The sequence below is a fragment of the Natrix helvetica genome (assembly GCF_964273705.1).
Source record: "Natrix helvetica genome assembly, chromosome: 9".
In the NCBI taxonomy this organism is placed as follows: Eukaryota; Metazoa; Chordata; class Lepidosauria; order Squamata; family Natricidae; genus Natrix; species Natrix helvetica.
The window spans coordinates 7,476,929-7,537,876 of NC_138560.1; the positions used below are offsets into that span (position 1 = coordinate 7,476,929).

Genomic DNA, 60,948 nt, shown 5'->3' on the forward strand with positions numbered 1-60,948 from the left:
TCCGCTCAGAACTGGCATCTATACATTTGTGAATACATACCCCTCCAAAGCGTCCAGAATTATAGCTGTTCTGAAACATAAAATGAAAACAACACAATTTGAAATTAAGAGCAATCTAATGATTCTATCTTATGACAATTAACAATTGTCCCACTATCTCCCTAATCTTAAAGGTAAAAGTTCCCCTTGCATATATGTGCTAGTCGTTCCAGACTCTAGGGGGCAGTGCTCATCTCTGTTACAAAGCCAAAGAGCCAGCACTGTCCGAAGACGTCTCCATGGTCATGTGGCCGGCATGACTAAACACCAAAGGCGCACGGAACGCTGTTACCTTCCCACCAAAGGTGGTTCCTATTTTTCTACTTGCATTTTTACGTGCTTTCGAACTGCTAGGTTGGCAGAAGCTGGGACAAATCACGGGAGCTCACTCTGTTACGCAGTGCTAGGGATTCAAACTGCTGAACTGCTGATCTTTTTGATTGACAAGCTCAGTGTCTTAGCCACTGAGCCACCGCATCTCTAATCTTACCAAGCTACTATTTCTTTATTCCTTGAATAAAGTTACAGAAATGCAACATAATGGGAAAATGCCTATTGTAATTTTAAAAATAAAACATAAATAAAAGAGATTGGCTATTTGGGACAAAGCCTAGGCTTCTGTGGTTGATCAAACTGATTAATGCCATTTTATTATTTACATGACATAAATATTATCCCGCTCACAACTCAGTTAAGCATGCACTGCAAATATCTTTCTTCAGTCATTGACAAATGACTTTCTACCGGGTAACTTTGAGAAAATAAGGATTATGTTTAGCTTTTGGATGAATCGAAAGAAAGGAAGTGCAATTAAGAGTTTCTATACAGCTTTCAAAAACCGTTTTTAATCTCCTACTGAGGAATGAAGGAGACAAATTATCTCCAAGGCATAGTTACTCTGCTTGCTTATTTATTACATTTTAATTATTAAATTTTATACTTACTCCATTATCATTGAAACTGTCAGATCCTACATTGTTGTTGTCAAAACTGTCTATACTCTGCAAAAGAGAATAAAGAGAGCTAGATATTTTCTTTTTTTGCTGAAGAATTAGAAAATGCACTAGAACGATCCTGGAGTTTTGTGAATATCAAAGAATTTAACAAACTGCAGGAGAGGAAGAAAGGATAGCAAACTGGAGGGAAGATCAGCAGAGTTGGTCAGAAGAGAAGGACCAGGGGAGACATGATAGTGTCTGGCCTGGAAGACATCTTTTGCATTGGGCCTTCAGTCCTGCCACATATAATGTTGTGGGAAATTGGGACGGGGGAATTATATGGAGTGAGGGATATAGTCAAAATAATATTCCTTTCTCAAAGAGTCAAGGACATTTTGCCCTTCACATGGAGTGGCATAAATGTGAGGCATCTCCAGTTGGGACGGTGCCTGATTGGCCCCTGTGATGGACATTTGGGTGCTGGGCAGGGACTTGAACTTTTGTTTGGATGGGGAGAACCTGGAAACCGGGGAGGGGATGGGAAGGGAGGGGAAGGGAGAGGAGAGGAGAGGAAAGGAAAGGAGAAAAGAAGGAAGGAAAGAAGAAAAGGAAAAACCCAATGCATGACAAATGTGCTATTTCAATCCCTCCAGGACACTGATCCTTCTCCTCCTTCTTCTTAGAGCAGTTGATCATTTCTCTAGCCTTCCCAAACACATCAACAAATCTAGAAGGCTCAATGGGAATGCCATCTTGTGGCTTGCCTTCTCCGGCTATTGAAATACTTGAAGTAGGCTTTAGTCTCATCAGATATGAGTGGTCTTTCTATGACCATCCATTAGCTACTGCAAATTTCCATAAAAGGAATCAATTGACTGATAACTCTTATGTTACAAACTCTTTAAAATCAGCAACGCTCAGTGGAGTCAGTTGCGAATGCAGGAGCCCCAGTTCTGGAATATTCAGGCTTGATATGTGCTAGTCGTTCCTGACTCTAGGGGGCAGTGCTCATCTCCATTTCAAAGCTGAAGAACTAGCACTTTCCGAAGACATCTCCATGGTCATATGGCCGGCATGACTAAAACCCAAAAGCCTTGTAGATTCATAGGACAGGACCTTCTGCTCTCCTGGTCCAAAGTCATTTTGAGACTTCTAGTGTAATAAACGCCTAAACTGAGGTTGCAAATGGATTGGTAGGTAACGGTAAAGGTTCCCCTTGCACATACATGCTAGTCGTTCCTGACTCTAGGGGGGGGGGGTGCTCATCTCTGTTTCAAAGCCAAAGAACCAGCGCTGGCTGATGACGTCTCCATGGTCATGTGGCCGGCATGACTAAACGCCGAAAGCGCACAGAACTCTGTTACCTTCCCACCAAAGGTGGTCCCTATCTTTCTACTTGCATTTTTTACATGCTTTCGAACTGCTAGGTTGGCAGAAGCTGGGACAAGTACTGGAGCATTATGCAGCACAAGGGATTCAAACCGTCGAACTGCCGACCTTTTAGCGTCCTAGCCACTGAGCCACTGCATCCCATATGAACCTTCTTTCACCCAAACCGCTCCTTACCCCAGGTCTCGCTGTGGTGCCTTCGAAAGTGAGCAGGCAGATAGCCAGAAATAGAGTGACAACTTTGACTTGCATCTTGGTGTTACTTCGGTCTACCTTTCCCTCTGAAATAGGAATAGGGATGAGGCCACCTGATGCCTCTACTTATACTGGAAGCTATCATGGGCAGTGGCCACTGATATATTAAAATATCAGCTCCTGTTATCATGAGCAAATTTGCTTCTGTGAGCCCAACCTGATTCATCCACAGAATGACCAAGCCCTTTCTTCATTTCTTTTCCAACCATGGCCAAGATCCACAAATACTTTGCTCCTTATAGCTGACCATGTATCCGTCTCCCTTCTTGGCCCTGTATTTCTTCTCTATTCCCAGTGGCCCGGAACACTGTTACCTTCCCACCAAAGCTGGTTCCTATTTTTCTACTTGCATTTTTTACGTGCTTTCGAACTGCTAGGTTGGCAGAAGCTGGGACAAGTAAGGGGAGCTCACTCCGTTACGCGGCTCTAGGGATTCGAACTGCCGAACTGCTGATTTTTCTGATCAACAAGCTCAGCATCTTAGCCACTGAGCCACCATGTCCCTGTGAAAAGAATAGGCTTATTCTGAGAATTTCTGATTTTAATTCGACAGGGGCAAAATAATAAGAGCAAGGGAAAGAAAAGACATGTTTTCCCCAAAATGTTTCTACCCTTTCCCTCCTCTTTCACAAATATATTCCTGGGATTTCCTGGGGTTCTCCTGTTTAACTCCACATTAGTTTTCTGAGATCATTTAAATCTTGGGGAAAGGAAACTATATTTTTTTCGATACCAATGGCCCTTCAGTTTGCTTAATTAATTATATATGTCCCCTGTTATTAGTCTCATAAGCAACCACCCTGGGTGTATCAACTCCTTTGTAATCCTAGCAAATATAAAATACCAGATGATTAAGAGGCTCACCCATTTTGACTTTAACAAGGGAGGAGGTTAAAGGCGATAAGAGGATATGGCCTGTTTGAGCTCTAACAACACCTAAAATAAGAGGTCTGAACAAATAGATTTTAGAGCACAGGGCCGAAGAATTATCAGGCAATATCGACGTAGGCAGAACTGAGTATAAAGGATAAGTAAACCTGAAAAAGATTGAAAAATCCACGAAGTTCAGGAGGAAGACAAGTGAAATCTACAACATAAATTTTGGCTCTCCATTGTAAGTCAAGGACTATCTGTAGTTTTTGCTTCGTTGGTCTTGTCCAAGCTGATATTAATTTGAAATGAACTGAACGCAGACTTAATTTGAAACCCAATGTTTTAGCATAGCTTGCAATAAAATAGTCCCAATGATGCCTGAGATGCTTAAACAAACTGCACATTAATGAAGCAAATAAACAGGAAGTAAGAAGTGTATTTTGTCATGTTAGACGACAACTTGCTATTGCAGATAGCTCTCCACTTACAGCCAAAATTGGGCCCAGAGTTTTCATTAGTAAGCAAGGCAGTTGATAATTAAGTCATGCCCCCCCCCCCGTCTTATGACCTTTTTACAATACAATACAATAGTAGAGTTGGAAGGGACCTTGGAGGTCTTCTAGTCCAACCCCCTGCCTAGGCAGGAAACCCTATACCGTTTCAGACAAATGGCTATCCAACGTCTTCTTAAAGACTTCCAGTGTTGGGGCATTCACAACTTCTGGAGGCAACTTCTGTTCCACTGATTAATTGTTCTCACTGTTAGGAAATTTCTCCTTAGTTCTAAGTTGCTTCTCTCCTTGATTAGTTTCCACCCATTGCTTCTTGTTCTACCCTCAGGTACCTTGGAGAATAGTTTGACTCCCTTTTTCTTGTGGTTATTAAGCAAATCATTGCAGTTGTTAAGTGAATCATTTGGTCATGAAGCCAATCTGGCTTCCCCCATTGAGTTGGCTTGTCAGGAGACGGATGGGAAGGCTGCACATGGCAATCACATGACCCTGTAACCATTGTAAATGCAGGTCAGCTTCCAAGCATTCAAATTTTGATCATGTAACCATAGGGAGGCTGTAAGGTGTGAGGGACCAGTCAAACGTCACTTTTTTCGGTGCCTTTATAACTTTGCACCATCACTAAGCGAGTGGTTGTAGCTTTATTACAATTGTTTGCAATAATAAGTTGGTGGTAGAAAGGTGCTTTTGTTTAATCAATTGATTGATTTACAGGTAGTAAATGGATGATTTAAATAATTGATTTGCTACCTGTAAATCCATTAATTAAATAAATAAAAGTATCTATTTCACCCCCAGCCTGTTAGACCATTCACGCACGGAGAAGCCCTTCTTTGCTCCATGGTACAACTGTTTGGGAATCAGAGAAGGAAGTGGCAAAAAGAGGAAACGGATAGCCACATCTAGGAGCCATGGTGGCGCAGTGGTTACAACGTGGTACTGCAGGCTACTTCTGCTGACTGCCGGCTGCCAGCAGTTTGATTCTCACCAGCTTAAAGTTGACTCGGCCTTCCATCCTTCCGAGGTGGGTAAAATGGGAGCACAGATTGTTGGGGGCAATATGCCGACTCTGTAAACCACTTAGAAGGGTCTGTAAAGCACTGTGAAGCAGTATATACAGTCTTAAGTGCTATCGCTATTGATACTTTGGCTTCATCCTGTCCACTGCAAATCTGGAATAAAGGTTACTTTCTTAGTTACTATTATCAGCTTCTTGTTTCGGTTTCCCTGGAGAAGGATCAGGTTTTCAAAGTTCAGCTCCTTTCCTGTTTAGTAGCTGTGTCTCTTTCCCAGTGAGGAGGGCTGATAAGCCATTTGAATAGGGACAAAGCCAATAAAGCTTTAGTCAATTAGTCAAATCCCCAGGATCTTTGAACTTTTCAATGTGATGGTGAGTATATGATCCTCCCTACACCTCTTACTTCCTGTTTATTTGCTTAACTAATGTGCAATTTGTTTGAACCTGTAAGCCATCAGTGGAACTATTTTATTGGAAGCTATGATAAAACATTTTTTTTAAAAAAATTAAGTCTGCATTCTATTCGTTTTAAATAAAAAATCAGCTTGTACGAGACCAACAAAGCAGAAATACAGGTAGTTGTTGACTCATGGCCACAATTGAGAGCCAAGATTTATGTTGTTAAGTGAGACTTTCGTTAAGTGAGTTTTCCCCATTTATGACTTTTCTTGCCCCCGTTGTTAAGTGAAACACTGGTTGTTAAGTTAGTAACCCGGTTGTTAAGTGAATCGGGCTTCTTCCCCTGGAATTTGCTTGTTGGAAGGTCACAAAGGGTGATCACATGACTTTAGGACCTTGCAACTGTCATAAATATAAACCAGTTGCCAAGCGTCTGAATTTTGAATTTTGGGGATGCCGCAAAGGTCGTAACTGTGAAAAACAGTCATGTCACTTTTTTCAGTGCCGTTGTAACTTTGAACAGTTGCCAAACTGTTGTGAGTATCTATACACAGATGACGAGGGTATTTCATTGTTGATCTTCTTTTTCCATAAGAGCTCAATGCAGCACACATTTGGAATTCCTCTGTATCTAATCACAATAACTTCTTTAAATGGGTTGAGTGCCACCATCTCAAAACGATCCAGTAAGTTTTCATGGTTGAAAGTAAGCTTAAACCTGGATTTAGTTTTCAGGTTGAACACTAGGGACACTTAATTTGATTCTTAGGGGTACTTTTTCCCATTCGCCCTTGGTGTAGATGTGTTTTATAAAGTTAGTTTCCCCTTGGGGTGCAAGAGAGAATGGTATAGTTTTGATTGCATTGCAATCTCATCTTACAGCAACAAGTGCTTCACAAGCGTTAAGATAATTATATTTTCTTCATCTTCCCTGGAGCTTCCAGTCAGCAGAGTGCTGTTTATTATTTAGCAAGGCACAGAAAAGTTGAGATAAAGTAAAGGTTCTGAAAAATCTACACTAGCCCTCATTTTGCTCTCCCTCTTTGATCACATCTACCCATTTTAAGACAAAGGGAAGGGAAAGAGGGAAATCAGATGCTCAGCGTCTTTCATGCTTCAGCTCATCAAAATAGGTTGTTGTGCAGTCAAGAACACAACACAACCTGCTGGAAGTAGGCCCCAAAGATGGCGCCCGGAGCTCCACTCCCTTGCGGGAGGAGCTATCTCGGGCACCTCCTTCTCCGCCAACGACTGAATCTGTTCTGCGGCGTTCTGGGCAGGTCCAGCGCCGCCCAGCGTATCTTCGCGATTACGCATGCACCACATCCACGCATGCACCCTCGCTGGGGGGGAAGGGGTGTAGAGTCCTGACAGTGACGTCAGGAGTTTCCCCTGAGTCTCCCGGCAACAGCCAAGCCGCGTCTGATTGGTTAAGATGCGGCTTGGCTAAACGCAGGCAATCCTTGCTTCCTGATTGGCCTCCCTGCTTGACAGCTCCATATAAATAGCTGTCAGGCAGGGACAGCTCCTGCTTCTCTCCTGTATGCTGTACATAGCAAGTTGTTAAATAAAGTCTTTTGAATTCGCCTCACGGCGTCCGTCTGCTTTCCTGCCTATTCTACAGTGTTCTTTTTTGAAAGGAAGGAAAGCTGTTATTCCCATTGCTATATAAATTCTTATCTCTTGGAAAGTTGCATGGTGTCATCAAGAAAAGGTGACTCCCTCTAGGTTACTAATAATATGGATCTCCAAGGCTGTTGATCACATCTTTCCCAGCACCGTAAGTCAAGTATCTGACCGACCATTATTAACAGAGTATCCACAGCTGGCTGCAGATGTCCTGCTGTGATGGGCAGTAGAAATGACCTTGAGGGACAGGAGGAAGATCCACAACCAAGGCTACAGTCAGACAAAAGAAATCAGAGAAATTTAATTTGGAGAAAACATCTCAGAATGCAGAATAACAGAGTGGGAAGGGACCTTGGAGGTCTTCTAGTCCCAACCCCCTGCTCAGGCAGGAAACCCTACACTATTTCAGACGAATGGTTATCTAATCTCCTTTTAAAACTTCCAGTATTGAAGCATTTACAACTTCTGGAGGCAACTCATTCCACTGATTAATGGTTCTAGCTGTCAGGAAATTTCTCCTTAGTTCTACAGTAGGCTGCTTCTCTCCTTCATTAGTTTCCACCCATGGCTTCTTGCCCTGCTTTGGAGAATAGCTTGACTCCCTCTTCTTTGTGGCAGCACCTGAGATATTGGAACACTAATATGACCATCCCTAGCTCTCATGAACATAAGGAGAGGGCAGGAGGAAGCACATTTAGATTTACAAGATTATTGTTATGGCAACCTTATAATAAAGTAGTATTTGCATTCATAATTCTGGCCTCTTAGTTTGGTCTATCTTGAAGGGCTGACATTATGCAAAATAGGGAGGAGCAGATCCGAGGCACTTAATGAAATTGCATTTTTACCCACAGACACAGAAAGGACTGACAGATTCTTTCCACACAACAGACTTTTATTGCACTCCAGCACTGCCTCTTGCAGTGAGTTTGCTGTCCTTGCAGATTTAATGCCAGGCAGGCTCAGGCCCCTGATTCTCCTCCCTCCCAGCATCATCTTCTAGCAGGGGAAACCACCACCCATCGCTCTCCAAAATATGGGGCTGGGGAAGAAAAGTTTGCTTCAGGAACACCCACTTTTTGCTCCTGTTCCATTCTGCCTTAGGGCTGTTGGTGTACCCGGAGAAGGTGAAAAGAAAAACAAAAGTCCATTTGGAACTCAACAAAAAGGAAGCTTTTATTCCAATCACAACAGTTAGCTCGCTCCCATTTATCTCAAAAGCTACCATCTATGATATGCTTTCTGCCGGGAAATTAATGTAAAGTCTACCCAACCACTTAGATCAAGAGTGTCAAACTCAAGGCCCCGGGGTTGCATTCAGCCCATAGGGTGCTTAGACCTGGCCTGTGGAGCCTCTGCCAGTGAAAACGGAGCTCGCGAAGGCCACACACAGCCCTCCTGAGCTCCTTTTTCATTGGCAGAAAGTTGCAGGAGGCCATCGCAGTCGGAAACAGAGCTCAAAAGGGCCCCATGTCCATCCCTCCACCCACCCCCTTCAGTTTTGGCTGGCAGAGGGCTCCAGGAGGCCATCGCAGCTGAAAACAGAACTCGGGAGCCTGCTTTAGCTGGGAGAGCACTTGGGCCACCGTAGATGCCCCGCAACATGAGTGAAGTCATGCTGGCCATGCCCAGCCTGGCTACACCAACCCCCCGCCCCTCCCCCCAAGGTCAAACACAACCCACATGTGGCCTCAATGAAATCAAGTTTGACACCCCTTCCTTAGATGCTTTGCACTTTCTGCAGATAGGAAAAGCTTTGGAGACATGGGTGAAAAGCATGGCCAGGCATCAGGTTTTCTACTTCCCTCTTCCTGCAGTATTACATGGGTGTTCTTTGCTTTTCCCCCCTCACCATGGCCTACACCTTACAAAATTTGAAAAACCAAACAAGTCATAGTTCTCCATTTCAGTTTATGGGGGAAACATTTTCCCGTTTATTACGTGTGCTTCAAACCACATTGTACAACGTCTCGGTGTGATATGGCTAAATGTGTGCATTTATTGGGAAAAGAACTCAAGGCAAGATATCTTTGTTATACCAGTATTGTACCAGAATTCCCACAGGGTGAATTCCCAAGGGATTGTGGGAGTTGAAATCTATACATCTTAAAATTGCCAAGGTTGAGAAACACAGCTCTATACACTAAGTAGATATAACTCTATTTGTAGCTATTGTTCAAGTGAGTTGGGAGGCCGAACATAGGGTCCTTATAAAATATGGGGAAAGTATCTTCCTCCACCCCATTGTGGATTAAAGCTGCATTCCATATCCTTGGGAATTTTCAGCAAGAAAAACTTTCACTGGGACAAACAGATTTTTTTTTCTTCTGATACAAAATGTACTATATGATTGTGGATCCAAATCTGGATTTGGGCCAAAGATTCATGGCACAAATCCTGCTCTTACTTGAGTGGCATGGAACTCTTGGGTAGCCTCTATTTTGGGAATTTCACAGAATATTTAAGCCCATTTATTTCCAGTAACCTTTACATTATTAAATATACACTCTTCCTTGTGTTTATTTTTCCAATGACAAACCAGGTGAGACCCTTCAAAGTGCAAAATAAAAATAAAATAAAAACTTCAGAGAGTTTCTTAAATAATCGCAAAAATATATTACTTATTCTGATGCAGACTTTTTTTTACAAAAAGAGCAACTCTGTTGATATAAATGCAAATAATTCAACATCTTATTTATACATAAGATACTGCTTATTTCAAAAATGTTCTCTTCCTGACATTCTTGCTACATATGCCCTCTTGTTTTTTTTTAAAAAAATATCTACCAGATATAACAACTTAGGACATGTTAAAGGTAAAGGTTCCCCTCGCACATATGTGCGAGTCATTCCCAACTCTAAGGCGCTCATCTCTGTTTCAAAGCCGAAGAGCCGCACTGTCCAAAGACATCTCCGTGCTCATGTGGCCGGCGTCAGAGGTCGGTTTCCAATTTTTTTTACTACCATTTTGGGTATGCTCCCCCACATGCATGTGATGCCTCTATGCATGCGCAGAAGCATCTGGACGGGTGGGCAGAGCCTCCCGCCGCCACTACCGGTTCAGCTGATCCGGGCCAAACCAGCAGAAACCCCACTTCTGGCTGGCATGACTAAATGCTGACGGCACACCAAATGCTGTTACCTTCCCATCAAAGCTGGTCTCTATTTTTCTACTTGCATTTTTACATGCTTTCAAACTGCTAGGTTGGCAGAAGCTGGGACAAGTCACGGGAGCTCATTCTGTTACGTGGGCGCTAGGGATTCGAACCACCGAACTGCCGACCTTTCTGATTGACAACTTAGTGTCTTAGCCACTGAGCCATTGTGTCCCTCATAGGACATCTTGGGATATCTCATATAAGGACCTGCCCTAGTTCCCAGATGATGGTATTGTCTTGTGTAGTCACATTCAGGCCTCAGGTTCTACATTTCCTAGGATTCCCATTCCACTGGCTATTGCCATGATATACGCTCTTCAGCTATTCAAAATATATTCACAATAATAGCTGAAATGAAAGCTCTTTTGCAAATTATGTGTATCTCCAGTGAGATGAAGATGGAAAGAAGGCAAGGAAAATCTCTTGGATGCCATTAACGCTCAAATGATAGAATGGAACAGCTCCAAAATGCATTTCACCATTAGACTTGGAGTACCTGAGTATGTACATTTGAAGTCCTCAACATATTTCCCCATTTTCTTTTTTGGCTTTAATTCTCAGTTTATGGGGGCAGCAGTTGTGCAATACTATTTCTAAGTTTCAAGAACGAAAAGATGAGAAGTCTGTCTAAGATTCTTCAACTCAAAGCTGCCAAAATTACACTGAACAACATTCACCATGTGAAAGCTTCAAGTCTGGAGGCCTGGCTGGAAAACTCAGTAATTCCAAGTACAATTTTTGGCCAGTCCACTTGACCTACAAAGAAGGACTTTAAAGAATTTCCCAAGAAACCGGAGGTCATAGCCGGGAAGAGGACATCTGATCCTGAGGACCCGTTATCTCAGTCCCTCTGTTGAAGAGCTTATGGAGCAAAGGAGGCCAAATGCAAATGTGTTTTATTCTGGTCCAGAAGCTACAGCATGAACGCTTCACGGCGGAAGAAGAAAAATAAAAGATGATGGGGTCCAAGCAGGCATTGAAGGTGCTGAGAAGCAAGACTTCGGTCCTCCACTTGGGACTTTTCCCCTGAATAAAACCCACCACATGGGAGATGTTGTAGGGTGTAAAACAGATGATGAAGACAGCTAAAGTGGCCGCCACCAACGCCACGGCTCGCTGCTTTTTGCTCCTGCAGATGTGTGGCGAAGAGATCACTATTCTTATAAAGCCAAAATAGCAGAAGCAGGTGATCAGGAATGGCACCAGAAAAAGTACAATGCTGAGCTCCAAGCGAACAGGGAGCAGGACCTGGAGTTGCTTCTCTGTGAAATCGTCATAACAGACGTTACTGGAGGACACGCTTGGAAGGGAATAGTTGTCCCGGTTGTACTCGGTGATATACACAATGCTACAGTGGCCAAAAGAGCAGATCCAGATACTCAGGCTGGCAATTAGGGCATAGACTGCATGACGCCTCAGCTTGTAATGGATGGGATAAGCTACAGCCAAGTAGCGCTCCACGCTTACCGCAGTGAGGAAGAGTGTGCTAGTATAAATGGTGCTGAAGTAGACAAGGCCGCTAAAGGGGCACAGAAAATGGGGATAGGCCATACGGTCGGGGATCTTCTCCCACATCTTGAAGAGGAGGAAAACCAGGAAGCAGAGATCAGAAATGGTCAGGTTGAGGAGAAGGATGCAGTTGGGCGTGGTCTTGACTCTAATCTTCTGGATGAAAGCATACAGAGCCAACAGATTGGTGGGAAAGCCAATTAGCACAGTGAGCACGTAAACTGTAATGTAGGTTTTCCAGGTTTCAGAGTTGTCAACCATGTTGGAAGATTTCCACCTGTGGGAAGAAGAAAGATGTAAGAGCACCAATCCAGCAAGAGAGGAAGAAGGGGGGGGGAACTCTCCTCCCATATAAATGTTTCTCACAAACTTTTTCTTTTGAAAACATGGAAAGACGTGACACTGTCAAAAAGGTAAAATATTTAGCTGTGAGGGAAAGCTTAGAAATAATCAATCAAGAGCAAAAGCTTTCTCCCAGGTAGTTCTCCTGGCCAGTCAATGGTTGTTGACCAACCATTGATTCCAAGAAGAAGCTTTGGAAATAAAGATCTGCTTTTTAGACCTGCCAACTGCTGTTCAAACTATTCAAACTGTCCAAAGAGCTTCTGATTCTGTTCTACAAAGGAATTATTGAGTCTGTCATCTGTACCTCTATAACTGTCTGGTTTGGCTCTGCATCCCAACAAGACAGACACAGATTTCAGAGGATAACTAGAACTGCAGAAAAAGCAGTTGCTACCAACCTACCTTCCATTGAGGACCTGGATACTGCACGAGTCAAAAAGAGGCTGCGAAAATATCTACAGACTCCTCACATCCTGGACATAAATTGTTTCACCTTCTGCCCTCAAAATGACACTATAGGGCACTGCACACCAAAATAACTAGACAAAAGGACAGTTTTTTCCAGAATGCAATCACTCTGCTAAACAACTAATCCCCAGAACATTGTCAAATTGTCTACTAAAACTATATTACTATTATTCTTCTCTTCCTTCCTAGTACCTATCTCTTTCCACTTTATGATGATATGTTGCTTGTATCTTTAAAATGTATATTGTTTTATTTGTTTCCTAGTATAGTTTGATTGCTTATTAGTAACCTATGACTATCACTAAGTGTTGTATTTTATGATTCTTGATGAATGTATTTTATTTTACTTTTCTTTATGTAATCTGAGAGCATATGCACCAAAGACAAATTCCTTGTGTGTCCAATTACACTTGGCTAATAAGAATTCTATTCTATTCCATTCTATTGTTATTTGTCAACTCTAGCAAATGTTTGAATTAAATGCACTGCATGGATGTTTTCTTCCTCAAGGGGGTGCATCAGCACCGGTAAAACTGAAGACTTGTAGCTGATCAGTGAATGAACTGAAGTGTCGCTTCCTCCTTTAATCTACCATATCCGCTTTAATCTACCATATCCGCTACTCTCCTTCAACCTACCTTTTCTGGATGATCCTTTGTAAGCAGGCAAGATAGACAAGAGCGTTGAACATTGGCTGGGACTTGAAGAGTGTTCCTGATTATATCATCATCTTCATCACTGTATTATCCTCTTCATTACAGTACTATTATTGCAAAACACACAAGTTCTACAAAGATGCTTTGGCCTGAGCAAACATAGAGATGTTTATCCCTTGAACAAATATCCACACCAGTTTGTTCAATTCCCAGGGTCTATTGTGGACTCATAGAAAACTGCAAAACACAGTCTGTTTCTCTCTTCTCTGGCCTTTCTAAATACATCCTTTCTACCTTGTGTAGCATTTTGGCTCCATTGAATTGTTTTTCTTTATACCTCCACCTTTCTCTTTCTATTTTTTGAAGTGGGAGCAGGGAGGTTAAAATGTTATTTATGCAGCTGTTTTTTATACTTAATCTACCTCACCATTGTCCAGCATTGTAGCCTATAATGGGTGACAAATATCCATCTACCTCAATATCCATAATTTCAAGCAAGCAGAATTTTCTCTGTAATTTTGAGAAAGACAGTAGAAAAATGGGGAAGCTTTCAAATGGAGGGGGGGGAATTAAATGATAAAAGGTAGGTAGATTTGTCCCTTATTTTTCTCCCCTTTTTTCTTTTCATTTTGTAGATTACTTCCCCCAAATAGAATAGAATAACTATTTGGAAGGGACCTTGAAGGTCTTCTAGTCCAACCCCCTGCTTAGGCAGGAAACCCTACAGCACTTCAGACAAATGGATATCCAACATCTTCTTAAAATCTTCCAGTGTTGGGGCATTCACAACTTCTGGAGACAAGTTGTTCCATTGATTAATTGTTCTAACTGTCAGGAAATTTCTCCTTAGTTCTAAGTTGCTTCTCTCCTTGATTAGTTTCCACCCATTACTTTTTGTCCTGTCTCCAGGTGCTTTGGAGAATAGTTTGACTACGTGGCGTTAGGGATTCGAACTGCTGACCTTTCTGATCGACAGGCTCAGCATCTTAGCCACCGAGCCACCGCGTCCCGATTAGGTTTATATCCTGCTGTTATTATAGATAAATCAAGATGTCATGCATAACGCTTCCTTCTGCTATTATGGAGACTTTGCTGGTTTCCTGGCTGTGACAAATGAAGCCAAAAAATTACATCTGTAATCTAGACCTACATTTATAATATTTTAGGTTTTGTATTACATATTTTGTATTTTTATCGCTTGTGTTTTTTTTTATCAAAAGGGGATGTGAACGTGCCATAGGATAAATATATCCCTTTTCCCTATTTTCACAAAGGTAGAGATAGAATGACCAGCCCAAATTCACCCATATTTAAAAGGGAGAAATAGGATGTCTTAGACTTGCTAAAAAATAGAATGGATGTCTGCAAAGAGATAGTGAGAATGTATATCATTGCACCCTGTTCTTCACTGTTTGTTCTTCCTTTGCCCACAGGCATGGTAATAAGCTCCATTTAGAGGTTTTATTATCATCATCCATCTTTTCAACTTTGGCAAAGCCTCCAGAAAATTTTGACAAGATGATTATTGTTTACAAAGGATGAGGTAAAAGATCCATGTGTTTGGACAAAGCAATTTAGCTGCTGATTCTCTCACCACCATGTCAGTATAAACCCACCCAGTTCATTTTGCTTTACACCCTGGATGAAAATTATATTCCGCGGTGGGGCAGGGGTTAGAGTGCAGCACTGCAGGCTACTTCTGCTGCCTGCCGTCTGCCTGCAATTTGGCAGTTCGAGTCTCACCAGGCTCAAGGTTGACTCAGCCTTCCATCCTTCTGAAGTGGGTAAAATGAGGACCCAGATTGTTGGGGGCAATATGACATGAAGTGGGAAGGTAACACTCCAACAGAGTCAAGTTAGGCACTTTCTGAATTTTTCACACCAAGATTTGCCAACACTGTTCTAAGCCATCAAAGCGAAGTGAAGAACAATGTCCCACCTCCAGCCAGGGGAAAGGTTCAACCAACAGCCAAACTGGCTTTTGTTCAAGGCATAAGAGGAAATGTCAGAGACAAAAAAAAATGTTTGGGTTCAATTTGGACCTCACCAGATATATTCCACCAGGAAAGACTGGAGAGATCTTGGCCATCACCATCCTAAGAGGCAGGTAAAGAAGTAGTCATTAGCCAAATATACCAATAGGTCTTCTACAGATCAGGGATTTGAGCCCATCACACTGGCAGTATCTTGGCTTTCCAGCTAAGATGAGATGCTCAGACATAAATATAGGACCAGCTTCTACAGAGGACTAAAGTCCTCACCTAGTAGGACTGCTGAATCAGAGTGACTCATACTACCAATCTATGCCTGAAGTTCTGGTCAAGTATTTGATGACACTGGAGAGAAAATATACCAGGCAAGGGGAAAAAAATGGGCAAGGAAGCTGCTTGATAGCAATAGCACTTAGACTTATATACTGCTTCATAGTGTTTTACAGCCCTCTCTAAGTGGTTTAAGAGTCAGCCTTTTGCCCCCAACAATCTAGGTTCTCATCTTACTCACCTTGGAAGGATGGAAGGCTGAGTCAACCTTGAGTCTGTGAGGATCGAACTCTTGGCAGTGGGCAGAGTTCAGCCTGCAATGCTGCATTCTCACCACTGCACCACAAGAGCTATTTATAAGATTAAAAGGAGGCAAAACAGAGAGAGGAGGGGGGGACAGCAATAGCACTTAGATTCATGTACCGCTTCACAGTGCTTTTACAGCCCTCTCTAAGGGGTTTACAGAGTCAACCTCTTGCCCCTGACAATCTGGGTCCTCATTTTACCCACCTTGGAAGGACGGAAGGCTGAGTCAACCTTGAGCCTGGTGAGATTTGAACTGCCAAATTGCAGGCAGCCGGCAGTCAGCAGAAGTAGCCTGCGGTACTGCACTCTAACCAGTAGTAAGGTACTGCACTTAAGCCACCGTGGCTTAATCTTATATTCCTTAAGAAACGAAGGAGGATCTTGAGACCAAGCCAAGGGAACAAAGAACGATTTGCCATAACAGAATATTACTTGGCAGGATGCCTTTTGGAGCACAGAAAACTGTTCATCTCACAATTGTTTGCTTTGGGAATAAAAGTCCAGTATCCTGCTGATTTGCTTGTGTTATTTCTCCCTGCCTTTATCTATTTGCATTGCAATAACTGGGAGGAAGTTTGCAATTGCTGCTTCTAATGAGTGGAAAAGAACTACACCTAAGAGTCCGCCTCTCCTAAACTAGACATCTCATTTCTGTAGGTTTCCTTCTCTTTAGATTGTGTTAGAGGCAGCCTAAAACAAGGCTCCTTCCAAGGATTCCACAAGCTCTGCTTGTGATAACAATAAACCAGGTGTTTATTTTGGCACCAGACACACAATCCCATACAAAACCCAAGCAAGAGAAAGAGCGATCCTGCTTCTTTTTCAGAGCAGGTCACACATTCGTACAACTCTCCATAACTACTCAAACGTAAGTTGTAGTAAGATTGATTCCCAGATGAATATATATTTTCATCTAACAGCAATAGCCTGTAGACTTTTTATACCGCTACATGGTGCTTTTATAGCCCTCTCTAAGCGGTTTACAGAGTCAGCCTATTGCCCCCAACAATTACCCCCTCATTTTACCCACCTTGGAAGGATGGAAGGCTGAGCCAACCTTGAGCCTGGTAAGATTCAAAACTGACAAATTGCAGGCAGCTGGCAGTCAGCAGAAGTAGCCTGCAGTACTGCATTCTAACCACTGCGCCACTGTGCCACCATGCAGGGGTTAGAATGCTATGTTCACATAGCTTTTAGGAGGGTAAAAAGCTGCCCAGGTTCACTTTGGATAGTGAGATGGGCAGCAGGTAAATTTAATAAATATAGTAAATGATATAAATCATTTTTATAGCAACAGCACTTAAACTTATATACCACTTTGCAGTACTTTATAGCACTCTCTAAGCCAGTGATGGCGAACCTATGGCATGTGTGCCACAGGTGGCACGTGGAGCCATTTGTCAGGGCACGCGAGGCGCTGCTCTGTTAGCTGGCCAGCTCAGTTCACTCTTCTTTAAAGCCATTTTTCTGGGGGCGCGCATTGCATTATGGGTGCAGCACGCCCGCACATGACCCCCCTGAGCTCCCCCCACTTATGGCACGCGAGCCAAAAAAGGTTCGCCATCGCTGCTCTAAGCGATTTACAGAGTCAGCATATTGCCCCCGACAATCTGGGTCTTCATTTTACCCACCTCGGAAGGGTGGGAGGCTAAATCTACCTTGAACTGGTCAGGATCGAACTCCTGGCAGTGGCAAGAGTTAACCTGCTATACTGTACCACCACGGCTTTTATGTCCAAATTCAATCATAAGAAGACAGGGTATTTTTTATCACAGATTGTACTGGAAATGTATGCTACTGATTTTTTTTCTTCTTCTTTATTTTCCAACACCACTACCCTTGCTTCTGTTAATCTTTGTTTTTTGTTTTTAATTAGCTCCTTTAAATATCAGGAGCTTATTAAAACCCTATGCCTCATTTCTACTGCCCTGTAAAATTCCCTCAAATGTCACCTCTGGGGCTTGGATGAGGGCCAGAAGAGTTGCACCTAGGTTACTAGTCCAAGAAAGCAATCGTTTATCTATTGATACAGGATATCAGGCAGACTCTCTTAATAACTGCCTAGCAAAGAGCAGTATTGCCTAATAGGGATTATCACATGTTATCAAACGCAGCTAAGGAAATGACTGGGATATGTGTTGTTTAGAGACCTGTCGCTAATGCTTAGCTTTGCCAACAGCAGCTCGATTCTCTCCAAGCCACCGTATATAATGGGAGCAGGCAGAAGGGGGAAAATTGCAATTTGCAATAAGAGTTTTGGACCATATCTGGGAATTCAAAAATTCATGGACTTTTTCTCAGACAAGTCATTTTATTTTTTTTTGAGAAGTACTGCCTTTTGATCTGGAATAAATTCATATTTGTCATGTCATAAATTAATCTATTCTCTTCCCAACTATAAGTATACCTGTTAAAAGTGCATTGCAACCTTGAAAGCGAGTGAAAGTATATGTACCCAACTTAATAATTAAATTTATTGACTAGAATAGAATATTTAAGGGAGCCTGCTTAGAACTGTCATGTATTTGCTGTCCCAATTACCATTTTATGTTTTTTATATAATGTGTTTCTACATATCATGTTCCTTTTCTTCCAGGACAGGACAGTGGCAAAGAAACAAATTACCAAAATGCAAATGTTTGCCAAATGTTTGATTAGCAGCATTGACATTTGACTTTTAAATAGCAGACTTTGTGCTCTGCTCAAAAAAAAAAAAAGGAGGGGGGGGGTCACCGGTCAGAACAGAAGAAAACTGGATGCTATTGAAATTAAACTGGATTCATCACCCACAGTTAATACAAACTATTACACCTTTATTTCTTAAGTGTGAAAAACGGTGATAAGTCACTTTTTTTCAGTGTCGTCGTCACTTCCAGCAGTCTCTAAATGAACTGTTGTAAGTTGAGGACTAGCTGTACAATTTTAGAAGTGTTCTGATGTTCGTCCATAAAGTTTAGAAAGAACACAGAACATGATCTGAGACTTGCCGGATGGAATCTCTTGAAGGAATGTTAGGGGAATGTTTCGTGTCTGGCATAACCAGTTATTCCCCCTGATGATTCTCTGTTATCCTTCTTCTGAATCAACATCTCTCGTTGTTCAAATCACCAGATGGATTAATGAAAATCATTGCCCTACTTCACTGAACTTCTCAGGAGTGTCCGTTAATGAAACAGGTAAGCCATCCAGGAGAATGAGTCTACCAGATTTCTAAATAGCTGACACCCTAGAACCATGATGGCAAACCTATGGTAGAGGTGGCACATGGAGCCATATCTGAGGGCACACAAGGCATTGCCCTATGTCAGCTAGTCTAGCTGTGGCTAGTCTAGTGAAGAGAAGGACCAGGAGAGAAATGATAGCAGTGCCCCAATATTTGAGGGGCTGCCACAGAGAGGAGAAGGTCAAGCTATTTTCCAAAGCACCCGAAGGCCAGACAAGGAATAATGGATGGAAACTGACCAAGAAAAGGTTCAACCTAGAAATAAGGAGGAACTTTCTGACAGTGAGAACCGATGGAACAGAAGTTGCCTTCGGAAGTTGTGGGAGCTTCATCACTTGAAACTTTCAAGAAGAAATGGGACTGCCATTTGTCAGAAATAGTGTAGGGTCTCCTGCTTGAGCAGGTGCTTGCACTAGATGACCAAGTTCTCGTCCAACTCTGCTAATCTGTAAATTAGGCACTCAGCTGGATGTCACATTTCCTCCTATAATTTTGCAGGGGAACTCCACCATAATATCAAGCAGAGAAGGGCTGTCAATTCTAAAGCTGGCCTGACTGAAGCTGTCTTGGAGGCTTCAGTGTTGCCACCATGGTGCTGAGGGATAGGGAGGGGGGGTGGAATAGAGATAGCTGGGGTTTTTTAGCCAAAACAAAATAGTTTCCCCTGAGAACCAAGGACAATCCCACAGGTGGCTGAAAAGAGGAGGAGTGAAGTTTCCAAGCAACCAGACAGCAGCTTGATTGGACCATGTGACTGATTGTTTGGAAAAGGGGGAAAACTTTTACTTTTAATTAGGTGAGAACCACGGGAACCTTTAGAGTCGGTTTTTACCAGTCTGTGCCAATATGATATGTCCAATAAACCTGTTCTTTGAGGAGCTGCTTGCCTCGGAGTTCTGTTTGCTATGGACGTATTACTTGGTACCTTGACATGGGCATTCCCCATTTGTATAACATTTTAATTGACTACCAATTTCATTGCATACATGATGTACAATGACAATAAAGGCTATTATTATGATGATTAAACAACTGAGATGAAGAATGGAGACAGAATATTTGGGACTACACTGAACAGAAAGGTAGCAATTAATTAACACACTACACTTCTACTCCATGAAGTTACCATTAGCTCCAGAAGAGAAGCTTCAGCAACTCAAGCTCCTAATTATCAGAGGTAGAAAGCAAAAATTAGACATCGGAGCACAGATCATCCTGTACTATCCTTGTTATAAAATGGTAAAATGTTTCCTACCTTTGCTTTCTTTGCATGTGATATTGTAGCATTCTAGAGCTTGATGTCTGAGATCAGAAAAACCTGGTAGATTCCATGTAGGTGTCTGGTTATATAATAATATTTGCTATCTGGACACATCGTTTCCTTGGACACCAGCCTCAGAGCTTATCTTCTGACTGAGGCTTCCCAAGAGCATGGAGCAAACTCCTGGTCCCAACAAAAACCCCTCTTATTAATTGACTGTGAATTCTGCTCATTCACATCCAGCAAAGTCTTTCAAGAGAGGATTTACAGTCACAGACCTTATCTGCCTTGGAGAGATGACAGGCAGATATCTGCCAAATTTGGTAAGGAGTCATGAACCAATTGAGCAAACTAATTGTCACCTGCGAACTCCACTCCCCTTTTGCTCCTCTTTTATTTCCTCTGGAAGGGGCCATTCATCGTCCACCTGTGGCCTCACTCCCAAGTCAACCACTGTTCTTTAGTTGTTCCCTTCATCTGGCAACTCTGCGCATGTGCACACTGGGAACAGGCTCCAGCTGTTCCTCTGCCTCACTGATTTCTGACTCTGAAGGCAGCTGATAACTGGCATACGGCTCTGGCCCCCTCTCTGCCTCAGACACAGAGCCCTCATCAGAGCGTTCCCCAGACTCCAGGATTGGCCCATGTCCCTCCCCAACCTCCTCACCGTCCGAATCTGCTGCCAGCTTCACTAGCTGCTGGCAGGCCACAACACTTATTATGATCCCTCCGAGATAGATTACAGAAGGCCACGCATCCAACGGATGACAATAATGTCATTAGACTAATCAAATGGCAAACTGTTGCTAGCAATAGCAGTTGACCTCTGTTCTCAATAGCTCAGGAGAGGAAATTGCTTTGGATCTAATTCTATTGCTTTGGTCTCCGATAAAGTGACTAATGTATTTCTGGAGGGTGCTGGTGCGTGGTGGAACTGATTCACTTCAGAGATGGCACGGCACAGCACATCCTGGGATGGATGTAGTAATTCAACCTGATGCTCTTCAAGGCATCTTGGACTACATCTCCATCATCTGCAATCAGGATAAGGACGTTTGGCTCCAGAAGTACAACTGAACATTGTCTCAACTTTCTGAAGCAAAGATCTAGAGTGGGGAATGATTAGTACCTAGATGGGCTTTCCTGGCTTGGCAGCTTTTCATATCAGAATTTTATCAAAACTTTATCTCGTTAAGATGCCAAGGAGTGGTTATATTCATTTTTTTAACAAAAATTGCCTTTCAGTAATATGTACAGCTTGTTCCTCCTTGCTGTGTGGAGGCTGCCCCCAACTAAGCATCTCTCCTATGGTAAAGTAGTTAGGCCTGGAGTGTACCAACTAAGGCTTTGTAAAAGGTAAGTTGTGCGTGACTAAATGTTCCAATTTGGAAATAAGCATATTTTATTCCAAGAAATAAACTAGCCTTTCATAGAAGAAATTGAGAGCGTGAATCTTGACACGAGGCTATTCAGGGGATGAAAGTATTTGCCTTATAATATAGTGGAGCACCATTTATGCTATCCACCTATGCTCTATATCAGGGGTGTCAAACTCAAGGCCCGTGGGCTGGATCTGGCCCAAGGGGTGATTAGGTTTGGCCCACAGGGCCGCCTTGGAACCAACCGGCGGTGCTTCTGCATTTTCTCTGGCAGAGGTACTGCAGGAATGGAGCTTGCTCCATTCCCGCAGTACTTCTGTCAGAGAAAATGCGTGCGGCCCTCCTGAGCTCCATTTTTTCCTGGCAGAGGGTTGGAGGATGCCGTTGCAGCTGGAAACAGAGCTTAGGAGCCCATTTTCGCTGGCAGAGCTCTCGGGCCACCACAGGCACCCCCTGCACGAGTACACAAACACAACTCTGATGTGGCCCTCAATAAAATTGAGTTTGACACCCGTTCTATAGGGAGGAGGAGGAGGAGGAGGAGATGATGATGAAGAAGGAGGAGGAGGAGGAGGAGGAGGAGGAGGAGGAGGAGGAGAGGGAGAAGGAGAAGGAGAAGGAGAAACAATTTTTACAGATGTATTAAAAATAATAATGTGGCATTTAGTTGCAATTTCAGAAGGTGGAACCTCCATAAAGGAAAGAATTTGCATGCCTTGACACTGAGAACATTCCTTCACTGGTTATTTTCTAATTCTTGGAAAATAACTGGAATTATATGCTAACTATGTGAGAGAGAAATTAATGGCCTATTTAGAGGCCTAATTGTGTTCTGGTTGCATGCTCCTTCTCTGAGAAACCAACCAGCCAGGGCTATGAATGTTATCACCCGGGGGCAAGACAAGATGGATAGTTGTAACCTAGATGCCAAGTACATCCATTCTCTGAGTTTACACAAGGCACTGAACCAAATGCCAAGTGCCTGAGTTTGCATGAGATATTGAGTTGGATTATGGTCTTAAACCAGCATGTAGAACCACAATGGGTCTAGATGGGACTGACCGGTAAACTCCTCAGACCTACTTCTCCTTAACCAAGCAAAGTTGATAGTGCAACAAGCTACGAGGTGTAGCATGTTGCACAAACTTCGTTTTTTCATGGCTTTTGATCCAGTTTTCCAATGGATAGTGTGCAACAATGAGATGATGGAGCATCTCTCCACCTCCCGTTAAGTGGCCTTTGTGCCGACAAATGGGGAGTGTATGTAAATAATGGAAGTGGCAAGAAGGGGAGACCCGCTAAGATCAACTCACCTATGGGATCTCCTGCAATCTACAGCCAGCTCTGCTCCCCCTTTTCTTTAGATCTTCTGGAGATTCCGAGGTTCTTTGCTTTCCGCTTGATTAAAGGGAGAAGGAATGACAGAAAAAGACATTTCTGTCGTCTTTGCTGTATTTAAGAACCTTCTTCATTTGATGACCAAATGAACCTCTTGTCTGGTTCTGCGTAATATGCTGAATCATAAACTGACCGCACTGACTGGGTTTGTATATTGCAATAGGTTAAAGTCAGTGGTGACATTCTTTTTTTTTTTTACTACCAGTTCTGTGGACGTGGCTTGGTGGGCGCTGAGAGGGAAGGATACTGCAAAATCCCCCTTCCTACCACACTCTGGGGCCAGTCAGAGGTGGCATTTGCCGGTTCTCCGAACTACTCAAACTTTCTGCTACCAGTTCTCCAGAACCTGTCAGAACCTGCTGGATTTCACCCCTGGTTAAAGAGTGTTTCTTTGGCTTGTAGTTCAAGGTTACCTTCAAAACATCCATAGTGTTTATTTGCCAACTCATCAAGCTTCTCTACATAGATCAGGAATGTCAAACTCAAGGCCCACAGGTTGCTTAGATCTGGCCCATGGGGTCACCCTGGGACCAGCCTGTGGTGCTTCTGCCAGCAAAAATGGAGCTTGCGAGGGCCACGGGTGGCCCTCTTGAGCTCCATTTTCACTGGCAGAGGGTTGCAGGAGGCCATCACAGGCAAAAATGGAGCTTGGGAACCCATTTCCACTGGCAGAGCACTTGGGCCACCACAGGCACCCCCAACACGAGTGACGTTGAGCTGGCCACGCCCACCCTGGCCACGCCCCCCCCCACACACAACCCTGATGCATCCCTCAATGAAATAGAGTTTGACACCCCTGACATCGATTGAGAAGTGAGCCAAAACATGCCTCTTTTCTCACATTTCCCCTCAACCTGGGTTCTTCCAACTGCATTGGACTACAAGACCCATAATCCCAAGATGTTGGGGGAAGACTTTTCCTGGAAAAATGATGGTCCAAATGAAAGCAATTCTATCCTACTTCCCATGGCATTTCACTCTCAATAGTAATATTTCTCAGAACTAATTCATATTGTTGGATGATCACCAAGCCACATAATTTTTTAATTGCCTGCTGTTTTTTCCCCCCACAGTCCCTATACTATACTGGAAATCGTTCAAACTAATGACTATGGAACATGTCTTTTTTTTTCCACTTATACTTCGCTTTCAAAATTATGCAAAGACAATGGGTATAATTTGATTAGAGGAAAGGACCATTATGATGCATTTGATGAAAGCAAAATAGTGGAAGGAAACACTAAAATGAATTATTTCCTATTTTAGTTGACTGATGAGAAAATCCAAATGAGTTCCTTCCCCATCCCAGAACATTAATTAAAAAAGAAGGTCTCAATTCACTCAAAAAATTTTCTGGGAAAGATGTCCGTGGGAATTTACTGGATTAAGCTAAGAATTAGCCATATGCTCAAGGGAGTTTGTTTAAGACAATGCCACTGGAGACAATTGCCCCAAACTGCATCCATGGAATTGGGTGACTTTCACACCAAGTATATTTCAAGATTTAAAGTGATTGAATCAGCAAAACTAAACACAGTACAATCCTAAAAAGTTGATGGGTTTAAAAGACTTGTGTGACTGCCCAATGTATAGAACAAGCTTACAATACTGATAAAGCCCAGAAGAGCCAGCGCTGTCCGAAGACGTCTCCGTGGTAATTTGGCCAGCATGGCTAAAGGCCAACAGCACACAGAACGCTGTTCCCTTCCCACCAAAGGTGGTTCCTATTTTTCTACTTGCATTTTTTACGTGCTTTCGAACTGCTAGGTTGGCAGAAGCTGGGACAAGTAACGGGAGCTCACTCCATTACATGGCGCTAGGGATTCAAACCGCTGAACTGCCGACCTTTCTCATTGACAAGCTGAGCATCTTAGCCACTGAGCCACCGCATCCCTATTATCCAGGACATTAGTGAAATTAAAATTCATTAAAGAGATTTAACTTCATGGTTAAAGTCTGTTCAGTTTCTAGTGGCTGTGTTTGCACAAGCAGACGATGTAAGTTAGTTCATATAAACCTTTGTGGCTTAGCATATTTTGCCCTCTTTGGTCTGTTTATAATTCATTATATGGTGCCAAGAAAACAACACGGGTATAGTCAGTAGGAAATGAACTAAACTAGAAGCTGACTTTAGTCTTCATCAGACAAACCAAGAATCTGGGATAATAAAGGACCAGGTTAAATGTATCCTGCAAGTGCGTTCATTTGTTTACATTTGCATTCAATATAATATTCCAGCTGCTCAGTTTATAAATGCCTGTGTAAGATTCCTTAGTTCCTAATGGCCACACTTGGAAATTCCTTTTCCCTCCCCCCCGCTTTCCCCCCAACTATTGTTTATATATAAAGTTGCTCTTTTAGGATTGTGCCCCATGCATCAAATAAAATGGCCTGCAATGCCTGACATTTATGCAACCGTAAGACTGTTAGTCTTTCCAAAGCACCCGAAGGCCAGACAAGGAACAATGGATGGAAACTGAACAAGGAGAGATCCAACCCAGAAATAAGGAGAAATGTTCTGACAGTGAGAACAATCAACCGATGGAACTGAAGTTGTGGGAGCTTCATTGCTGGAAGCTTTCAAGAAGAGACTGGACTGCCATCTGTTAGAAATAGTGTAGGGTCTTCTGCTTGGGTGGGGGGTTGGACTAGATGACCCTCAAGATCCCTTTCCAACTCTCTTATTCTGTTAATTTTTTTTCTATTAAAGATGCCAAAAGGGGCTGATTTATGTTTTCCAAGCTTCCTTTTCCAATTAGTCCCTTTTGTGTGCGAATTCTCTGGAGTGGTCCATTAATTTAATCTGTAACAGCTTCCTGGTCTGGTAAACTCACAAGGTTTGTTTTTCTCACCATGTACATTTATACATCTGAACTAGACTGTTCTTTCTCCATCTCACATAATATATGTGGGCATAATTTTGTGTTTGTTTGTTTGTTTTGTCTTGTTTATGTAGTGTATATTGGAGGTGGTGACCCTTTGAGAGTTGTATGCAACGAAATTTCATTTTAACGTATGCCGATTAGTGTACATTCAAAGTGACAATAAAGTTATTCTAAGTCTAATTTAAACTTTAATATGTTCCAGGATTGTGAGCAGTCCATCAAGTACTGGGGCGGGGGGAGATGTCACCCACTTTTTGTACCAAGTCTGAGGAGGTCTGCATCATTTGGGGGGGGGAGTTATGTGCTGGGACCACATCAGCCAAATAAGGTTCTACACGGATTCTTATCCATAATCCTCTACCAGATCTGGATGTTAAGACACTATCTAAATATCTTGCAAGATAGCATTTGTTCAGGACATTATGGAAAAATAGCTTGCCATCTATGGTTACCTCCCTCAACTTTTCTTCACATCACTAGGTAAAGTCCAGAGTCCCAACATCCCCAAACCATTCTTGCAAGGGATTCTTCAAATTGAGATCCATCTGTGAGCTGATAGGAATTAAAAGCATCCAACTCACATCCATTTCCACAAGTGTCATTTTGCAAAGACCAAATTGTATATTAATGAGAAGGGGATAAGCCGCCTGGAAAAGCCAAGGGAAATCATCCAAACCATAAAAAAAGCGAAAGCTGGAATATTTTGGACATGTGATGTGATGCCCAGAAAATTATGGCATACTTCACTTAATACTCCAAGGAAAGATTGAAGGCAAATGAGGTCCAGGCGGAAAAAGAACATTGTTACTTCAAAATCTTAGGGACTGGTTTGGACAAAACTCAACAGCACTTTTTTGTGAGGCTGTTAATAAAAATAGGATTGCCAAGATGATCGCCAACGTCCAATGATGGATATGGAAGAAGAAGAAGAAGAAGAAGAAGAAGAAGAAGAAGAAGAAGAAGAAGAAGAAGAAGAAGAAGAAGAAGAAGAAGAAGAAGAAGAAGAAATAATATATTATACCAGGAAGGCAATCTTCCCCAACTGTGCTGCCTTTCAAAGACAAAACCAATTTTCCTGAATCCCATTCTTGGTGATACTATATATTGGGACTGATGTTTCCAGAATTATCTGCCAACTCGGTCAATTTCTGGCTTGAAATTCTGGGAACAACAGTACATTCTCAGTCTATCATACTGGGAATGTCCACGTACTTATTCTATTTCCTGGATATAAAAGGTAAAGGTTCTCCTCGCACATATGTGCTAGTCGTTCCCGACTCTAGGGGGCAGTGCTCATCTCTGTTTCAAAGTCGAAGAGCCAGCACTGTCCAAAGATGTCACTGAGGTCATGTGGCCAGCATGACTAAATGCCAAAAGCGCACAGAACACTGTTACCTTCCCACCAAGGTGGTCCCTATTTTTCTATTTGTATTTTTACATGCTTTTGAACTGCTAGATTGGAAAAAGTTCCTGGATATAGAATGTGAAAAATGATAAACAGCCATTGCTGTGTCTTAGTATTTGGCAGAAACAAAACAAATGAATTCAAGATACGATTCATATGAATCTGAACTCTTTCATTGACATTTGACAAGGTCAACAGCAAAGAAATAAATTCCAAAGATAGGCAGTTCTTTCTACAGTAAGATAGCTCCACCCAGGAATTATGAAAACAAACTTCACCATTTAATATTTACCTACAAGTTCCTTCTTCAGGGCATGTCCATTATGTGCATTCAGAAGACATTCCCTGCCCTCCAGGTTGAACAGTATGGGGAGATAGTGTGAGTTGTATTACATGAGGGTGGGTGGGGGAGCAGAGATTGTCACTGTTGATACACATCAGAATGGATGCCTGCGTGAATCCATACTGGCAGCAAAGATACCTGGTTAGCATCTGCCTACAATGCCTTTTACATATATTTTTCCCACTTGTGCCCAACACTATTTGGGGAAATTTGCAAAAAGCAGTGGGGTTTGTGGGTGTGAGGTGGGATCTGACAAAAAGGGAAAGCCACAATGGGAAGATTATTTCAGAAGTATCCCAGATCAGTGGTCTGATCACACTCCTTAATAAGGAGGAACATTTTCAATACAAAATGTTGATGGCAATAAGGGGCAATATTTTAGGGTTATCCAGCCCAGACTTAAACATCTTCCGAAACTCATTGTGAATCCTAATAGGGATCTCTTCAATAGGGATCCAGTTTGCACAGCTGGGAACTGTCCCTTCAAATCTCTCCTCTAATCTCCAACACTTGGTATCCTTCTCTTTTTAACGTCTTCTCCCTTCTTCTCTTTCCCTCTGCCTCAGCCTCATCCTACCTGGCAGGGCTGTCATGAGGATGATTTCTTTGCCTTGTAATCACCCCCGAAATTCTTGGAAGATTATTTATAAGCAGTGAATGGATATACACATCAATAAATCCAATGCCTCTCGCTGGTAGATCGGTTCAACCTTTTTTTTTTTTTTTTGGCCATGCCCTACCTAAGCATCTCTAAAATCTTGATGCCCACCTCCCCTGTGACATATAATTCTTACTTTACTCAAAAAGGGAGCTCTGCTCACGCAGAGGAAGCCTAAAAGGCCATTAACTTGGTTTAAACAAGGTTCAAATTGCCCCCATTAAAATTCACATTGCCCCCATGTGGGAACCACTGGTTGTAAGCCTCCTAAATCGAGACAGCCCCCGAATAATGAATCCATAAACAAGGCAGCCCAATCTCAATCTCAATAATGGTTCCCCCCCCCCTTCGAGAGCTGGGTCTTAGGTTCCCAACCTTCCTCCCCAGCCCGGTATGTCTGAGCCTTCTAACACGTGTCGGCAAAGCATCCTCTAGCGGGGGCTCTTACCTCTGGAAGTGATGGGAGGAGAAATCACAATGGGGCAAACGGCTTGCTTCGCCCCGGTTCTTCGGGGAAGATCACCGTTCTTCCTTGCCTGTGGTCCTTTGGCGGCTCGGGGCGCCCTGAAATCTCATTTCTCCCCCACCCTCCGGACGGACAGCGCCAGGATCGATGGAGGCGCCCGGTTGGAAGGATGCAGGAGTCGCGGTCCCTTCGCAGTCTTAGGGAGGGGCTAGGAGAGGAGTGGGCGGGGATCGGAGGGAGACAGGCTGAGTTGCCGAGTTAGATAACTTTAGGGGTAAAAAAAGGGGCTTTCTTCCGTTTTGCTTCATTGCATTTCGCCCAGGTGCCCCGCGCTGCCCTTCCTGCCTTCCAGCAGCAGGTTTCTGTTTACCCAGAAGTAATCTTCTTCTGGGTGGACTCGGGGTAAGAGTTAAGATTAAGGCTAGGGCTCCTCAGGAAGAAGGCGCCTACCTGGAAGGCAAGCGGGAATTCCCCGCGAGTTAGCAAACAAGGCGTAGATATGCCTTGGATTGGCGTGGGATGGAAAGAAAGCGTGTCGGGAAGCCGCAAGCAGGCTTTCGGGTGCAGGAGAGGGGAAAAACGAGGAACACGGTATGATTTAAGCCAGGGGTGTCCAAACTTGGGAACTTTAAGACTTATGGTCTTCAACTCCCAGAATTTTGGCTGGAGAATTCTGGGAGTTGAAGTCCACAAGTCTTAAAGTTCCCAAGTTTGGACACCCCTGGTTTAAGCGCTTGAGACTTTCTCCCTTTACAGCCTCGGGAACAAAAAGGGATCCCTGTTGAATTTCCACCTGCCGTGCAGTTGAGCAGAAGCCACTCAGGAGTCACGACCCAGAGTAATTCAACACCACTGGTGGCTTAATAAAGGTGCCCCTGGCACCTTTGAGACTTTTTTTTATTTTTGTGATTGACATCTGTCAAAAAGGGGGTAGGGTCTCCTGCTTGGGCGGGGGTGTTGGACTAGATGACCTACAACAGGGGTCCCCAAACTTGGCATCTTTAAGACTTGTAGACTTCAATTCCCAGAATTCTCCAGCCCCATTCTTGCCCCACCAAAAAAAACAACCAACCCCTATATCAGGGGTGTCCAAACTTGGGAACTTTAAGACTTGTGGGCTTCAACTCCCAGAATTCCCCAACCAGCCGGCTGGGGAATTCTGGGAGTTGAAGTCCACAAGTCTTAAAGTTCCCAAGTTTGGACACCCCTGCCCTATATGGATAGATGTGTGTCACTGAATCCGTCAAGTTAAATAATGGCTGACTCTCATTTTTGTTTATCCCAAAGAGCGAAACATTCCAATAATCAATTTGCTTGATTCTAGTGCCCTGGTTTTGTGAATTGCATTAATTCCTGTAATACTCCTTGCTAGAATGTTTATTGGCTCAGTGATGGCTACAGTTTGCTGAGGTTCAACAAATTGGGGGGAGGCAGGGCTTCTGAAAAATATCACATCTCATATGAATGTTCTTACACTTAGGATAGAATAGAATAACAGAGTGGAAAGGGATCTTCGAGGTCTTCCAGTCCAACCCCCTGCTTAGGCAGGAAACCCTACGCCACTTTCTGGGCTTTTCTCGGATGCTCCTCAGAACCAATAAATACCTGATTGACTGCTTCCTGAAGTTGATCCTTGATACATTATGGGCAATCAAATCAAGATAATCATGCAAATTGGTTTCTTTATTACCCACTCCTTTTGTGTGTGTCAGAAGCATTATTCATTTGCTCATAAACATGCAGAGAAGCTAAGTCCTCAAGTAGCTAGGACAGAATGGCTTTGTTCACACAACATAGTTTAAGTACCACATTAGCAGTAGCAATAGCATTTAGACTTATATACCGCCTCACTGTGCTTTACAGCCCTCTCTAAGCAGTGTACAGAGTCAGCCTATTGCCCCCAACAATCTGGGTCCTCATTTTGCCCACCTCGGAAGGATGGAAGGATGAGTCAACCTTAAGCCGGTCAGGATTGAACTCCTAGCGGTGGGCAGAGTTAAACTGTAATAGCCCTTAGACTTATATACAGCTTCATAGTGCTTTTGCAGCCCTCTCTAAGTGGTGTACAAACTATTGCCCCCAACAATCTGGGTCCTCATTTTGCCCACCTCGGAAGGACGGAAGGATGAGTCAACCTTAAGCCGGTCAGGATTGAACTCCTAGCGGTGGGCAGAGTTAAACTGTAATAGCCCTTAGACTTATATACAGCTTCATAGTGCTTTTGCAGCCCTCTCTAAGTGGTGTACAAACTATTGCCCCCAACAATCTGGGTCCTCATTTTACCGACCTTGGAAGGATGGAAAGCTGAATCAACCTTGAGCCTGGTGAGATTCGAACTGCCAAATTGCAGGCAGCGTAATCAAAGAGAGTCTGAGTTCAGGCTGCCAAAACAAAACAAACACACAAAAATACAAAAGCGATGGAAAATAAAAACCAGGATAAAGCTAACAAAGCATGAAATGACATGAGAACGCAACTGATAAATTTTTGTTTGTAAAGGACTTGATTATGTTTGTTGCAACAAGTTCCAAGGAAGTTGAATGGATGGATGAATTGGTTGCATTGCGGGAATTCCTTTAATTGGAAGAGGCCAGGTTTTTTTTTAAAAAAAGCACAAATATTGACTAAGGAGCTGCTGTTTGCATGAAAAATCCAATTGGAGAAAGGGTTTATGAATATTAAGGTAGTTGTATAAAGCAATGAATCTTCTGCAGCCTTCCAGGCTGATTCTAATTTGGCTACAAAAGGCCATCTTCCTCACTAGATGAGGTGGCTAGGTTGTCACTTGGAAATGGAAATTCCTAATAACTGCTCTAAGATATTGAAGATGGCTGCAATTTGATATTTTACTGGAGAGTAAAACCATGCTCTGTGAAAAAAGTAGCAGACATAGCCAGCTAGATGGGCTTACAGTAAAGAAATAGACAGCTAACAGAAAAACAAATTTCAGCAATCATTATTATTCTTTCATTTAAGAAAAGGAAGTTGCTTTCAAAACATGCTTTCAAGTTCCTTTCAAAGGAAGAAGGTTTTAGGGTGAATTCTTCTAGCTAGATGGTGGGATGCATGAATATTCTGTCTTTTCACTGCATATTCCTCTCTGCAGTGCCTTCCTGGTGTAGGAAATTAGCACCCATCCCTCTCCTAGGAAAATGAGATATTTTAGGAAATATTAAAAGGGCAGAATATTTCCCCTAAAAGAAAGAAAGAAGGGCAGAAACTCCCCCCTACACCTTTGTCAATGGGCCATTAAGGCCTGGGCCAGTCTATTCTACATAACAAAGATCTACCTCCTTCAGGCAGAGCCATAATAGGAATCCCAAAGCCCTTTCATTACATCATCACCCAGCAAGAGTCAACCAAGCCTGGGACACAGGCAACCTACAAAATTACTTCTGCATGGCCCCATGGGAGTCTGACAACCAATCAGGTCATGTTGTAACTTTGAACGGTCACTAAATGAACTGTTGTAAGTTGAGAACTACCTGTACTGTCCTTTTTCTAATCAAGTCATTTTTGCCACCCCTGCTCATTCTGTCCTCTTCACCAGCCATTCCTCTGTCTGGCTATTTCTTGTCGATTTTTCAGACTCTTTCTGTTTTTGGTCCTTCTATAATCTCACAGCAATTACCGTACACAAACACAACATTTTGCAAAGCTTTTCTAATGGTCTGCCTATTAATCCAACAAGAAAAATGTTTGTTTTGGTTGAGTGTTGATCTTTAAAATGTTTATCGCTGTGTGTATTTGCATCCAAAGATAGTCCCCTAGTGATAGCAGACCAACATTAAGCATGTAAACACAGAACCCACTCATTCTCCAGAAACTGTACCAAAAGTAATCTTACTCAGATTCTCTTTGGACTTCCCATGTTGTTCAGCTTAGCTTAACAAAGGAAAGATTAATCAGAAGAACAGGGGGGATAGGAGGCATTTTAACATTTTAACCTTAAGCTTAAATTAGAGTAGTTTTAGAATGAAGAAGCTGGACGGTCATTTCCCTGTGGGAACAACAGAGCAGAATAACAGATTTGGAAGGGACCTTGGACGCATTGTAGTCCAACCCCACTACTCTACACATACGCAGTTCCAGCAAACGTTCTTGAAATGTTTTAGCCTCCAGTACCCTAAGGAAGAGGCTCCCAAATCATTTCAAAGGAAAATCTTGCTTGTTCAATTTCTGTCCCCGCCCCCCATGCCCCAAAAGTACATTGTGTGGTCTAAGGACTTACTCTTGTCATTTGTTCCTACTCCCAGATGAGGCTTTATTATGGATGGACTTACTCAGATTTTATGGGTGGATAGAGGACGTAGGCTAGCCTTAATAAACCTGGGCTTCTTTGCATGCTTGACCGACATTTCATCTCCATTTCAAAGCCAAAGAGCCAGCGCTGTCCAAAGACGTCTCCATGGTCACGTGGCTGGCATGACTAAATGAGAAAGACGCACAGAACTCTGTTCACCTTCCCATCAAAAGTGGCTCCTATTTTTTCTACTTGCATTTTTACATGCTTTCGAACGGCTAGATTGGCAGAAGCTGGGGCAAGTAACGGGAACTCACTCCGTTACGCGGTGCTAGGGATTCGAACTGCTGAACTGTCGACCTTTCTGATCGACAAGCTCAGCGTCTTAGCCACTGAGCCATCACGTCCCTCGTGACAGACTTAGCCTCTAGTTAATGTGATTGATCCATAAGGGCAAAATGTTTTGAAGGTAAAGATGTTTTTGATGGGATGAGAGAAGAAAGATACCAAGGCTGAAGAGCTATCTACTGTCTTCAGTACTGCTTTTTCACCGTTCAGCAGGTGCCCAGGAGAGGCATCCGAAAAGATTCAAAATAATATATTTTGGAAGGTTACATTTTTTTAAAAAAAACTCACCTCTTTGTGGTCATAGTGTTTAATGGTATCTTAGATACACGCCCGCTTTTCTATGGAAGGAGGAAGAGGCCAATGTAGGGAAAGAAGAATTTTTATACACATTTTGCATACTCAGGGAAATTGCTTGTTAAACTCTGGGCAAGTTATAAAATGATAGTGAAGGTGGATTTTCCTCCCTCCCTCTCCCTTCCTCTATTTAGTTCACAGAGAGAAAATTGGGAGTACATTGCAACATTGACAAAAGGAGATTTAGACTACGATACAAACATGAGCCATTAGATTATAACCAGAGGTGGTATTCAGCGGATTATGAGCAGTTCTGGAGAACCAGCAGTGGAAATTTTGAGTAGTTCGAAGAACTGATAAATACCACCTCTGACTGGCAGTCGCCCCCATCTATTCTCTGCTTCCAGCGTCCCAGCTGATCAGGAGGGAATGAGGATTTTGCAGTGACCTTCCCCTAGAGTGGGGAGGGAATGGAGATTTTACAGTATCCTTCCCCTGCCACACCCATCAAGCCAGCCCACAGAACTGGTAGTAAAAAAAATTTGAATCCCACCACTGATTATAACCATGGATATTCAAGCCACATTGTTTTAAGTACATCCCTAGAAAACAGTGCAAAGTTATAGCTAAAAATGGTAAAGACTTAGCAATGTGAAGTTTCCCCTAACAACTTTGAAGCTAATATATTACCCAAATGTAATTTAAATGCAATAGACTATTTCTTTAATCACCATTTCTAACTGGGAGAAGCAGCCTACAAAATATGGACAAATAACCCACTATAAAAGTATTCTATCTGTTTTCATTTACCAATCCCCGGAAATATGTAGAGTCCATAAATGTCTCTGACAACAGGTGGATATCATAGTCCACTTGTGTCAAATAAACCATTAATCAAATAATAAGTCAGACAGGATAAAGAAACCTCTATAAATGTTTCTGGGCTTTAAAACAACAAGCCGTCATCACAAACATATGATATCGAAGTTTTGTTTGTTAACGTATTGAAACCTCGCAATAAAATACCTTCTGTATTGAATCTGCAGGAAAAAGAGTGTGCTGTATATTGCCTTGTCTTGGCTACAAAAATCTATTATCACATTAATTGGCTGGAAGACATGTGTTTGTGTAATATATCTGAAAGATAAATGAGCCCACATTCATTTATAGTAAATGCCATATTCTTCGATTGGCTCTGAAAACAAATCTTTCATATTTTCCTCTGGCTGATCTTCTGATCAGCTGGGCTTTAAAATATCCTAGTTACTTCATTGGAACTGTCAGTTATGTTGCCATGAACATTCTACCCAATAAAAGCCGAGATGTTGAAATATCAATGATTTAAAAAATGTGGCAATATTCCATTTCAGACCAATGGGAAGTTGTGGGTGGAAATTTCTCCAGAATGGAAGGCATTTCTTAGCTCTGCTTTATCTGACTGGTGGAAAACCATGTAAACCAGGGTGTGATTGTGCCCTCCCAAAGATTATTTTAGTTTTTAGTGGTTTTAACAGGTTTAAAAGGAAAGGAAAGTTTTAATTACAGGAGGATAGGAGGCATTTCAACTAACGTAGAGACTGCTTACACCCTTTTTGCCAATACTTTTTCAATTGCAGCCATTTATATTTTCAGAATAAGATGCTGATCTTGTCAATCAGAAAAGTCTGCAGTTCGGTGGTTCGAATCCCTAGCGCCGCATAATGGAGTGAACTCCAGTTAGTTGTCCCAGCTTCTGCCAACCTAGAAATTCAAAAGCACGTAAAAATGCAAGTAGAAAAATAGGAACCACCTTTGTGGGGAAGGTAACAGCGTGCCGTGTGCCTTCGGGGTTTTGTCATGCTGGCCACATGACCACCGAGACGTCTTCAGACAGCGCTGGCTCTTCGGCTTTGAAACGGAGATGAGCATCGCCCCCTAGAGTTGGGAATGACTAGCACATATGTGTGAGGGGAACCTTTACCTTTATGTTTATCTCTATTTATTTAGCTGTATTTCCTCGTTGGTATCTTATTACTTATTTGCGGAAGGAACAGGGGAAAAAATACAGACGGGGAAAAGATCTGTACTGCAATATAAAAACAAGGAATTAATCATGAGCAAAAAAAAAAAAAAAGCACAGCTATTAAGCCCTTCAAAACATCCTAAATGAACTAAAAGACCCAGCAGCCCCAGAGGGAAAAAACAAGGGGAATCTACAACATACAGTGTGATAATTACAACAGCCACTATGCACCACAAATGGGCAGAAGACTGCCAAAACACATCCATGAACACCAACTAGCAGTCAGAATGCATGATGAAAACTCTTTAATTTCACGATATATGGGACAGAGATAACCATAGTTTCAACTATAGGAAACTGTGGCCATCCCAGACCAAGCTAAAACCAAACAAAATGCTACAAAATTTCTAGAAGCCTGGCACTCTGAAAATTAGCCATCAATAGACATACAAACATAAACAAGATCTACAGACTATGCAAAAGAGACTGCGAGGTGATCAAACCGGTCAGTCCTAGAGGAGATCAACCCTGACTGCTCTTTAGATCTGAAGATGAAACTCAAATCCTTTGGCCACCTAATGAGAAGGAAGGACTCCCTGGAGAAGAGCCTCATGCTGGGAACGATAGAGGGCAAAAGAAGAAGGGGATGACAAGAGAATGAGGTGGTTGGATGAAGTCACCAAAGATGTCCACGTGAGCTTAAGTGGACTTCAGAGGATGGTAGAGGACAGGAAGGCCTGGAGGAACATTGTCCATGGATCACGATGGGTAAGATATGACTTTGCGAATAACAACAACAATGCAAAAGAGGCAATTCACAAGCCAAAATAGGAAGAAAAAGACCAAAACACCTTCTTACCAGCAATCAGCCCCCAGATGAGCATAGATTAACTCCAAGATTAAGAACAGAGCAACAATAAATAAGTAAACAATATCCCAGTTAAGGTACTTTCAAACAGGCAAACAATAATCAGCCTATCCAAAGAGCTTCCAAGATCACCCCCACCAAAACTGACCATGCAAGTCAGTACAGAATAATGTAAACAGAGCGCAAACCCCATTCCTTCCTAGCATTGATGATGTTACCTAGTTTGGTTAATGAAATGTTTTCAAGAAAACAAGCTCAGAAAGCACAAGAAGGCCTCAAAAATTATTTCATACAGAGCTACACTCTTGCTGTGATAGAAGTTGTTCTCCACCATCACTGCTACCATCCAAATGGATGAAATGATAGCTTGTATGGCTTGAAATTTATTTATTTTATTGTGCTTTTATATCTCACCTTTTTCCTACTCTGTATGGTTTTCCACACTCTGACTTCATCTTGGAACAACTGTGTGAGTATACTTAGATTGAGAGAGAGACTAGTCTAAAAAGCAACTAGCACCTTTTATGCCATTGTCCCTAAACATAAAAGCCATGCTTTGTTAACAGATTAACAGAGTTGGAAGGGACCTTATAGGTCATCTAGTCCAACCTCCCACCCAAGCAGGAGACTGTACACCATTTCTGACAGTCCAATCTCTTCTTGAAAGTCTCAAGTGATGAAGCTCCCACAACTTCTGAAGGCAAGCTGTTCTATTGGTTGATTGTTCTCACTGTCAGAAAGTTTCTTCTTGTTTCTAGGTTGAATCTCTCCTTGGTCAGTTTCCATCCATTATTCCTTGTCTGGCCTTCAGGTGCTTTGGAAAATAACTTGACCCCTTCCTCTTGTGGCAGCCCCTCAAATATTGGAAGACTGCTATCGTGTCTCCCCTGGTCCTTCTCTTCACTAGACTAGCCATGCCCAGTTCCTGCAAGCGTTCATTGTATGTTGTAGCCTCCAGTCCTTTCATCATCTTGGTTGCTCTTCTCTGCACTCTTTCTATGAATCTCAACACCTTTTTTATAGTGTGGTGACCAAAATTGGATGACGTATTCTAGGTGTGGACTTACTAAGACTTTATAGATGGTATTAGTACCTCGCTTGATCTTGATTGTATCCCTCTGTTAATGCAACTTTTGTGTTACTTTTGTCTAGATGAGTACTTCTCAACTTGGCAACTTTAAGATGTGTGGACTTCAATTCCCATAATTCCCCAGGCAGGTGGAATTGGTGAGAAGAGCCTTTCAGATCATCCTTTGTATGCATTGCAGAAGATTTTTTTTAAAAAAGTTGATCAGTTGCTAGAATTGGTCAGCATGAAGTACACCTTAGTTCCTAGAAAAATGTCTAGATCAATTGCACAAAACAGGGAAGGGTGTTGATAAAGTCGTTACCTTCTTGTTGCTAGAGGCAACACATTCAGTAGCTTTCTTTACTTTAGAAAGAGCATACACGATTTGAATGGCCCGTGTTACATATCATATGATTTAGAGTTATGGGGAGAATACGTATCCTGTGGTTTAGTTAATTCAGCTGGCCTAGCTAGGCAGTATGATGTGCACAAACCAGCTGTGGTTTCCTTGTTGAGCCAGCTTGGCGTTTATGTCCATGCAAACGTGTGATTCTTCAGAATAGGGAACAATTGCCCTATTTTGACATCGTGTTTGCATTCCTAGCATGAGCAGAAGGGGGAACTATTAAGATAACATCTGTTGTCCTCTTCCTGACCTCCGTATTCAAACCTTTGGTTTCCACTGGTTGAAAATCCAGGCAATTACTTGAAGAGGAAAAAGGCATGGAAGAGGATATAACAAGCACAAGTGAGAAGAGAAGTGGCAATATACTATCAAACTGTTACCACCATTGCAAATATTTAGAAAGATGCCAGGCAGTAAATACGATTGCAAGGAATCTGCCTAGAGAAATATCATCAGGCTGGGAAACAGCTTTGTAATTTGGAGCCTGGCCAAGTTGCATCCCACAGATTTGTGGATCAAGAGTCATTGTGAGGGGTTCTTGGTACTCTCTGACCTTGCTTGTTTTCTTGCAGAGATTTCATTACCCTAACTAGGTAACACCATTAGGGCCATTATTTGTTGTTGTTAGTTGTGAAGTCATGTCTGACCCATCACAACCCCATGGACAACCTTCCTCCAGGCCTTCCTGTCCTCTACCATCCCCTTGAGTCCATTTAAGCTTACTCCGACTGCTTTGGTGACTCCATCCAGTGACCTCGTTCTCTGTCGTCCCCTTCTTCTTTTGCCCTCAATCTTTCCCAGCATTAGGCTCTTCTCCAGGGAGTCCTTCCTTCTCATTTGGTGGCCAGAGTATTTGAGTTTCATCTTCAGGATCTGGCCTTCTAAAGAGCAGTCAGGGTTGACCTCCTCTAGGACTGACCAGTTTGATCGCCTTGCAAACCAAGAGACTTGCAGGAGTCTTCTCCAGCACCATAGTTCAAAGGCCTCCATTTAATTGTTATATCAATTTGAATACATCATTATTGTGCTCGGGTTTCCCACTGGTGGGCCTCTGGTTAAGATATTATAAAAAGCAAGTCGATCTCATAAATTTGAAGTCTGCCTTGCCTGTGATATTTTGCATTTTTATGGTTAAAACTTGTAAACCTCCCTGAAGCCATATTTGGTGAAAGACCAAAGCAGAGAGGGAACAAGACACGAAGGAAGGAAAAATTATGATAAACTCTAATATGGATTCTTCGAACTGCAGGAATTTTAATATCCAGACGCCAGGCCAGAAATAAGAGATAATTTAAATGAAAGCCCAGGAAGACATTTGGGTGAAAATTGTAGATTCCTACTAGACAACCCTTGAACTTTTTGGTCATTTCAGCGATATTTCCTTATCTAGAGAAATAGAATGACCACAGGCAGGCACAAAAGCAGAAGGATTTCCAACTTCCTGCTGGCTTCCCCATTGACTTTCCAAGTAAGGAAGGTGGCAGGGACCATTAGAAGTGACCACTACTTTGCCAAATTTCAATCCCACAAGGATCAATGGTCCTGGATTAAGTATGCATTCAAAAGCTAGCCCAATTTAAGATACATTGGTTCAGAAATTGTTGCCCTATTTGTGGACTTCAATTCCCAGCATTTCTGCATGTTGGTTGCGGAATGCTGGGAGTTGAAGTTCACCTATCTTAAAGTTGCCACGGTTCAGAAACAAGCAGTGTGTGTGTAGGAGATGGGGTTACCATCCTAGTGAGAATATTATTTATTTGTATCTCCAAGTAATAAATCACGGGAAAGAAACCCAGTATAATCACACAGCGTAGGAGAGATAAAGACCCAGGAGCCTGAATGTAAACAGACAAATGACAGAGCATCCTTCCTTAGTTTTAACTTTCCATTCCAGCTTGTAAAGCTTCACGAGTACATCATGGCCCCTAGTTTTTAAAAAGATTTTTTTATCAGAAATCTTCTCTTTCAATCTGCCATCCTTCATTTTCACCTACTGCTCCAGAGGCACAGATCAACTACTCTAGAGATTCCCATCAGCTATAATTGATCAAGTGAGTGAATTTTCTTTTCCTGGTTCTTTATTGGGGTGAGGATATTTTCCATTGTTGCTCCAAGATTTTTTATCTTCTGAACAGCAAAAAATGAGAGAGTTACTCTTAGGCTAAATGTCAGAATAAGCATTGTAAACTGTTTCTCCCTTCTGGGGTACTTTATGGCTCATTGTATGTACATATTTGTTTTTTTTCTAAAACCCAGGGAAAAATGTGTCTCTTTGTGTTTAGACAGATCTAGAGGGACGGACATGATATCTGTCCTCCTAAATGCTTGCTTATTGTCTGATAGTCTTTCTGTTGGGTCAGCGAGGGACATTTTAACTCGTCTCATTGCGTGAAAAGTTTAACACTCCCCCTTCCTACACTCCACAGGTTTCAAACTCGATTGCGTCACACGTGATATATCATGACGCTTTTTGCCTCCGCAGAGCTGGGGTGGGCATGGCCTGCGCATGATGCATTTTGTCCGCGGGCCACAAGTTGGCAGGCCTGCAGACTCTCTCACCCTATGAGTGACTCCCAATGTTTCACCTACATTACTCAATACATTCTTGCTTCTATTTAAGAAAGTCCATTAACCCCAAGAAGCATGCAAGATATGTAAATTCTTAAAGTAACTTTCCATTTCGGTATACGGCCAATGCTGAATCTCCATGTAGCTTAAAAGCTGTACTCCTGTGATAAAAAAATCTACCAGCCTTTCACATCAGAATATAGCCTATTCCTCTGATTGTAAAGTATTTCAAACCTCCTATTCAAATTCTTTAAAAACTTCACCAAATTAATAGCTGGTAGGTCCTTCCTTCCCCCATCAGCTGAACCTTATTGTCTGTCTGTCTGTCTGTCTGTCTGTCTGTCTGTCTGTCTGTCTGTCTGTCTGTCTCTCTCTCTCTCCCTCCTGAAGAATCAGGCCTTTTCCTTCTCAGGAGAATTCAACTCCTTTCTATACTTCCAGAAGCTTTTTTTTTTTACCTCCTCCTTCCAATCGTCAGACTAAGTTGGACGCCTGCCCAATGACAGCCTCACACTAAGGAGGGTTTGTCATCTTCTGCAGTATTAATCAAAGTTGTCTTGCATATTCTTATAAGGCTAGGCAAACAAAAAACAAAGAAAGCCCTGGTCCATGGCAAAGAATCCAGGACTGCTACTAATCTGACTAAAAAGATAACTTGTTTTGTTCCAAGATATCAGCTGGATGGAATCTTTTTCCTCCAAAATCAAAATTCTTACTGGATTCTCCTTGCCTTTTTAAATGTTACTGGTTCCACCTACTGGCAGATGGACACAAGATCGCTAACTAGTAGTTTCTAATTGCTTTGTCCTCCTCCGTGTTCTCCTTTTCCTCCAACGTTATCAAAAACAACAAAATGTGTCATGCAATGATCAACCAAACTACACACATTCTGTTCTAAATAAGACAGTACCTCCCTTTTCTTTTTCTTTTTTTCCCCATGCCTCCCTTTCTCAAAAAGGAAAAAAAACCAGGAAGAAGACTTCTACTGGGAAGGGAAAACTGTATTATGGCCAAGAGAAGATCCCATTTCAGGGGTCAGTTGAAGGAAATCTTTGCAGGAAACTTTTGGCATTGGATTCACTGGATTAATTTTATGGCTTGCTATATTTATTTGTGTGAAAGACACATGTTACTAAGTTAAACAGAATGGTACAAAGATATAGGCCAGCTGTTTTTTAAAGAGGGTGATGGACCAAGAGATCAAGAAATAGACAATTGTCTTGTGAATGTCACTTTAAAAAAAGTAAAGATGTAATCATAGGAACTATATTGATCGTTTTAATAAAATCCAATTGAGTTTACCGTTGTGCCTTATCACTTCTTTGTCCTTTCTCCTCCTATCTTTGTATGACATCCTTAGCATACCATACAAGACTCCTTGTGGCCCCTGGCCTGAAAAAGTTCCATAATTATGATCAAATGTGTGATATTACGTTGGGAAAATGCACTTAAAAGTGTATTTCAACTATAAATTTTCAACCACATGAAACAAAACCTTAGTTTTCTGCTAAGAATGTCAGCAAAACCACTATTTTAATCTGAAAATGGAAGTCTTTTTGTGAGAGGCAGCGACGGTAGTAGGAGCACTGATCAATCCTATCTGGGTTTGGAAGCTGGTTGAGAATGAGTTTAATAAGCATTTGGGTGGAGACCACAAGAGAATCCCAGAATTATAGACTAAATTCAAAGTTAGAAAGGCAACGTAGAAGAAAACAATAGCGTATCTCTTCCATGTTCTTTCCAAGTAAACAGCATAGATATTTTCTTAAGCATCAAGAATAAAGTTTCATGGCATCCTTACCTGTCAGTTGGATCCCTAACAAAGTGAAGGAAAGAAGCCTCTACAAACGATGTACTGTTTTCCTCCTCTTTCCAATTTTTCACATGTTGCTATTGCTTGTCAACTCATTCATTTGCCAGAGCGGCGAGAATCCATCCACTGTTCTGAGAGACGCTCTTCACTCCTTCTTTGAAATATGTCCTTAAGCCTTTCCCTTCAATACGCCATGGCAGAGCCTTTTTCTCATCTTTTCATCAACCATCAGGCAGGACAAATCAACCCTGTGTGCTTTATTGAATGCAATTATGTATAAGTGGAAGGTTTTAAATTTGATGTTCAGTGGGAACATTCTCTCCATTGTACTTGCAATATTGATTTGAGCCCTGGGAAATTCAGCTAACATTGTAGAGGAGAAAAAAATAATCATCAAGGAGTTAATGAGTTTGGAAACTGGTTGTGTCTGGTTGCTTTCAGACCTTGGAAGATGCTATATTTTCTACTGTTATAAAAGCCCAAGTAATCAATATGTTTAAAGGAGGGGTAAAGGGGCATTGAATAAGAGTACTTGCTGTGGTCACCTTGCATATTCATATCATAACAGGGAACTCAGTAGTCAAACTGGAGAGAAACAGCCTCCATAAACAGTTACAAACCGTTACAAAATTTGGATGGCTATCTATCTCATACAATGACTTGAGTGGCTCGCAACAATCCATAAAGCATGGTTTAAAATGTGCTGAATGTACAGCTTGTCGTGAAAGCAGCTGCCCACAAAGGCTCCTGGTGTCAGACCTACAAGCCATCTTTTCTTTCTGGATTTCAGGCCTGCCCCACTTTCTACTGTGGGGAAATGGGAGGGGGGATTATACGGAATTGGGTGATGTGTAACCATAATAACATTCTTTCTTAGAAAGTCAAGGTCGCTTTTGTCCCTGCACCTGGGCAGATGTGGATGGGAGGAATCTGTCTTCGTGGCAGTGAAGGATTGGGCCATGTGATGGACGTGCTTTGCGTGTGCAGAAGCAAAAAAAACAAGATGGCGGCACTTATGGCGCCGACGATAGAACCAGCCACCCAAGTTGCTACTTACTTGGCCAAACTGGTCCAAACCGGTTAGAACCCACCTCTGGTGTGAAGGCTTGTAAGGAATTCTTAAGCTGAAATTCGGCTCTTACCCAAAAGGTCAAAGAGTTCAGCCTTATCATCTCTGGGGGTTGTGGAGCTTCAAGTGGTTTTTCTTAGCTCATCCAAGGCTGCTAAAGCAATCGGATGAAACAGACTGGTGGCTTTTCAACTCAGCATTTTGGTAAGCGATAGGAAGCATGTGGAAATGTTAAGTGCTTCCCTGAAAGAGGGTGACCTGAAATTCTATTGTATTCTGAATCTTCTTCCTTTCTTCTTCGCATTTTTGTGTATGTGTTTGTGTGAGCCATTTAGGCCACTGCTTTTAATCCCAGGCTCGATGGGATTTGATTTAATTTAAGCATCCTAGACGGATGGCTGCCTTCTCTGTGTCCCTGTCTAATGAAAAATTGCTCAGCACATTTCTGGATAATCATTTTGACTGCCTATTGATTCTTAGAAGCTTTTTCCAGTGTTCAGTTGCAGGCTGCTTTCTTGTGACTTTAATCCACTGTTCTGTGATAGGAAATTGGTTTGAATACATGTTACCTAATGGCGTTGTCATCCCCACCTTACTTTTTATATAGGCAAGGCAAAAGCACAAGAGCAGGCCAGGTTATTCCTTTTAGGAAGCTGGAAACCACCCCAGTGGCTGGATTCAAGCATTTTTTTACTATCGGTTCTGTGGGCATGGTGTGGATTTGTGGATGTGGCTTGGTGGGCATGGCAGAGGAAGAATACTGCAAAATCCCCATTCCCTCCTCATACCTGGGGGAAGGTTACTGCAAAATTCCCATTCCCTGCCCACCCCACTAACCTGCTTTCCAGTTCCCTTTTCCTGTTCAGGGCAACAAAAGAAGATCAGCTGGGAGGCAGCGGGGGCGTGGCCAGCCTATTTGGCAGTTCTCCAACTACTCAAAATTTCCACTACAGATTCTCCAGAACCTGTCAGAACTGGCTGAATACCACCTCTGAACCACCCCCAGGATTCTTTCCCGAGTGTGATTACCAGCGACGTAGGTTGTATATGTGCTGCCACATAATGCTCATGTTTGCAAAAAATCATGGTGTATTGATGGCTTTGTATACCATGTTTTTTTCAGATTTGTACTGTTTAAACTGTAAGATGTAGATCACAAACAGATCTAGTACAGGCCATAGTAGCTTACAAAGGAAGGATGTTATGTATGAGTCATTTCTGTGTTGACAGTAACCCAGCTCACTGATTTAAACTGGAATTACGAAGTGCACCATTTTTCAGCCATTTAGACTTTTCACTGGGTGGTCAGGATTTCCTCCTCTTTTGCTTCTTGGAAAAGGGTTAAAACAGTTTGGAAACCATGGCAACTTCTTCTTTTATTTTGAACACTCAGAAAAAGTAACTGATTCACCATAACGTGCCTACATTGTGCATTCTTCTATGTGTTTCTGGTTTGGACTACATGAAGCAACCTGCTTGCTTAATACTGACATTCTGCCAGGACTTCGCCTCTTTCATTCTGAAATATCACATACTGCACATATCCTTCAATGCTCAAGCCAATATTAAATTGTCTGCAAGCAAATAGCTCTCCTTTGGGCTACAAAGGGATGCTAGCAATGAAGCATGCATTGGGACATCAATTGTAGATGTGTTTTAAAGTTCCCGTTCTACTTCGCATTATATATAAATATAAAACCCTCTCCTTCCAAAGGAAAAACAGGAGGGAAGAATCTGAAATGAGATGAGGAGTTTTTAAAAATTGTATCCTGTATCTACCCTGTGTGTAGGAGCCCAGCAGTAGGGTTTTGTTGTGTTTCATACTACAAAAATGATGGTGGTGATGTTATCTATTCAATCATGTCCAATTCTCGGTGGTTTTATGAGCCAGCTTCCTCTGAAATTTCTGGTGTATTTTTGTGGCCTCATTTACTTTTTTGGCGCTGACCATTCTCAGCATAATTGCAAAATAATCACATAGAATATGTGTTGTTTTAACCACAACTATATGGTCAACTCTGCCTTTCCATTCTACAGTAATTTAATGGTCTTGTTTCACACCGTCTCCTCGTTCTTCTCTTCTGTTATCTTCCATCCATCACCAACTATGTTCAAAACTCTTATATCTTATACATCAAAATCTCTCTGATAATGAAATTAGTAAGTTTTTAATAAGCCACAAAACTGTGGGGGGGTTTTCTTGCGAAAGACCGTGTTTCCCCTAAAATAAGACTGGGTCTTAGTTTCTTTTGGGCCCCAAAATAAACACTAGGGCTTATTTTTGAGGAGGGTCTTACTTTTTGTTCCTGAGTAAGGGAGGCCCATTTCTTCTGCTTGCTCACAAAGGGGCCGGAGGCTCTGCGGAGCATCAGGGCCAGCACCTTGAGGCAGGGGGTAATGGAGCTCCCTCACGTGTCCTGCACTGGCTTACCTCAGGGCCCCCACAGCCAGGCCATCCATTCTCTGACCCTTCATGGCTGCGGCACCAACACACCACTCGGACTCCTGCTCCATTGCAGCTGCGAGCAAGCAGAAGGAGTGAGCTGGTGGCCACGTGGGCTCCTGTTGCATATGGCTGCTGGTGCTGCTGCCGCAAAGTGAGACAGCTGTCAACACACACCCCACTATGCCTCATAGCTGCAGCACCATAAGCAACTGGACAGAATGGGTGGGCAGCTGGCTGCACAGGCTCTTAAATAGGGCTTATTTTGGGGGTAGGGATTATATTAGGCACACGTAAAAATATTCTATTGCTAATTTTTGGGATAGGTCTTGTTATCAGGAAAACATGGGACTAACAGAGATATCACTTCAAAAACTACTTACTGACATCCAATACATCAACACCTGGAACCTTGGATATGAATAGATCAGGAAAGATATCTATACTCCAGAAGTGGGTTCCTACCAGTTCGGACTGGTTCATCCAAACCAGTAGTAACTTGGTGGCCTGGGTCGCTGGAACTGGCAGCAACACATGCCTGCCATGCCCCCAAACCGGTTCTCCTCCAGCGGCGCCATCTTGATTTTGGGTTCTGTGCATGGGCAGAACCATTTTCACTGCAAAAATGTCATTTTCCCCCTTTTCTAACGTTTTGCGCATGCACAGACCTTTTTAGTTGCAAATGTGCCCACAGGGCAGTAATTCCGGCAGCAACCCATCCCTGCTATATCCATCTTGTTAAGTGTTTTGTTATGGCTCACTTCTGGGTGTTTTTTTAAAGGTCTCATTCTAATCCAGAGCCCTTGGATCGTCCATCCTAAAAAAAAAAAAGTCTGATTCTGTTGAATTTTTCTGAGATCAACCAAGGTGAATGAGATTCTGCTATATGCAGATATTGTCTCTATGTTTGCATCATAGACTATGTCTCAACAAATAATCCATGTTGTAGGCTCAGAGGACTTTACTTTACTTTACTTTTACTTTTACTTTACTTTACTTTTATTTAGACTTTTATACCGCCCCCTCTCCCCCAAAGGGACTCAGGGCGGTGTACAGTCAGATAAAACACATCAAGATAGAAAATACAAACATAAAAGAGGAGACAATAGGAAACTGTACAAAAAGCAAAGCAGTTAAAAACAATATTTAAATAATTTAAATAACCCTAAAAATCCCAGTTAAAATATCTGCCAGGAGGTAGAATAAGACTATGAATGGGCCAGGCCGGCTAAACGGAACAAATGAGTCTTCAGTTTTTGTCGGAAGGAGCGGAAGTCGGTGGTGGTTCTGATATCTTCCCACAGACAGCTTCCCACAGTATACTAACACAATGATTAGGTTCCCAGAGCACGCCTACTACGAATTCCCCAATCCTAAAGTAGCTTAGTTTACCATTGTGCAAACCTAACTGCCATTGTATAGAATTGATCTTGAGCTGGGACCATAGACTAACTTGAACCTTTGGAAAATTCCTGTTGATATAAGGGTTCTTTTCCATCCCACTTTTATCCTCTCTTATGACATTTTCAATACATACAAAAAATAGGAGGGGTTTCAATAAAGGATGGTATCCCCCATCTTGACTTTTTTGAACAACTTGTGTAGACACACCCCTCCCAATTCTCAACCTGAGAAGGCTTCTACTCTCACCAAAGTGTGATTCGCACCCCCAACTAAATAAGGAATAAATAAAGGGCTGTATATTGTGCAATTGAGGAGTTTTGCAGCATCACTTAAAACTTCCTCCAGAACATGCAGATAGAGTATTTCAAATGATTCTTCTTCTACTGGTTAAAAAGTTCCTTTTTTTTGTACTAAAGACCACAGTTTCTGCAAATGTAACTTCATTTCTCTGCTGTCACTGACAGATGCTTTCACTTTCTCATGTAGGCATTGATACCCTTCAAACTGGATCAGCATTAGAAGTTTGTGATCTCATTTCACTAGAATACAGGTAAGAATTAAAAAATGTGGTGGGAATTAAATACAAAAGAAATTTATGGATAAAATGAGAGATAGTCAAAGAAAGGGTTGGCACTGAAATTACTAGAAACGGATAGGAATTAGTTGGGATGATAAGAAGGTGTGAAAGAGGCAATAATAAGCATTTGTACACAATATGCCAATAAGATTCTCCTCTTTGCTTTGCAATTATATCAAAAAGTCTTCCTTTTGAATCTCACAATGGGATGTTAGGGACTCAACTTTTACTCTGAAGAGTTCAGAACTCAAAGCCAAAAATTGGAAAATAAAGTTTCTTCTACTCTCTAGTAGAACATTTGAAATTCAGTAGGAGGAATTACCTGAAATGAAAGAAAGGCTAATTGATACTCATAACATGAACAGTGTTGGTACGAAACAGAAAAACCAAACGGCTAATGGTGATTCGGTGATATATTATTTGCATTTAAATTTCAGTAGCAGCAGTAGAGGTTAATAGGGGTCAAACCCCCAAAATATACAAATCAGAACACCAGGTGATATTAACAAAATATTTAATACTAGACCATTAGCTCTGTATGAATTCCACAGGCAACAACAACATTTCAAGTTGTTTAGAGAACATCTGTCTCATTGTCATTTGACAATAGGTACTGAAGATTGAACAAGATTTAGAATGAGGACAGAGATTGTGTTGATATTCTCTTGGATTACTTAAGGCAAAACTTAGATGCGTCTGGTATATCCCTCCTGATTTTTCAGTGGCTCTTAGTACCATTGTCCACAGTTTACTTACGGCTGGGGATTAGAGGTACTTTATATTTGATTTTAGGGCTGGGGATTAGAGGTACTATATATTTGATTTTCTGTTGTTTCTTTTAGAAGTCGGGGCTTCTTTAATTTAATAGATTAACAAATCTATTAAATAATAATATTCTGATGTTTTCCTCTACAATTTTTACAAATCATCAATACCCTGTCTGATCATGTTCTCCATCTACCTGTGTGAATTCACCATAAGCTTAGAAGTATTCAAAACACTTTTCAGAAATACAAGAATTTGGAACTGTTTGGTATGCAAAAATATATACAAGTATGAGAAGCTGCAAGATGATCTATCCATGGATAAGGTCTGAGCATCACTAGAGCATTGGAAAATCTGTTTTAGAACCATTGTGAAAACTGATTCATCTAGGCTAAAACTTATGAAGAACGGTTGCAGGAATTGGATATGTCTAGTTTAATGAAAAGAAGGACTAAGGGAGACATGATAGCAGTGTTCCAATAACTCAGGGGCTGCCACAAAGAAGAGGGAGTCAAACTATTCTCCAAAGCACCTGCGGGTAGGTCAAGAAGCAATGGGTGGAAACCTAATCAAGGAGAGAAGCAACTTAACTAAGGAGAAATTTCCTGACAGTTAGAACAATTAATCAGTGGAACATCTTGCCTCCAGAAGTTGGGAATGCTTCAACACAGTTAAAAAGATGTTGGATAACCATTTGTCTGTAGTGGTGTAGGGTTTCCTGCCTAAGCAGGTGGTTGGACTAGAAAACCTCCAAGGTCCCACTCTGTTATTTTATCCTTCCCCAAAGGGCCAACTGAAACTATTCCTAGAGAGAGAGAAACTATTCTTTAGCCTTGAGGATTTGGTTGGGTTTTTAAAAAAAACATCTGATTCTGTCAAATTCCTTTACAGAATCTGAGAAGATGGAGAACAAAGCCGTGGTCCTCACTATCTACATCATTGCCTTCATCATTGGTCTTCCTTGCAACCTCCTGGCCTGCTATTCCTTCATGAGGAAAGTGCGTCACAAGCCAGTCCCCATAGATATCCTGTTGCTCAATTTGACCATTTCTGACCTTTTCCTTCTGATCTTTTTGCCCTTCAAGATGGCAGAAGTTGCTCAAAGGTTCACATGGCCTCTCCCTTCCACTCTTTGCCCAGTGATAAACTTCTTCTTCTACAGCAGCATTTATATCAGCACCCTGTTCCTCATGGGGGTCAGCATAGAGCGCTACCTGTGCATCGCCTACCCTGTAAAGCACAAGTTGAACCGCAGACCAACCTACGCAAGAATTGCCAGCCTTGTCTTCTGGTTTTTGGCTTGTTCCCATTGTGGTTGCATTGTCTTCGTTGTTCACTACCTCCCTGGAAATTCGTGGAGTCGTATGGATAATGTCACTTGCTACTATGACTTCTCCCCTGAACAGCTTATCGTTGTCCTCCCTTTCCGCCTGGAGCTCTTCTTTGTCCTCTTCTTACTTCCCTTCCTTGTCACCGTTGCTTGCTATGCCAACGTGATCCGCATCTTAAACAGCATGCCGAACATTAAACCCCAGAAGAGGCAGAGAGCCATGGGCTTAGCTGTGGCTACCTTGCTCAATTTCACTCTGGCCTTTGCTCCCTACAATATCTCCCACGTTGTGGGCTTTGTGATTAAAAAAAGCCCTTCCTGGAGAACAGAGACATTCTGCCTGACTTCCCTCAATACGGTGTTGGATCCTGTTATTTTCTTCTTCTCTTCCTCCACCATCCGGAGAACACTTAGAGAATGTTGGATTGGCATCTGCAAGAAACTCCGGAATCATACATCGCCCTGCTGTCCATGTTGCTGCAGGTCTTCTAGGGACAATGCCAAAAAAGGAGAAGCTGGTGAGTTATCTCTGGGAAGCATCCCCAGTATATTGGCAGGATCTAGTACCCCCACACCTTTTGCAACCCTGGAACCATCTATGACATTAGATGAGTGATCACTCAGAAAAGTCTCATTATACGGAGCAGTAACGTTTGACTCCCAAGAACACCTAAGTTGAAAAGGATCACAACACCAAATATATCCAAGCGAGTGTGAACTGTGAAATAATGCCTGCAGAAATTTCATGTTGAGTGACAACTAATGATCAAATCATATTTGGAAAACTTGCCTGCTGTACCTGTCTTGCTTGTAGCAACTTTGAGTTATTTTGATTATCGTCAATGATAAGATGACATCTACTTATAGTTCTCAGATTCTCAAGACTTTCAGAGAATTCCATGTTCACTTTTTTTGCCAATGGCACGAAGAATAATTGGAGACTTTGTCCCAGGTAAACCATAATACATATGGATAACCAGCTGGGTCACTATGACAGATTTGTTCCCCCTCAGCTAAATGGATACAAGGATATACATTGATAACACAATAATTATTTTCTCAGAGCAGCTTTTATGATGCCCATCTCCTTACAAAAAAATTCACTAGGTGCTTTTTTGTCATAATGAGCTGGTACTGTTCATAGCCCAAGACCAGTTAGACCATTCTTTTCTTCCAGGACTTGATAGCTGCAGCTCCACTCCTCTGATAACCCCAAAGCTTTTGGTGGACCAGTATCTCTTAAAAATATTTTTCCAATATGATATCTTTGTTTCAGGGTTGAAATTCAGCAGGTTCTGACAGGTTCTGGAGAACCGGTAGCAGAAATTTTGAGTAGTTCGGAGAACCGGCAAATACCTCCTCTGGCTGGCCCCTGGAGTAGGGAGGGAATGGGGATTTTGTAGTATCCTTCCCCTGGAGTTGGGTGGGAATGGAGATTTTACATTATCCTTCCCCTGGAGTGGGCAGGGAATGGGGATTTTGCAGTATGCTTCCCCAGGAGTGGGGAGGGGAGGGGGATTTTGCTGTAACCTTCCCCTGGAGTGGGGTGGGAATGGGGATTTTGCAATATCCTTCTCCTGGAATGAGGATTTTGCAGTATCCTTCCCCTGCCATACCCAACAAGCCACGCCCACAGAACCGGTATTTAAAAATTTGAATTTCACCACTGTTTTGTTTGAAGGAATTGTTCGGGTCAGCTCCTCTGAAACTCAAGGGTTCTTAGCCATAATTATATATCTGCTCAGCTGTTTAGTTCTTTGGCCTTAAAGGTAGCTATCCCAACTTTTAAATCTCAGAGTAAGACAGGGATTGAATGGGGCAGTAGGACCATTCTGCCAGTAGAAAACAACATCTCCAGAAGGTCACATCTGACTAGAAGATTCACCGGCCTAGATCTACTTTTTGTAGGTTTTTTTTTTTTTAAAGCCAAGACTAAAATGAACACCGATGTGAGATAACTTTGAATCTCCTGAATCCAATTTTCAGTTTTGTGAGAAGCATCAGTTGCGACGTTCACATGTTTCATTTTGGAACCAATGTATCGTATTTCACCTCGTTGGTTTTGGTGGGACACTGTATGCAACTAGATTGTGGTAGATAAACCCTGTCGAGATTCGGAAGAAGCCATCTGCCTGACATCATACGGAAAGAAAGATTACTGTTCAAGTAGCTGCCTGTATAGAAAAGCTCTAGGCCTCGGGTGTGTGTTTTTCTATGCTAAAATAAAGGGTGTGGTTATTTTTCTTAGCGGCTGGTGTTCGTTCATATTGAAAACCAACATTTTGACTCTGAGGTTACTTTCAGGAATGGGTTTTGGCCAGAGGTTGGTTCAGACCAGTTCAGCCGAATAGGTAGTAACTCAGCCGGACAGGTGACCATACCGGTTCTATCCTGGCCACTGCCATCTTTATTTTCTGTTCTGCACATGAGCAGAACAATCTTCATTGAAAAAAATGTATTTTCCCCTTTTTTAATGGTGTGCGCATGCCAGTCACAGAGATGAGCTGTTATTTGCAAAAACGGAGGCGTTTTTGCCTTCCCACAGCCTCCAGAAGCACTCTACAGGCTTCAGCAGGGCTGGGGGAAGGCAAAAATTCCTCTGTTTTTGCAAAAAAATGGCCCGTTTTCCGTTCATTTTTTGCAAAAAGGGGGGCGTTTGTGCCTTCTCCCAGCCCTGCTGAAACCTGCAGTGTTTTCCTGGGGGCCGAGGAAGACAAAACCTTTTTCTTCTTACTGGGTAGTTTGCAGGCACTCCCTTAGCTCCGGCAAGGCTGGAGGCCCACCCACCCACCCCCCCGGTCAAAACTTTTTGCCACTGTTTCAGTGGGCATGGCTTGGTGATGGAGTCATGTGACTGAGTGGGAGTGAATGACATCCAGTCGGCCACAGCCACTCAGTCACATGCCCTCCATCTAGCCACGCCCACTGAACCAGTAATAAACCCACCCCTGGTTTTGGCATACACATACCATAGGTGCTTCATGTACCTGCCATTGTTCCCATTTGACTGTCCTATTTATCATGGTTTGAAGCAGGTTTCCCTCCCCCACTCCCATGCACAAAGACCCCCCTGAAGAAAATCTGAAAGTGGCACCTTCATCTAGGCCCATGACGTCAAACCTATGGCACGCGTGCCACAGGTGCCACGAAGAGCCCTATGTATAGGCATGTGAGCCATTGCCCAGTTCAACTCCACCATGCATGTGCCTCTCGCCAACCAACTGATCATTGAGTCTCTGCCACGCATGCACATGCGCAGGGGGCATGCAGAAGATGAGTGCACATGCATGGGAGGGATAGGGAGTCATGCTCACATGCAGGAGGTGGGCAGCACCGGGGCCACACAGCCCATTTTTGCTCCCAGCAGGCTGTGGGGAGGCCTACTAGGCCCAAAATGAGGCAATGGGGTGTGGCATGGGGCCCCATGGTCCATTTTTGCTCCTTGGAGGCTGCGGGAGGCCTACTAGGCCCAAAACAGGGCACAGGAGGGGTTTCGTGCTCACATGCACAGGGGGCAGGGCACGTTGGGGGGGTTGCACGGACATTGCATTGTTTCGGCACGTGATGACAAAAAGGTTAGCCATCACTGATCTAGTGATGATGACTATGGCCATTGTCAAGACAGTGTTGCCATCTTGTGATTGGTGGATCCTTAAAGAAACTCACAGTAGATCCTTACTTGGTGATAATGCCAATTTGTCTATTGGTGGTGATGGATGATAGAAACTAAACCTGGAGAGAAGGGATGATTTTTGGGGCTTTGGGGCAACGTCTTCAATCAAAATATGATTATTCCCTCCCCCCCAAGCATGGTTTTTACAGAGTTCTCTTTAGCAACCGAAGTGTTTTTTGGTTTCAAAACAATTTATCCCTGGAGACCTTCTGAATTTCTTCCTAAGTCTTCCCCACTCACAATGGGGAAGCTTACAGCTGGTTGTTTGCATAACAATATCCTCTTTCTCAATTGGCAAACCACACTTTCAGCAGTGTAAAGAATGGCCACTAGGACCTAATGTAGAGATTCTGAACATGTGGGTTTTTGGGGTAATGGTAGACAGCATAGACATGCATTCAAAGATCTTCTTTTCAAGATCTTTGCTCCTGCTCAATGCTCCAGATCAGGATTTTTTTTTTTTCTGAAATAGGCCAGATTTGTTTGCTATCTATCCAAAACCTGCCCCTAATCGTCTCGTCATGATTGTTCAGAACCACAAATAAAACATTGCAAAACTGCATTTAGTAGTTCATAGTGACAACAGGGGAAGATGTTTTGAAAAGGAAACGCATGTGGTTTTTGTGAAAACTGTTCCTGTAATTTCTCAATGTATCATAGTGGGGTTCCAGATGTAAAGGAGCAATGTTTAAAGTAAGTCAAATACAGAATGCCAAAAATTTAGAACCCTCTTGAGAACTGATGTGGTATTAGCTCAACCTACATAAAACTCAAAGAAAATATGATTTTTTTTGCCTTTTTAATACTATCTGACATACCATATAGATTACTATTCCACCCAGCCTGATATTGCTGACCCTGTATTCATATAATACTCAGGAAGGTAATTTCCCGAGAAGACTGTTAAACCCAAGATAATGAACAGATTACCGGTATACCTAATAGCTTTTCAACTAGCCATGTTCCAAAAATGACAGAGGGGACGGGACAAGAAAGGAAAATGCTATGTAACAGACTTTTCAATCTTACAGGCCAAAAACAAAACAAAAATAAAATCAACTTCCTTTAGCTAATCCCTTCTTGAAATGAACAGAGGTTATTAACAGTATGTGGTTCATTGTGAACTATCAAAGATAGCATTGAATTTGATGATATGGGAAGGAAGGAAGGAAGGAAGGAAGGAAGGAAGGAAGGAAGGAAGGGAGGGAGGGAGGGAGGGAGGGAGGGAGGGAGGGAGGGTGGGAGGGAGGGAGGAAGGAAGAAAGGAAGAAAAAGGAAGGAAGGAAGGAAAGAAAGAAAGAAAGAAAGAAAGAAAGAAAGAAAGAAAGAAAGAGGGAGGAGGAAAGGAAGGAAGGAAGGAAGAAAGAAAGAAAGAGGGAGGGAGGGAGGAAGGAAGGAGGGAAGGAAGGAAGGAAAGAAGGAAGGAGGGAGGGAGGGAGGGAAGGAAGAAAAAGAAAGAAAGAAAAGAAAAGAAAAGAAAAGAAAAGAAAAGAAAAGAAAAGAAAAGAAAGAAAGAAAATTCATATGGTAAATTATGTTTTTAGAAAAAAATCAATCCAATGCTACTTCCACCCAACCCCAAACACACACGTGCATATGTATGAGTTACTATCAGACATAGTTGAGAAATAGGACTGGCCAAAAATGGAATCTGTATTCACCCAAGTTAAGTTTTTGACCAAATGAGGAAGCAGTTGAAAACATTATCAGGAAAGACACTAGAATGTGACGGTTGATATGGTATTGCTCCAACTGTATCATCGGGGTATTCCAAGAAATGCAGTACTACACTGTTGGTGCTGCAATTCACATCAACCCCAGACAGTATGGTTAATAGTCATGATGGGAGTTCCTTGTTTTGTAGTTTGGTCTCCTGATCTGTTGTGTCTAGATGTTAAGACCCAGACTTAATTCTCATGAACCTTTACTCATCACGTTAGGAGCAACAAACATCAAAGGTGGAGGAATAATAATAATAATAATTCTTTTTTAAATTCAAGTATTTGGGCAGATCGTTATCTAATAGAAAGGGTTGATTTGTGAAAGGATACCGTTTACTTCTATTTTTTCACTCGATTATTTATTGTCATGAAATACATCTATTGAATTTTAATCTTCTAACGGATAGCTAAGATTGAAGTGGGGCCAAAATCTCATCCAAATATTAAGCAGATCTGACTCTGCTTAGCTTTTAAAATATTGTTTGAAAAAGCCACACAAAGAGAAAAAATGAGATAAAGGGGAGATGTCTTTATTTAGGAAAATATTGTGGGGTGAAGGTGTCAGTTTAGACTTGGTCTGAAGATTTATCGATGGAAGAATGTGCTTTGGAGAAAGCTGCACCTATTTTGTGGCTTTTTCAAGTCAATATTTTAAAAGCTGTAAAAGGATGGCAGATATAGCCACAAGCAAACTAAGTCCAACTTCCTTTGAATTCTATTGACCCTTATTTAACCCCAAGCAGGTGTCAATTTAAAAGATTCTTGTGCATAGGTGTGATTAGCAATAAATCCCAAATTTAACTGGACCTTTACATGTGGACCAGTGGTAGGATTCAAAAAAATGTACTACTGATTCGGTGGGTGTGGCTTGATGGGTGTGGCTTGATGGGTGTGGCTTGATGAGAGTGGCAGGGGAAGGATACTGTAAAATCTCCATTCACTCCCCACTCCAGGGAAAAGATTACTGGAAAATCCCCATTCCCTCCCGATCAGATGGGATTCGGGAGGCAGAGAATAGATAGGGGCAGGGGCAGTCAGAGGTGATATTTACCGGTTCTCCAAACTACTCAAAATTTCCACTAACGATTCTCCAGAACTGGTCAGAACCTGCTAATACCATCTCTGGAGCAGACAGTGGAAAAGATCTCCTGCTAATCTATAAATAATACACAGCCATGTGGATTAAACAGCCTTCTGGGGTTTTTTTGTACAACTTCCAGTGCCAGGATCTGTTTCTACTTACAATGAACGTTCAATGTGACAGAGACATTTGAATGGGCAATCTCGTTGCGGGCCACACAATGATAGGCACCAGAATTCCTGGGTTGCATTGGCTCAAATCGCAGTTCCCATCCAGCCATGATAATACCAGGTGTGCTGCTTTTGTACCTTTCATAGCCACTGATGGGAGGGTTGCCAGGGGCTGAACATTTCAAAACCACTTTGTCATTTTCCCAGATCAGCTGGGACTTGGGAGGCAGAGAATAGATGGGGGCGGGGCCAGCCAGAGGTGGTATTTGCCAGTTCTCTGAACTACTCAAAATCTCCGCTACTGGTTCTCCAGAACTGGTCAGAACCTGCTAAATATCACCTCTGATGTGGACTTGATCTTTCATGCTTGACATAAGCAATCAGATCTTGGATGCGGCTGCCTAAGAAATTCCAAGTTGAAGAGAATAAGACCATATTGGGAAATTTTAGGGGTGGGGAAAAAAACGGTAGAGAGACAATGGCAAACCACTTCCATGTTGTTACCAAGAAATATATCCATGAAGTCAACAAAGGAGCTTGGCAAGAGATTGTTCAATGTTGATTTTTTTAAAGCAGCCCTCTTAATAAATTATATGTACACACTTTAGTCTTGGCCCCAAAAAACATTTAATTTCATAAATCTAAGGTCTCATCTGTGAATATAAAACCAAACTGGCACCAATACTTCGTTTAGTTTCATGAACATTCATTATAAATATAGAAGCATCTCCCTTACTGCAACAATCACAGCAGATTTAAATAACTTGTCAGTCCAAAGAAGAAGTCTAAAATATTTGTTTGAAATTAAAGTGTGTAGCATCATGTCCCTCTTCACCCTCAACACCAGAGCACTGGACTAGAATATGCCAAGAAAAAAAAGTTTGATAAATCTTTCTGGTCCAGAAAAAAAAATCTGGTTTACGTACAGGTAATCCCCTACCTACAACCTCATTAGGACCAGAATTTCCATTGTTAAGCAAAGGGGTTATTAAGTGAGTCACACCCAATTTTATGACATGTTTGCCGCAGTTGTTAAGTGAATCATGCAGTCGTTAAGCAAATCCTGTTTCCTCCATTGACTTTCCTTGTCAGAACCTGGCTAAGAAGGTTGCAAATGGCAATCCCATGAGCCCGGGCTGCTGAAACAGTCATAAATACTTACCCATTGCCAAGCACCCAAATTTTGTTGATGTAACCCTGGAGATGCTGCAACAGTTGTAAATGTGGATACTGTTTGTAAGTCATTTTTCCCCCAGTGCTGTTATAACTTTGAATGGTTGCTATATGAATGGATAGTCAAGGACAATGTACAGTATATACCTATCCTTGGGGGGGGGGATTACTGTAGGCTGATATGGACATGTTCTTCCATGGGTGCCATGCAGAAAAAGACTGTGACCTTCCTTCCTTCCTTCGTTCTACAATGTGTGATCTTAAAATATAAAAAGGTTGATGCTGGATGAATGATTAGGGGGAGAGGGAACATTCATCCATCCATTCATCCATCCATCTAACCAACCAACCAACCAACCAACCAACTATGCATATCTATCTATCTATCTATCTATCTATCTATCTATCTATCTATCTATCTATCTATCTATCTATCTATCTATCTATAATCTATGTATCTATATATCATAGATATAAAATCTAGATATAAAATCAAAGATAGATATAAGATCTATCATCTCTCTGTCTATCATCTATCTTTATCGTGTGTGTGTGTGAGAGAGAGAGAGGGAGGGAGGGAGGGAGGGAGGGAGGGAGAGGGAGAGGGAGATCAAGATCTATTAAAGTTACAGATTATCCATTTTACCTCAAGGCAACTCATAATACAAGAGCAGTTGGAGAGTGGAATCAAGTGAGCAGAAGACATTTGGTTCCCTTTCTCCTGTGATGCAGCTAAGGCTATAAGTGAGAAAACATTTCGCTCCTCTGGACCTCATTCAAATCCTTTTTGAAACCTCACTCTTTAACAGCAAGCTGGCCTTCTATTTTCAAAACGGGAAATCTTTTGTGTGGGAAAGCTCATGTCTGTGCAAGGATATGCATGAGTGCCCTGACTGCTCCATACTATTCTTTTGCTATTGATTAGTTGCCTCTCCCTCCTTTCATTCGGGAACTCAAGGTGAAAGACACGGAATTTCCGCCATCTATTTTTCCCCATAATTATGAGATAACTTAAACTGAGAAAGAATGAGTTGAAGCGTCTCCGTTTTTCCTCTACTTAAACCCAACTATCCAGAAAGGGAAGGTGGCCTTCAGCACCAAATATTAGGAAGGCATCTAAGAAACTGTGAAAAAGAAAGATTATATTCATCCCTCTGTTCTTTTTGCTGTTCGTAGCCACTGGCTGCTAGGAAGAACCTGAAATATTATTTCCAAAGTACTAAAAAGATACAACTTCCCTACTCAAAAAAGGACAAAATCTTCATTTACATAGGAGATATTATGAAAATATAAAAGTTAAGGGTCCTATGTCAGGTTTTTTTTTTCTCCTCAATATATTTTAAAGAAACAATTATTTGTGCCCTGCTGGCGCAGATCACATACATTTGATCACATTCAACGTTGTGAGCCTCTTGGTCCTTAAGAAATGCATGCCTACACCCCAGTGGTGAGCTCGGTTTCTGCAGACTAATTCCCAGAGATAATAAAAGATCTCAGAATGTATAACTCTTCTGGATTGTTTGCACCAAGTCTGTTGTCCAATTCACCTTTTTCACTCTAATTCCCAAAAGGTTGCTGTTGAATGTTCTCCCTTCTCCACAGTTTCTGCTATTAATCTCATCCAGAGACCAGTTTCCACTTGGGTGGGGCAGATCCCTCACTGAGAGCCGTTGAATTCAATTGCTGTCTTCTCAATGCCAGGTAAAGGCACGGAGAATTTAAAAAAAAGGTACAGACCTAAGACGGCATTTCTTTAGCTGGTCGCTCACCTGTATCAACTATTTAGCTTGTCATTTGGTCAGGCAGCCTACCTGCTGCATGCTGAGAAGACCAACTCCTTTCCTAAATAATTAAAATATGATGGTCTAATCCCATATGTTAGAGACCACAGGACAGAAAACATCACGAAAACGAAGAATTCAGGCAATACCACTGTCTCCCTGTTGGGTCTTTGCTTTTCCATGAGCCAAGACAATCTTCATCCGGATGGAGCTACATTTGTCTCTCAGCGAGCGCCAAACTTGAACAATTCCATCGTCCATGGCAGAGGAGAGGAAGTAGAAGATGAGGGGATCCAGAAAAGCATTGCACGCTGTTGGAAGCAGAGCCACGGTGCGCCACCAAACATCCTCCCCATAGACGAAGCCTACGACATGGGATATGTTATAAGGGCCGAAACAGAGGACAAAAACAGACAAAGTGGCCACGGCCACCCGTACAGCACGGCGTTTCTTCCTCAGATGGAGATGCGATTCAACCAGGACACGGATGCATCCAGCGTAGCAAAAAGCTGTGATGAGCAAGGGGAGAAAGAACAAGACCACGGAGAGTTCCAGCCGCACAGGGGCCAATAAAGCCAACTGGTCTGCGCTGAAGTTGCGGTAGCAGGAAGAGCTGTTACCAGCGAAAAAGCTGGGGTTGGTGCCCCTGGAGGTCTCGAGAACAACGAGGAGGACACCGTGGAATCCCACCAAGCTCCAGATGCCCACGGAGACCAGGCAGGAGTAGCAAGGCTTCTTGTAAGCTTGGTAATGGAGGGGATAAACGGCTCCCAAAAATCGCCCTGCGCTCACCGCCGTTAGGAAAAGGGCGCTGGCGTAAATTGTGCCGAAATGGATCAGGTTGTAAAGAGAACACAGGAAATGTGGCACCGTCCAGTCCGTCTTTCCTTTTTCCAGCATCTTAAGAGGTAGGAAAAGGATGAAGACCAAGTCAGAGAGGCAAAGGTTGATCATGTAGATGAGGTTGGGGGTCAAACGGACCCTGGCACGGCAATAGAAGATGTAAAGGGCTAGGATATTGGAGGGCAATCCCAAGAGGATGGTTGCCCCATAGACCACCAAAGAAATGATCTCCCAGACTGCCATTCTGTCGGCATCAACGGAGCGGGAAGGAGCAAAGCTTTGCTTGTCTACGTATTTCTCCCATCTATGTTCCAGCAGCATAAGGAGTGCCAAGAATGTCTCAGCTGTTTAGCTGTTAAATAGTAGTGTGTGTGTGTGTGAGGAGCGAGGGAGCAAGAGCAGATGCAAGAAGCATGGGACAAGGTGAAATGGACCGTGAAAAAATTGTTCAGTGAAAGCAACTGTGAGCCAGGGCAATAAAGCCATAAACCTCAGAAAGTCATACCTAATTTCTCATGGCCCAGTGTGCTTCTC

General features: G+C 42.4%; 3 protein-coding genes across 6 annotated transcripts; 1 reads left to right on the top strand and 2 right to left on the bottom strand.

The window, feature by feature from the left end:
- Nucleotides 1–9,952: 9,952 nt before the first annotated feature.
- Nucleotides 9,953–29,100, bottom strand: LOC309396538 (free fatty acid receptor 3-like). Of its 4 annotated transcripts, none has more exons than XM_081961698.1 (3): nucleotides 28,756–29,100; nucleotides 22,932–23,016; nucleotides 9,953–11,996 (listed from the first exon to the last, which is right to left on the bottom strand). In XM_081961698.1, exon 3 carries the CDS (start codon nucleotides 11,978–11,980, stop codon nucleotides 11,009–11,011), a length of 972 nt encoding a protein of 323 aa, XP_081817824.1. In that variant the 5' UTR covers nucleotides 11,981–11,996; nucleotides 22,932–23,016; nucleotides 28,756–29,100; the 3' UTR covers nucleotides 9,953–11,008. The 4 variants fall into 4 exon arrangements, with proteins under 4 accessions (XP_081817824.1, XP_081817823.1, XP_081817825.1 ...); XM_081961697.1 differs by lacking the exons at nucleotides 22,932–23,016; nucleotides 28,756–29,100 and adding exons at nucleotides 13,171–13,295; nucleotides 15,691–15,831; XM_081961699.1 differs by lacking the exon at nucleotides 22,932–23,016.
- Nucleotides 29,101–47,728: 18,628 nt separating this feature from the next.
- On the top strand, nucleotides 47,729–52,219 carry LOC309396991 (free fatty acid receptor 2-like). Its single transcript, XM_081962646.1, has 2 exons — nucleotides 47,729–47,850; nucleotides 49,534–52,219. The coding sequence occupies exon 2, from the start codon at nucleotides 49,545–49,547 to the stop codon at nucleotides 50,586–50,588; it is 1,044 nt and encodes a 347-aa protein (XP_081818772.1). The 5' UTR covers nucleotides 47,729–47,850; nucleotides 49,534–49,544; the 3' UTR covers nucleotides 50,589–52,219.
- Nucleotides 52,220–59,709: 7,490 nt separating this feature from the next.
- On the bottom strand, nucleotides 59,710–60,657 carry LOC309396506 (G-protein coupled receptor 42-like; the record flags this gene model as incomplete). Its single annotated transcript, XM_081961666.1, has 1 exon — nucleotides 59,710–60,657. One exon carries the CDS (start codon nucleotides 60,655–60,657, stop codon nucleotides 59,710–59,712), a length of 948 nt encoding a protein of 315 aa, XP_081817792.1.
- Nucleotides 60,658–60,948: the final 291 nt, after the last annotated feature.

What these genes read in the sequence shown, in the direction of transcription:
- LOC309396991 (XM_081962646.1), top strand. Translation starts at nt 49,545, where the DNA reads ATGGAGAACAAAGCCGTGGTCCTCACTATCTACATCATTGCCTTCATC.
- LOC309396538 (XM_081961697.1), bottom strand. Translation starts at nt 13,223, where the DNA reads ATGTTCAACGCTCTTGTCTATCTTGCCTGCTTACAAAGGATCATCCAG. An exon ending in CAAAGGATCATCCAGAAAAG is followed by an intron (nt 11,997 to 13,170) that starts GTAGGTTGAAGG and finishes TTCTTCCCACAG; the next exon opens with GTGGAAATCTTCCAACATGG.